General features: G+C 44.6%; 2 protein-coding genes across 11 annotated transcripts; both read right to left on the bottom strand.

Annotated features, from left to right (window-relative positions):
* Nucleotides 1-6,893: 6,893 nt before the first annotated feature.
* LOC135915212 (uncharacterized) lies at nt 6,894-12,557 on the bottom strand. Its single transcript, XM_065448236.2, has 2 exons — nt 12,275-12,557; nt 6,894-10,715 (listed from the first exon to the last, which is right to left on the bottom strand). The coding sequence occupies exon 2, from the start codon at nt 10,498-10,500 to the stop codon at nt 9,184-9,186; it is 1,317 nt and encodes a 438-aa protein (XP_065304308.2). The 5' UTR covers nt 10,501-10,715; nt 12,275-12,557; the 3' UTR covers nt 6,894-9,183.
* A 12,435-nt stretch (nt 12,558-24,992) lies between these two features.
* Nucleotides 24,993-47,151, bottom strand: LOC135903972 (uncharacterized). Of its 10 annotated transcripts, none has more exons than XR_011513833.1 (5): nt 46,927-47,151; nt 39,649-39,719; nt 36,482-36,578; nt 26,485-26,596; nt 24,993-25,116 (listed from the first exon to the last, which is right to left on the bottom strand). XR_011513833.1 is itself a non-coding variant. In XM_070536873.1 (5 exons), exons 1-5 carry the CDS (start codon nt 46,961-46,963, stop codon nt 25,069-25,071), a joined length of 315 nt encoding a protein of 104 aa, XP_070392974.1. In that variant the 5' UTR covers nt 46,964-47,151; the 3' UTR covers nt 24,993-25,068. The 10 variants fall into 10 exon arrangements, 1 of the variants encoding a protein (XP_070392974.1); XM_070536873.1 differs by having other exon boundaries at nt 26,535-26,596; XR_011513839.1 differs by lacking the exon at nt 26,485-26,596.
* Between the last annotated feature and the right edge of the window lie 13,797 nt (nt 47,152-60,948).

The raw sequence follows: 60,948 nt of genomic DNA, 5'->3' as shown, positions 1-60,948 counted from the left end.
AGTGGTCAACTCTGCAAGTTTCCCGATGGTGAGCGACAGACATGCTAGTTTGCTCAAAAACTGAAGGCTGAAGTCCATTAGCGAAGACGTCCTTTATAGTGTTTGGAATACCCTCGCTCAAGGAGAGAGAAAACACTCTCCACGCTGGCGGCTGCCGCTCGATACATGGAAGTGTTCAACGAATTTTCTAACCCCCACTGGCTCAGTAGAAGGAAAGGCACTGACATGCGCATACACACACACACATCCACACAACGCTGGCATCTTCCCTGCCGAGGACGAAGAGAAAGAACGAATGCACACACGAAGCTTAATCGTCCCACTTGCTGAAGGGAGACAACACTGTGGAGACTAAGCAGACATCAGGGTGTTGTGCAAGCCGTGGGTAAGAAGGTGAAAATGCCTGCACAAATGATAAGGTCTTATTGCTATTGGGGCCTCCTAGGCGTTTTCCAACGGTTGCAGGCGGCTCGGCGTATCTAAAGGGTCGAGCCTTTCGCTGTTGCTTTGGTGGCGCGACACAAATCGTTGACCACACAGGCCAGTCATAACATCAGTTAGACTAGTTCTTGTGCACGCTCAAGGACACTGAGCTTGAACGACGCCGTGAATGCTCTGTCTTTTCAGTGCTATTAGAACTGTTCTTGTATTTTCTGTGTATACGAAGTCGATTATAAATCTCTTGTGCATTTTGCAACGTGGCCTTAAATATCCAAGCACTGAAACGCAGCCACATGATCAGAGTAAGCAGCATTCACTTGCATATCGTGAGTTGCCAGAATAAATTGAAAATATTGTGCTGCGACTATCATTACTACGTCATGAAGCAACCAGAAATGACAGTACCATGCTTCACAATGCGACTTTCATTTCTCCCCTGGTGCTCTTGTACTTCTCTGGTCCCCTTTCCACTGTGTAGAGCTCCCAGAAAAGCTTTTCTCAGGACAGGGGACCATACTGTGCGCTCAACCAGGTGGCACCCATCACCACAACATTGCCCCAATCAGTCTCACCTTGTCATCTCTCGTCCTGTCCAGTGACATTCTTCACATTTCAAGGATGAAGGTTTAGCACTGTGCTTCCGATGACTCTTTAGAGCTCTGGGACAGTGCTTCCGCTGCCAGGGATAATGCTACAGAACAGCGAGTCCACTGACGCAGGTACGCAATGTTTGAAGAGACAAAGATAAAACCTTGTGCAGGCTGTCCGACATGCATATAGTACATCTTTTTCTGCGCCTCTTTCTAAGCAACAATGCTTTCACTGGTGAACAGGAAGGCAGCCTTTGTTTCTTTTTTTCATTATCGTTTCTCAGTTTTACAAGGCCATAAAAAATAAGGAAAACAGAAAAGATTGCGAACCAGCCCTGCAATTTTCTTGAATTATTGGAAACGAATATGTGCGAACAGAGGATGCCAAGTGAAATGAACAGCCAGGTGCAACAACAAGTGACATCATTCAGGTGGTGCAGGCGGTTTGGGAGGCCCATAAAATGCCTTAATAATGGGATTTATTTGAGCGTAAACATGGTGAGAAGGCTGCTTCTGCCTTGCAGTGGTGTAAAGACTGCTGCATGCCTGGAGGTTAAATGCTCATCATTCTATCATACATGGAAGTATTCCGACTATTTAGTGGAGGCATGGGAAAGCCACTCAAGCCTACATTAGCAAAATGTGTGGTACTGATTACAGCGAACGCACTCCCTCCATGTTCATGCAACCGAATGTAAACATACTGAAAGCTGAGGTGTACCTGACGAGTGTAGCATTGTGATGCTTGCCAACAGCCCATAGGACAGGAAAGGCAAATCCCTGTGCACGCATAGTGAATTCGTCACTACTGTGCATGCTCATTTCGGCAAACTGGCATAACAGATGTATTGTGAGTGCAATATGTGACTGTAAAGCATGTGGCGCGTCTTTGTCACCATAGCTTGAGCTTGGTGAGAATCAAGTGGTTTGATAAATGTACAACAGAGTCAGCAATGGTGGGACAGTTCTTAGAAACTTCACAGCATGCCTGTCTGCCTCTACAATGTAAAAAAAAAATTGGCTTTGATCCAAGAGCCAGATCTTTCTGACTGGGCAACATTCATGCACCAGCTTTGTCAGTTTTTTTATGCTCCCAGTACTTGTGCTGAGGTTGTGAGAAAGGCCTGGAGAGAGTATACAATTAGAGAATCATGTACCTCTTACATTGTGGATGTCCTGGAATTGTGCTAACGCATGAACACCACCACGTCTCAAAATGATCGAATGCGACATATTAAAGGCACAAGCACTGTTACCTTATACGCCCTTGGTATGCAGAACCCCAGCACCTTCAGCACTTCTAAGGAACCGCTTTATTCTTGCCGAGCTAGAGCTATGGCGAGGAAGAAGCGACACACTACGTACGGATGAGGAAGATGAAGGAAAGCCACATTGCGCTCACAATATCGCTAACGTGGTAGTTTCCCAAAGGAAGCGGTCACACCACTGCGTATTAAGTGTATGCACAGGGATACCCATGTCTTCCCTGTCCAAGGGATTGGTGGCAAGCACCACAGAGCAGCACTGGTCAGGTGCATTCCAGTTAAATTCTTAAGAATTGAGAAAAGGCCGATTCCACACAAAGCAACGACCTGACACCCTTGCCAACCAATATGTTGAACTGGCATTGAGTTTCAGGTGTTTGCGGCCACACATAGGTAAACCAATGGGCAAGGTTCTGACTGGTGTTGTAGAAGTCGCGGGGCGCTTTTTTCGTTGCGACGATAGATCGGATTCATTTACAAGTACTGCTCCAGGAGGGCACATGTAACCGGCAAACAGAGGCCTCAGGAGAGCATTAGATTATAATCAAGGAGGCGGCAGGGTACCCAAGGGGTAGCGGAGGGATCAAAACTGGAAGCAGGGCGGTCCCAAACTGGAAGCAGGTTATGTTGCCCCAACCCACGGACCACCCTGACTCCTGCTTTTTTGTCCGCGATAGCGGACAGCTGATCTTAAAATGCGTCAGAAAATTCGGGAAGTACGACTTACACACAGCCTACGGGCATCATAGATATACTACTAGCACGCGCAGGCCTCGGCGAGCCCCAACCCATGGACCAGTCCGGGTTCTAGCTCTGGTGTCCCCGTTACCGATTTGGTGACCTGGAGACGCCGCCAATAATATGAAGTAGCGACACGTTGTTACTAGTAAAAAAACAACGCTACGTTCAGCACTGCCGCGCCCAACAACTTCTGCAACGCCTGTGAGAACTTCGCCAATCAATGGCTGTTCTTGGCAATACTTAGAATTTGTGAATTTTGTGTACCGTTCATGCTTAACTTTGTAGTGCACTGTGGCTTAATGAAGCACTACGCTTGCGTGTAGCATACGTACACATCTTACCTGATAGACAGTGAACGGGGTCTTGTACATATATCCGCTGAAGAAGAAAAGACTACACCTTCACATGTGTTAAAACGCATGCCAAACTTGAAAAAACAGACGTACAATGAACCTCCACACGTTAAAATCGCAAAAGAATCACTTAAAAGGCGAAAACTATTGAAAACTTCGCAAGCGCCACGGCAAGCGAAAATCCGCCATTGCTGCTGATATGGATGGATGGATGGATGGATGTTATGAGCGTCCCCTTTGGAACGGGGCGGTGGCTTGCGCCACCAAACTCTTGCTACTATGCTGCCTAATATCCTACCTAGGTTAACCCATGAGAAAAAAAAAAACACACTATGAACTACCACGTCCAAATTTTCTGATACCCTATTGCGAACTGTGCTTTTGTACGTCTCCGTCCTTTGTCGTTTCCCTACTTTTCTTCCACCAATCCTCCAATCGCCTCTTACTGATGTCTATTGCGGACCTGTTTGCTTTACCACTGCTCCCGCTGAACCCAAGGGCTTCAAGGAGGCCAGTGGTGCCTAAATCGACCGCTGGATAGATGTCTTCACATTCTAATAAAATATGCTCCGTCGTTTCCCTAGCTTTACCGCAGCAAGCACATGCTTCTTCTTCCTTCTTATATCTCGCTTTATACGTGCGTGTTCTAAGGCATCCCGATCTCGCTTCGAAAAGTAATGAGCTTCCCTTTGAGTTATCATAAATGGTTTCTTTCCTAATTTCGTTTTTTCCCCTTAAGTAGTTACTCATGGCAGGTTTCTTTTCCATTGCCGCCACCCATGAGATTAATTCAGCCTCTCTGACTTTCCGCTTGACCTTCTTTGTTGCTGTGTTGCCCACCCCACAGGCCGCATACTTGCTGGTAAGCTTCCTAGTTCTTTTCCTCCACTGTGAATCAATGTTTTGCCTGTACAGATACCTGAACACTCTCCCAGCCCATTTACTTTCCTCCATATTCCTCAGCCGTTCTTCATACTCAATTTTACTGCGAGCTTCCCTCACTTCAAAACTAGTCCAGCCCATATCCCCTTGCACAGCTTCATTTGTAGTCTTCCCGTGAGCGCCCAATGCGAGGCGACCCACTGACCTTTGGTTCCCGTCGAGTCCTGATTGTACCCCTGATTTAAAGCAAACAACCGCATTTGCAAAAGTAAGTCCTGGAACCATTACCCCTTTCCACATACCTCGGAGGACCTCGTACCTATTGTATCCCCATAGCGCTCTGTGCTTCATTATGGCTGCATTTCTCTTCCCCTTGACTGTTATGGTTTTTTCCTGTGTTTCCATATATCCGTTGCCTTCGTTTATCCATATACCAAGGTATTTATATTCTGTTACCCGAGGTATTTTTTGGCCCTGTATCTCCACTGTCTGTTCACTGTTTTCATTGAATTCAATAACACCTGATTTTCTAACACTAAATTTCAAACCTAAATTGTTGCCTTCCTGTCCACAGATATTAGCCAGACGTTGCAAATCACTTTGGTTGTTTGCGAGCAACACAATGTCGTCTGCATAAAATAAACCTGGGAGTTGCTGCTCTATTACTGTACCTGCCTGTTTGTATGAGAGATTAAACCCGATATTACTTCCTTCTAGCGCCCTCTCCATCCTCACCATGTACATCATAAACAGCAGCGGGGATAAAGGGCACCCCTGCCTCAGTCCCTTGTTGATATGAACTTTCTCCGCGCTCCTCATCCCTTCCCATTCAACGCAAACAGTATTTTCTAGGTAAATCTCTCTCAAAAGCTGTATACAATCGCTACCTAAGCCTTCCCCTTCCAGAATATCCCACAAAATGCTGCGGTCTACGTTGTCGTATGCTCCTGTAATGTCCAAAAAGGCCACATACAACGGTCTGCTTTCTGCTTTTGATATTTCAATACACTGAGTAAGAACAAACAAGTTATCATCCAAACGCCTACCTATTCTAAAGCCATTCTGAAGCTCTCCCAAAATGCCATTATTTTCTGCCCATGTTTGAAGCTTTAATTTGATTGCCTGCATTGCTAGCCTGTATATTACCGATGTAATGGTCAACGGTCTATACGAGTGGATTCTGTCTTTCTCCCCCTTACCTTTATAAATTAAATTCATTCTACTTTGTCGCCAACTGTCTGGTATTCGTCTATCTTTTAAAGTTTTTTCAACTGCTTTCACGAGAGCTTCCTTACTTTTTGGTCCCAGTTCATTTATCAGCCTAACGGGAACCTCGTCTAGCCCTGTGGCTGTGCGCTTAGGAATTTTCTCTTCCGCTTTCTTCCAGTTTAAATTTGTAAGCACTAGCTCCTTTCCCCCTTGGGTCTCTTTCATGCTCTTTTTTTCTTCAAATACAACCTCGTCCTTGCCTTGGAAAGATTCGGCTGTTACTTTTTGGATGTAATTTATTGCTGCTTCTCCTTCCAGTCTGTTTTCATCTTCGTCTAGGATATGTTGTTGTATTGTTGTTGATTTCCTGCCTAATAATTTTATGTGATTCCAAAATATTCTAGGTGCGGCCTTCTTTTTCTCACGTATTTCTGACAACCAACTTTCACTTTCACCTTTTAATTTTGCTTGCACCAGTATTTGAACCATAGACTTTTTCTCCCGGTATATTTCCCATTTACCGGTTACTTCATCTTGTGGCAACTGCGCCTTCTTTGCCTGCCTGTGCTCTCGAGATGCTTTCTGTCTTTCGGCGATCGCTTCTCGTATCTCCTTGTTCCACCAGCTTTTCGGTTTCTTTTTTCCTTTCCAATGAACGTGTTGTTTCCCTAATCAACATATTGATGTTGATTAGGCTGTCCCCTTGCGATCGAGTCGACAAGCGCGCGGAAGCGCGTTTCTTTATTCAATGTAGCCAAAATAAGTGAATAAAGAAAACTGTGCATCAACTCCAAATACACACACGCAAAAAAAATAGTCGGGATTCTCTATAGCGATGTTTCCAACCCCTTGACTGATATTTCATACAGCTCGTTGCATTAATTAAAATACCTGCAGTGCATTGTTTTCATAACGCGCAAAAAAAAAAATTCTGCGCTTAAGTTTACCCGCACAAACACGCGCCGCAAATTCGTAGAACGCTACCAGTGCAGCCCCCACCCTTCAAGAATATATATAAAAGACTAGTCAATAATAATAGCATATAATTATAACGTGAGCGTCGGTGCAATCAATGGAGAATTCGATTTTATTTGTTATAGAAAATCAAATGCAATAGTAAACAATGGATAGAATTAAGCATACGGCTTCTTGGAGTCTAAAAAAAAATCTGCCTTGAAACTTGACATGGTGACGAGGCAAATTGTGGGTATACGATTGAAAATAATTGCTATAATGTGTTCGCGTATGAGTAAACTTCTCAAAAGGAGTTTCAAGTGCTTCCATGGTATGGCAAGCTTATATCTTGATTCATAAAGTTTTTTTTTATTCATATTGGTCAATTATGTTTAAAAAGAGAATTGCAAATCCCAATGGTTTTGTTTTTTACCGGGGGAACACAGAGTTGAGCCACTGTTTTGAAACAAACTTTTATTTAAAGGCAGTTACAAGTAACACCGACACCCTCACTCACGACAAAACAACTTTCACTTGCTGTGTCCAGACACTTGGTTCAAGTTGCATGTAATGCTTCATCTCCAAGCTTTGCGTGGTTTCTTAAAAGCATTGTGAAATCTACACGGTGTTTTTATTTTACACCTCCTCATCTCGCAGCACAATATCTGAAATGCGTGATTAAGAAGAATCAGGCCAGCACATATTCACAGAAACGAACTCTTCACAGTGCAGTTGACAAGTGCAAAAATTACAGCAGAAACTGTCAGTCACATGATATGAGCAAAACATAACTGTTCTTTTTGCGGGAAAGCCTCAGTCCCATGCCGACATTAACCCATATGGTGGTCATCACTGGCAATGTTTGAAAGATTTTCATAAATTAGAGACTGAATGTCTGGAGTATTTATCATAAGGGAAGTAGAAACTCACACGCCTTCTAAACAGCACTTTGCAGTGCTAAATGCATGCTGGCTATTGATAGTAATAAATAGTATGACTGTTACAAATGTTAAACAAGACAAAAGCTCACTGGAATATGAAGGCTTGAAGTGATAAACAGTGTTTGGAGGGGGAATGTAGCTATAATGAACCTTTTGACAAAGATTTGTCTTCGTCAGTGCTGCAATTAAGTTCTGCACAGCAATCTTTATGCACGCTTAGCTCACCTTCGCACACCGTCAATGTAGGATGAAGAGGAGAATAAGATAGTGCGTAGAATGAAGTTGAAGTGTAGAAAAGAAATGGGGAGACAGTGAAAGAGAAGGTAGGAGCATTGTTGTAGATTATTCTTCCAAGGTTGCTCTTCCAAAAGAAAAAAAGAAAAATATTAAATGTGTAAGGAAGCATTGCCAATTATTATTCTGCCACCATAAGCACCATAAGGGATGCAATATTAAACTGATCTGATATGTAGAGTGGCCTAAAGCTTTCTGCATAGTCTTTACTATCATTATGACACTGTCTGCTGCAGCCAAATATGCAGAAGTTTTCATGGAGTGCTCATGACCAGAGCAACTTATCCAGACTGCACACAACACCACTGCATATACCCTCTATTTTGGTAATCTGAAAAATAAAAGTTTATTCAAATGGGCAATAAAGAACATCACATGGAACACAACATTTAGATCGAATTATGAGGCATGCCACAGTGCGGGACTCAGTATTATTTTGACCACCTTGGGTTCTGTGATGTGCACTTGAATTCAACTACACGCTTTTTTTTTTGCATTTCACCACCACTGAAATGCAGCCACCTTTGCTGGGATTGAACCCGCAGGCTTGAGCTCAGCAGTGCAACATCTTGACTACTGCGCTACCGAGTGCTTACACAAATTTATAAGTAGCAAAACACATTGGAGGCTTTTGCACACTGAAACACTACACACCGTCCAATGCGCTTCCTATGTACAGACATACTTACCAGCGGCTCATATGACAAGCATGGAGGCGTGCTCTAGCACACTACTATCCAACAGCTCCCAGGTACCAGAGATAACCACTGGGTCTGTACCTATTTTCACAGAACACTTACCAGCAGCTCATACAACAAGCATGGAGGCATCTCTCGTGCTCTAACACACATACCATCCAGCTGTGACATATGGCTGCACACCACAGACAAAAACAGATGGGCTAATCATCAGAGACCACATGTCATGATTTGTTTATATGCATGCGCTCAACCTGCTTCTATAAGGCATGACAGCACAGCACTACTGCACCGCTTCTCTCTTCCTAACTGCACTGGAGGCTTGTTACCAGTAATCGTGCCCTGCTGACGTGGTTATCTCTTCAGTTTCTATGTTGCTGTCCCTAAGCTGTTATTTAAGGACTTCCTTTTGAGCTTCAGTGGGCCTTGAAAGGCTAGATGATGGCTGCGACAATCTAGGGTTTTTTGTAGAGTGAAATCTTAACAGGTGCACAACTTTTTTGTTGGCTGGTTCATTTGAATGGTCTGGCATCTTTCTTTTTGGGTCACTTTCACTTTCCACAAGCATGAAAACTGGCTCAAACAAATTGTTTGCCTTCTCACCCACACCCTCAGAGACTTCACCATCTAATATTGCCTGTCTGACTGAGTCCATTTTTGTTCTTAAGAGTGTTGAGCTTGACAGTGCTTTGGCTGCTTCCAGCTTTGTTATACTCCATACAATGTGCAATGCCCGACTTGCCTCACATGCTTCTTTGGGTGAGCTCTCATGGGCCTTGTTGCTGCTAGTTGGATTAGCGATGACCACACAGTGACTATGCTTGCACACACACTGCGCATTCCTTGCACCTCAAAGGACAGCAAGCACCATCTTTCACTTTTGACACTTTATATGAGAGCCCTTTAATAGACTGAGATGGCACAGTCCATATGCCATCTTCATTTATTTTGGCACAAGCTGCCATTTCACTGCCAGACCTGTGGTTCTTCTGAATTGTTCTCAGCTCCTTACCCTTTGCCCCTTTCATTATCTGGCTAGCCCCTTTGATTAAAAAATGATTTGTCAAGTCCATGAGGGCAGAAATTAGTTTGTCACCATGCTTATTCTGTTTTCTCTCCAGCATAGTATGCTTTAACGTCCTGTGCTTGCTCTCAAGGTGCATGTTAGTGTTGACAGCTGCTCTAGTCCTAAAGCGATAGGCCCACTCTTGCGGCCTAACTGCATAGTGGTCTTTGAAGTACTTGAGGAAGTCCCTCAGTTTTTCTTCCTCACTAGAAAGGAATTGCTTAAAATAATCTTCAAATGCCTTTTCCGCGAGGAACTCTAAGAGTAGCCACACACTATGGTAAACATGTGGCCTTAGCTGTCTCTCTACACACTCGAGTGTCTTCTTACGCCAATTGTTATCCACATGCCAGGCACAGAGAAGTTTCTGTTTTGCGGCACCCATGACCCTGGACCATGCTTTGTAGAATTGCGAGGCATCATCAGATATCAATGTCTTAGCGGCCACTTTTTTGGCCATGGCCGACTCCAGATATTTGAAGAATGCTGTCAAAGTTTGCTCGTTCATCTGGTTGCAGATGAAATAAGCTATAGCTACAACTGATGCTACTTTATCTAGCACCAGAAGAGTGGTCAGCTCAAACAGGTACTCTATAGTTCCATGTGTGGAGTCAAGACATACAGTCCCTGCAGGGCCCAATTTTTCTAGTAGCTCCTTCTGAGGCTCTGTCATCAGAACAAGAGCAAAGTCTGCTGAAGAAAATGTACCACTTGGGTCCACTGCACCTTGTGCCTTGTACAGGCAGACAAGTGTTTCACCTTTTTCTTTCATCACAAGCACCCACATGTCTACACTGACAGCGTCATTAGTGTGACAACGTTCAGGAGCAGCAATGTTAAACTGCCGTTTGATGTTATGCAGGGTTGAGCACTCTGCCAAGTGCACTGGCCTCAGCTTGGATGCCACAGATGTTCTTATTCGCTTTAGAATGGTTTTCATGGGCACACCCCTTTCTAGGTTCTCTGCTACGCTGGCCTTTTCCTTGTCACTCATTCCCAAGTGCTGAATTTCTGGTTTATGACCATAAGTGGTGCTTTCAGGTGTCGGACTCTGAGTGTTGTCCATTGTGATGGTAATAAATGAAAGACATATCTTACCAGACCTACAGCTCCCCTGACTTTTCTCCCGACGGTCACTATGACCTTCCTTTTTCCTTGCCTCGCCTGATCTATTACAGTAATAGTGGATCCTTGTCTCTCCACTGCCCAGCTTTTTGGGGTCCCTGGTCAAAATGAACCAGCAGTTTTGGCTACCCTCTTCTGCTTTCCGTTCATGAAATTCTGTAATAAAAGCACAATATAGCATTAGATTGTGACAAGTACTTTGGGGAGAGAGATGCAAACAAAAATAATCACTTTGAAGGCTTTGGAGACAGGCTAACGTAGCATTTATTTTACTCCCTCACCTTCAACTCGACTGTGTCATGAGGTCACCATTGATATTGCTCAAATTTCTGTTAAAATTGAATTTCAAATATGCAATGCGCCATAACTTCAAAAAATTTATCATATTAGTTTTGTTTTAATAAGAAACAAGTATGAAACTTAAGCGTGATCTATGCTCACTCCTTCCTCAATATTGAATCAGACTGTACATTCACAGCAATGCTATTACGATAAGACAAAGACGAACAGAGAGCACGTGGTGCAAGCTACGCCCTAGAACAGTGTGAATCCCTTCCCTCAGTTTCTTCTTGAAAAGCTCCTTCGTTTCAAGAAGAGCTTGAATTTTTACTGTAGATAGGGGCTTGGCGAGGGAGTGTTCCATGGTCACGCGGTTATGATCTGGCTTGGGCATGCGCCTGGTTCGAAGAGGCAGCATTATGTGTGATTTCAATAAACCAGTTGCTAGTCTGCGTTCGTCCTGTCTTCTTCTACGTTGGTGTCTTTTCCCAAGCGCAGTTTAAGTTCACAAAAAGATGTCTTACCAAGTAGCCTCCTAACACACTCTTCTTAAAGAAAAAAGGATTGCGCGTGCGTCAAATTTGGCTCTATTTTATGAAATCTACAACCAGAGTCCTTCAATTGAAGGACTGTGGTACTACTAAAGAATTTTCCCAAAGTACGCCGGGAGACCAAGCCGCTGACAGCCGCAATTGCAAGTGTATTGCGGTCGGCACTGAGGCGAAGACTGTACCACGCACGCAAGTAGCGCTAAGCAACGTGAGAACGCAGAGCAAATCCCTCCTCTCGTTTAAGAAAAAAAAAGAAGGGGGGAGGGTGCGCGAGCGTCAGATTTCGCTCTATTCTATGAAATGTACTACTAAAGAGTTTGCCAACAATACGCTGGGAAACCATCCCGGCGACATCCGCAAATTCAAGTATGGTCCCGGTTCTGCGTCTCTGCAGCATTGCAACGTGCATTGAGGCGAAGACTAGGCCACGCACGCATGTGGCACAGAGCAACGTCAGAACGCAGAACAGCTTACTCCTGTCGCTTAAAAAAAAGAAAAAAAGATGTGCAAACGTCAAATTTCACTCCACTTGCTGGGCAGGAAAGCAGACCATGCCAAACGTATGTCATGTAGCGCATCGCTGGGAGCGCGCACACATGACTATACCATATATAGATGGATAAACAAACAAATTATATTTAACGAGGATACAAACTTCAACATACCCCAAGGAAATAAATTAGGCACGTGCGCAAAAGATACTCTTCGCGAAACAGATGGAGAAAGAAAAGAGAAAGAAAAAACAAAGGTCCGCAAGGTGTAAACAACTGCTTTTGGAGGCACACTGCGCAACAAGAAATTAAAAAAAGTCCGACATATAATATTGCGTATAAACGTCATTTGCTTACGATGACTGAGAATAAACTTAATAAAACTGTTCCTCACCCTTATTGTTCCGGAACACAGGTGCACGTAGTCAGCCTCGAAGTTGTGCGCAGCGATCTGGTGCACCGAATACTTCTCCATTGTAGGCAGGGAAGTGCCACATACGTCGCATTTCATCAATTTCTTGACATCCACGGCCATTCTGTGAACGTTCCTGATGTGTTGCAGCATGTTCTTCCTCTGTATGAACAGTTTGCTGCAAAATTCGCAGCGACGATCGTCATCGCCGATGGCAGCTCGATCACAGAACGAGCACATCGAAAATGGATTTCACCGCTGTTTCTGCGCACGCGCGAGGAGCAGTAGCTGCGAGAGAGAAATGTGGGGACTTTTGGTGCTCAAGATTTCTCGTCGTTTAGGTACTACGGGGAAGAAAACCGTTTGTTCCGTTTGTCCCTAGCCGAGCTTGCAGCACAGAATCGACAGGATGCGTGGCCGGCAAGGCGGAAGAAGCCGCGTCCGATGTGAGTTTGTTTCTATTTTGTTGCGACGGTAGCATATTAAATTTTATAGTCGCAAGGGGATACGTTTGGAAGTGAGGTGTCTTCTCGGATGACTTTAGTGGCAAAGCATTACGTCGTGCCGATGCATTGTTCATTAGTGTCGTTGATCAAGGTCAGCATACCACTCACTTCAGGGGAATCGCGGGAACGGAAACAGTTTATGAATTAACTGCCGTGCCGATGCATTAGTTCTTAATGTAACTGAGAACGCAAGTATAAAACTTGCGTCGTCATGCAATCTGAGCCGTAGATCGTTGTGAGAGCTGTATAGCCACACTGGCAAAACACTACGCCCTGCGGATGAATACGGAAGAAATGTATGCAAAAGAAAAGTGGTCGTCATGCAATTTCATAGCAGTAGACCCTTGTGAAAGCTGTGCAGTAACACTGATATTGGCTAGTTAATAATCCCTCCTGTTACGATGTCTAGCTCATATACGGGGCGCTCTATGTGGGCGAAACAAGGGCTCAGATCACTACAACCGCATGCGAAATAGCTCTGCCTGCCAGTACACTTGTTCGGCGTCTCTGTGGTCAGCCAGTGACAAACGCATTGCACGAAACAGTGAGACTTTGTTTAATCCGCAATGCTTATGTGGCGAACAGGAGAGCAAAAGGTGAAAACAATGTTTTCATACAAGGCAAGTTATCCATGTAGTGGAATTGCATTTATCGTTGGTGTAGTGTTGATGCACTTTCTGAAGTCCAACATTTAATGCAACTTAGTTTTCGTTGGTGCAAGTGCTTCTACTGGAAACATCCAAAATATGATTTAACAAATCAGGTTGCTGTCTTGTAGTTTTAGAAATTTTCCTCTGGTCTTAAGTCTTTTCTGAATCTGGAAGAGCTGGCTGATTGCACATTTCATCTCGAGATAGCTCGCACACTTCCAGCAGCACAGGTTAGCACACTTTGTTGAGTGCAGATGAGCACTGCAAATTCAATCATTTTGATGAGGCACCGATCTAATGCCACTCACTCTTGCCACAGCACTTTTTCAACTTGTACTGTACTTGTTTCTTCCACCTTCCATTTGCACCACCAGGGCTAAGGCACAACAGCAATAACATTTCTAGCAGAAAATTCTTGCTCCTTGGCATCTGAGCTCCCCATTCATTTGCTACTTTCTTCAAATTTTTCTTTTCATGCGATGCTCTTGCCTTCACACACTGTCAGGCTTCTCCTTCATGCGTTTCTTTAATACTCCTTCTGTCTGCTTCTTGCTCGACATACCGTGCATGCCTTCAGTCATGTCCAATCGATCGATGCTGTCTTGTCCTTTTCTCTCTCTCCTCCAGAATTTGCAACTTTCGACAACCCAGCATTATTTTGCTTCTTTTTGTGATAGTGCCTGGCTATCTGTTGCTGATGCCACACATTCACTTTGCAATGGTTTATTAGACCACATACATAAATTAATAGCTGTATAAAACCTTGACCCTCCAGCACTTCCACAAAATTCATGCAGAAGTGGAAACAAAGATTACACTTAATTCCTCACCACACATTACTATGTCTGTATCAAAGCTTGATATTACCAACATGTGTGCAGTGTCGTTGCCCGTGCTTCCTGGACAGGAAAGCCAGTTGCTCCAGTTCACAAGGCTAGAACAACTGCGAAGTGATTGAGCTATCTGCTTGTGCTGCATTTTGTTGCCACAAGCTGTACAAGGTCTTGGCTTGTGCTGCAGAAACCACATCTTTTTGCTTGGTGCATTCCTTTGTGATACATTGAACGTGTCTGCTTCCATTTCCCCTGCTATTTTTACAGCGAAGCTGTATATGGCTAGGTTCTGACCACGACCAATAGTGCATACATCGACAGGGTGTGTAGAAAAAAGTTGCGTCGACAAAATTGAATCCACAGTAGCCTGCTGTGCGCCAGCAGTGCTCAGTGGCTCTGGAGTGGATGGCAGAATAATAAAACGTCACTGTGTACCCACCAATGTCTGTGCCTCGTTTTCTTGTGAAGACGACATCGCTCTAGCGACGTTATCAGCAGTTTTACTTTGGTCCTGCTATGGCCAGGACGCGTCTAGTCCATACTGAAGAAGAACGATGTGCATGTTAAGAGCACCGGTGTGAGCAACAGCGTGAAGGCAACGAACAGCTGCTATAGCCAGACCCGTCTTGTCTGCAGATCCGTAATGTCGGATAGCTGCTCTATGACTGATGAAGAGCAGCGTGCCCGTGAGGATCACCTTTGCAAACAGAAGCGGGAGTGGGCACGAAAGCATCGGCGACCAATTGCAGTATATCACAGTGACCACAAAGCAATGGTTACCATGGTAACAAAGTAAATAGAATATCAAAGATAACGAAGTTGTGTGTGTTTCTTTATTTAATGAATATAGCAATTAACCATATATAACTCAATATACTTGTCAACAAGTACAGCTTCAGCTGGTCTTCCATCTTCACATAGTGGAAGGGCTCTGAATTGTATTTTTTTTTATCATTTTTCATCAAACTTGTGCATTTTCTTTTTGTAATGCTACAGCCTGTTTCGTGCCATCACTGTTTTCTCTGCTTTCGCCTATTCTGCAGCAGTTGCTGCCATTGTCTCTTGCCTAGGTGTTGGTCCGCATGACATGCTAGAGATGCCATAGACAGTTTAATCACAGGGTGTTCAATGTAAGAGAAGGTCAAAATTACTGGTGTTTTTCATTTTTTAAGCAGGCTTTTTTGAACTTATGTGTGATAAAACTCGCTTTGTTGATAAACAAGTGATTATCTTTGACAAGTTGTTTCCAATGACAACATTTTTTATGCGTCGAAAGTTCACACATTTGCCAACAAGGTGCACACACTACTCAAAGAACTTTAAAACTTTATAGGTCTTGCTTCATGCTTTGTCACTTGGTTTGACATTTTATTCCCATTTTTGATCTCATTAACCTGGCTGCTGTGCGGGAATACCGAACTTGCTACTTAGTACTCAGCACGAAACAATGCTTTAAGACCACTGTGTGGTTTTGATCAGAATTTTCCATCATTAGTACACTGTTACAAAATTGCACATGACAGGTATGTTACCCTATGTGCAAGCAATGCACTGTTTAAAGCCGAGCTAAATACTTCACCAAAAGAACTGGTTTCACCTCCAGTCCACTCTCTTTAGTCTGTTGTCTAAACATCCTGCCAAATACTGTCATTGCTATTGTGTCCTGCCGCAAATGTTCATTGTCAGTAAACCTTAATTTTTCTGTATGCTAGTGCAAGTAATATGCCTGAAAATGTACTATGGTGGTGTCCTGTCCTCTTAAAGATGACCAATTTTCCCGGAAACCATAGTAGCCAGAAGAATGGCATTTAAAATGTGCATCACCAAGGTCCTGCAGAAGAGCAGAGCTCAGTGTTCGAGCCTTGACATCACTCCATAGAATACCTGTATATCATTTGTGCTCAATTAACCTTGCTGCAAGACTTTTTCCAAGGGCAAGGCCTAGAATGTTGGTCAATTTTTGATGCTCTGACCTAGTTTGATGCGATTTTCTGTGACATTTTTCTCTATTCCTTTCTTGATTATTTTGGATAGTGGCCTTCTTAGGAGCTATTGCTTCATTAGATGTTTCCTAGGAAGGAAAATCTTGGATGCATTCAGACTGGGATACATAGCGCAAAAAATTACACAGGGACAAGCAGAACACAGGACGAGCGCTAACTTTCAACAAATGATTTATTGCAGCTGGTGAGTATATATATACTCACTGGGACACCACTACAATAGAGCAAACTGAAGGGAAGGAGGAAAAAGACAGTCATGTGACTACTATGCCCAAAAATTCAAGCTCTTTCCTTGATAAAAATATAGACGGCGTGCTAACGCACTCTTCACCTGCTCTGGCTATCTCAGCTGCTTCCACAATTTCCCTCGTAATCTTATTCCTGTGGCGATAGACAACAACGGTTCGTTCGAATAGCGGGAAGCATGGAGCCTTCGCGTCACACTTCCTACAATGGGCAGCCAGATGCCCATCTATTGCAATGCTCTCCACTTTGTTGCTATGCTCCGCCAGACGCACGTTTAAACATCTGCCCGTCTGGCCCACGTAGTACTTCCCACACGAGAGTGGGATCTTATACACAACATTACGGGTGCATGCAACAAAAGGATCTTTGTGCGCGGTAGCGCAACCAGGCTTTGGTTTCCTCATGGGAGAGCTCATCACACTCAACCTCAAGAGTTTGTTAGGTGCTGTAAACACAACGTTTACACCAGAACGTTGCCCGACCTTCTTTAGGTTGTGGGAAACCTTATGAAAGTAGGGAATTACCGCCACTTTACGTTTTTCCCTTTCTTCTTTCCTTTCTCTTACGTAGTCCGCTCTCTGCTCATCGCTCATGCGTGAAGTTAGTTTCTTTTGACGATTCAATTCCCTACTTTCATAAGGTTTCCCACAACCTAAAGAAGGTCGGGCAACGTTCTGGTGTAAACGTTGTGTTTACAGCACCTAACAAACTCTTGAGGTTGAGTGTGATGAGCTCTCCCATGAGGAAACCAAAGCCTGGTTGCGCTACCGCGCACAAAGATCCTTTTGTTGCATGCACCCGTAATGTTGTGTATAAGATCCCACTCTCGTGTGGGAAGTACTACGTGGGCCAGACGGGCAGATGTTTAAACGTGCGTCTGGCGGAGCATAGCAACAAAGTGGAGAGCATTGCAATAGATGGGCATCTGGCTGCCCATTGTAGAAAGTGTGACGCGAAGGCTCCATGCTTCCCGCTATTCGAACGAACCGTTGTTGTCTATCGCCACAGGAATAAGATTACGAGGGAAATTGTGGAAGCAGCTGAGATAGCCAGAGCAGGTGAAGAGTGCGTTAGCACGCCGTCTATATTTTTATCAAGGAAAGAGCTTGAATTTTTGGGCATAGTAGTCACATGAGTGTCTTTTTCCTCCTTCCCTTCAGTCTGCTCTATTGTAGTGGTGTCCCAGTGAGTATATATATACTCACCAGCTGCAATAAATCATTTGTTGAAAGTTAGCGCTCGTCCTGTGTTCTGCTTGTCCCTGTGTAATTTTTTGCGCTATGTATCCCAGTCTGAATGCATCCCACCAACACGCCCAAACTTCTTCCCTGCTAAATCTTGGATGCCTTTATACCACACTAGTGCGCATCATCTGTATGGAAACAAAGCGCTGCATGAGCAGAGGTCTGTCTGCGGCAGCTGCTGTGAATTGCGCCCACGCATCACCCATGTGCTGCTCTCGTGGTCTTCCAATTAGCAACGCAGTTGCGCCACACTTTGCTTTGTTTGTGAAGTGCCACACGAGACAGATTGTCCATGCTAGCCAATATATTGCAAAATGGAAACATGTATAGAGCTGCACTCAAATTTCGCATTAGGCAGTTGGCGAAATATATTGTAAAAATAACAATTATATAAATACCATGCAATGAAACCAATCAATATGTACTGAACCAAACTTGTCACCTAATCGCACTGCAGGGAACCCCTGATCATTCTTAGTTACACCAAAGGCTTGTCATATTTAAATAGTCTCTTGTGCACGCAGTGCATGAATGGGATATCATTGAAAAATATGTGAATGCCCTAAGGGAGTGTAATCAGGACTGGCACTTTTTTCACTTTAACTGTCAGTTCCCTATATGTTGCTTCGCTATAGGGAGGTTGTGCTCTAATAGAAACAGTTGGAAGACAGTTCTGTGCACCATTGTCACTTCCATCTATATTTTGTTTTGCACTGTGCGTTCGTTTCAGACCCATCAACTAGCCCAAATTAATTTAAATATCTCATAAAAGCAAGTGCACTGCAGTTGGAGCTTTGGAAATAGGCCTGTGTTTAAAACAGATTCGAGTGGTCGACACATGAAGTGGGCTCATTCATGTGAGTACCCATGTCAGTGCTGTATTGTCTTTTTTCGAAGAGGATTGATCGATTGTTCCTGCTTTAGATAAAAGTCTAGTGATCTAGAGAGCATAGTTTAAAAGGCTGATGAAAAAGGGAACACTTTTGGATTTTGCATGCTAACTACTATCTTGTCAGCTGCTACAGTTTTTGTAAATATTCAGTAAATATATTTGGTGCATCTCTTTTCCTCTGTAACACTTTCATGGAGGTTGCGGACGCTTCCAGACGCAAGACTGATTTATGCAGCAGGCACTCAAGGCGAGAATGCTTTGGCTACGTTGCCATCTGTGTCCACAGTCATCCTGGCACAACCGCCATGGTATGTTGGCCACAGAAACGTCACGTGGGTTGACAGTATGTGTAGGCTGCTGTGAACACAGTTGGCAGGTGGGCTTTGCTTGCCTTGTGTGGTTTAGAATCCAGCTTATGATCTTGAAACTCTCGCCTTGTGCTTCTACTGAAGCATTACAAGCAATGGTGTCTGTCCTTTGGCATCATTATCTAAAACTTTTCACCTGTGTTGCCATCTGTTTACAGCAATGTTTCTCTAACTTATCTTATGTTCAAGTGCCATTGTAAGTTCATTCTGGTTCACACATTTGACCCATCCTGTCATGTCTCAGCACAAAATGTTACGGAACCTGTATCTGTGAAAATAGAGGGTTTTCACACCATTTTCTCCTCTAACACAGGATACTGATGATGTTTAGAGCATCAGCAAATGTCGATAGCGTCTTGTTTCTGCGGAGAAATTGGCAAGGAAATGCTCTGTCCTGACAGACGCGTGTACCGTGATGGGGCCGATAACACCTGTGTGAATCAGGCCTTCGCGAGGAACATAGTTGTCACTTTACCTTTAGACCACTCTGACTATGTCAAGAATTGCTGGATAAAACACACTTCTCTCTTTCAGAAACAGATAATTGAAATGTTTTGGAGGTTGTCCTAATTTCCTGCCTCTGGCTTAAGCAGGTGTGCAAGGTGCAAGCATTAGGTCCATAGAATTGACTGCACCATTTGAAGGTGCACCACTAAATGTTTGGTTTGCCTGAAAGACTGAAACATGCTTTGTCAAGAGTCTTGTGGCTTCGGTAAATATTACGTCTCAAGATGTTGAACTTTAAAGGGGTACTTACATGATATTGTTGCAGGAAGAAAGCAGGCCCACGAGTGTAAAATAATCTATATTTACAACTGATGTTAATGGCGTTCAGGCAACTGCCAGACTTCGTCTTCATCTAGTCTAATCCAACTTCTTCCTTCCCTTCACCGTAACGTCACCCTCCCGGCGGGGTAGCTCCGTCCCGGTGCAAGTTATAGAGCATCACTGAATGGGGGGACATAGGGCTTCAGCCTGGCGACGTGAACAACATCGCTGGTGACGTTGGAAGGCACTGAAGGCTGGCCGACTGGGGCGATCTCGTATGTCATGTTGGAAAGTTGGCGTAAGATCTGGTACGGACCAGAATTACGGCAAAGTAGTTTTTCCGACAAGCCGACGCGACGTGAAGGCGTCCAGAGAAGGACAAGGGAACCAGGTGAAAAATGGGAGTCGGTGCCGAAGGTCGTAGCGTCGCTTTTGAGAAGCATGCGAGACTGTGAGGCGATAATGGGCTACTTCTCGGGCCTGGGCGGCTAAGTCAATAGCATCGCGAGCGTAACCAGTGCTGGGTGATTGTACTGTGGAATGTAGCAATATATCAAAGGGCAAGGTGGGGTCGCGGCCATACAACAGGTAAAATGGTGAAAATCCGGCAGTGTCGTGATGGGCGAGTTGTATGCAAAAGTGATGCATGGTAAAGCTACGTCCCAGTCGTGGTGATCGTCGTAAACGTACATGGCCAGCATTTCAGTTAGCTTGCGGTTGAGTCGCTTGGTGGGGCCGTTCGTTTGAGGGTGGTACGCGGTAGCACTCTGGTGTTCTGTAGAACAGGAGCGGAGCACATCGTTGACGACCTTCAATAGAAAGTAGCGGCCGCGATCCGTCAGCAACTGGTGAGGGGCGCTGTGGTGCAGGATGACGTCGTTTAGTAAGAAGTCGGCGACATCTGTAGCGCAGCTGGTTGGTAGCGCTTGTGCGATGGCATATCTCGTGGCATAATCGTTGCTACAGCAATCCATTTGTTTCCTTTGATGGAAGTTGGAAAGGGACCAAGGAGGTCTAGGCCCACCCAGTAGAAGGGCTCTGTAGGGATATCAATTGGTTGCAGCAAACCAGCGGGAGGCATAGCAGGCGTCTTTCGGCGCTGACACAGGTCGCAAGAAGCGACATAACAGTGCACAGAGCAATAAATGCCGGGCCAGAAGGAGCGTCGTGAAGTTGCTGGAGCAAGGAGAGTCGAAGGTGCTTGGGAACGACTAGGAGGAGCTCCGGGCCGTCTGGACGAACGCTGCGACGGTATAAAGTTCCATCGCGCAAGGTGAACATCCGGAGGGACGGCTCATTGGGCGAGGAGCTTAGGCGTTCCATAAGTGTTCGAAGAACAGGATCTTTCCGCTGCTCGTTGCCAATATGGAGGAAGCCGGAGAGGGATAGTACACTGATGTCCGAGTCTGCATCAGTATTGTCCGGTTGATTTGCCATTGTGGCGGCAGGTAGATGATGTCCGCTGCGAAGTTCCGTGATTGTACCCAGCACCTCCACCAAAATGTTACAGGAAGAAAGCAGGCCCACAAGTGTAAAATAATGTATGTTAACAACTGATGTTAATGGCATTCAGGCAACTGCCAGACTTGGTCTTCGTCTAGTCTAATCCAACTTCTTCCTTCCCTTCACCGTAACAATAATTTTTGACTATTCATTTCTTCCGTTAAATCAAGGTCCTAGACTTCTAAACTCTAGAAAAAATTGTGACAAGCTTCAAAGCGCAGTTAGTAATTTACTAACTTTTCTACAGCCAATTTCAGTGTCGTTTCTTTTTATAAAGTGGAACCTCGATACGATTCTGCTTAATACATTTTTTGAAATGTTGTTTTTTTTTCTTTTCCCGAAAATCCGATTTGGTTGGATAATATGTTGGATGATACGATTTTCCTATGATACACTTTATTTTCCAGTTCCTGTGAAGATCATATCAACGAGGTTCTACTGTATTTCAGTTTTTAATTTATTTCTCATTAACCCTTTATTGACATTTGTTGCCTACAGGCAACATACCAGAAGTATGTTTGTCTTGCCTAGTTTCATTGTTCAGTACCAAAATTCTGGCTAGGTGTCTTTGGCCAACACTGAATGAGAGGCAGCAACTGTCATTTGTTAGTTTAGAGCAGGAATACTCGACGAGGAAGCAGTTTGGCATGTGACTCACTGTCTTCTAAAAGTAAGGTCAGAGGATACAGGCCGATGCAAGATATCCAACTGCGGTGGTGTCACACATCTGAAGTAAAGCAAAAGAAATGTACACCTATGCTTCATATGTGATGAGAGCTGTCTATACAAATTGAAAACAAAGCCTCAGGTGGCTTGGGGTGAAGCCCACTTCCAGATTACTGCCTGGGGCTATTGTATTAAATAATTACCCCTTCATATCAGTAAAATCATAAAACTTCCCACATATTTATTCATGAGGTGGAAATGTGCACATCAGCTGCTGTGAAATATAACCTCACCGAGCATTTGACCTCACTCAACCTCAAATTTGTCCATGAGGTTGCCATTGCCATAGCTAAAAAATTTTAACAGCCAACCAATGTTGCATCACTTTGGGAGGTTGAGATCAGCTTAGGTTGACTTCATTACGTCAGCCGTGTGAACCTTGTGAGGTTGGCCATCTTTGCATGGAAGTCTAATTCTATGGCCCCCTGTAGAATCCTGGGGTGCTATGACATAAAATGATTCGAAACTTTTCTATTCCAATTCTGCAATCAGCCCACCACGATTGGCCAAACTTTTTCAGGCCACTCCAAACTTCACCCGTCTGTCACGCGACATCACGAAAACCGTGATGGCTCTCCATCTGATATACATGTACACACTGATAATGAATGATTAAACCACACAAAAGAAAAATAATTATTCCTGATTCAACACCTTTTCACCATTAGCCCTCTGCTATTGGTTCAATGTTATTGGGTGACATCCACCTCGCCCGTCTGTCACGCAACCTCACAAAACAGCAAAAACTCACTGCATCAAAGTGACGTGTATGCGAGAAAAAAATGCATTAATATGCCGAACAAAACTGAAAATTTTTCTGAATAGCCAGAGACTGCCCCGTTCTGAAAGGAATAGAATATGACTGCCCGCCGATTGCTCAGGCCCTCACTACTCGCATCTGCCGGTCAGCATGTATTTATTTGCACATGATAAACCTTTTTGCATGACAGTAAAACGTTATCGAGCCCTTGCGGCATGTATACAGCATCACTCTGCCAACTCTTCCTTGCTGAGGATCCGTTTTAGCGGCATTCTTATCCTTCTGTTGCAAGCCGCCGCAATTTTCGACCAGCCACCGCAAGCTAAGTAAGGTGAAGCGGACCAATCGGAGAAGCCAGCACCACCCTCTTCATGCGGTTATCTATTTTCACTGTGCTGGCTCAGCCCCATCTAAACCCTCTCCACTAGACCGTACTCCTCGCCTCTTGTCAGCCAATTAGATAAGAAAAACCGCTGAGTGTAGGCAATGTTATTGGTTTTGAAAGTGAACAAAGGTGACCTCCTATAAACGAGGAGAGTGTTTGATTGGGTTGTTACCACGCTGCAGGTCACCGCCCAATGCTTGCACCAGTGGTTACGTAAATTTGATGTCAGGAGATTGGAATCAAAACAGTTTGAAATCATTTTATGTTATAGCGCCCCTGAATGTGCTTCACTTTAGGTGCGTTCGATTCTCCTGCACCGCCTGAACGAGTTCACGACGTGTTGCACCCAGCCATTTGTTCCAGTGGCGCCCGCTGAACCACTCCGTTCGTTTCAAAAGGTGCAGGGCGGGTTCATGATTTTGCCGCACCTACTCCGCTGTCGGTGCCGACTTGATACAGGCATACAGGTGCGACGCAGCAGTGCAGCTGAAAATCCAGCACATGGGCGCAAGCACCATTAAAAGCCCGCTTACGCACATCTGATGTGTCTACAGGTGTGGTTTGTAGTTAGGCCCACAAGCTGATACTTGTAGTTCACGATCTTTCAAATGTACGCACTCTGTGCACATTAATCGGGCATAACGTAACACCTGCACTGCATCTGCACCTTGCCATTCGTTTCGAGTGTTGCGCTGTGCCTGCACCGCAGAAACAAGCTGCACAATTTCTGAACTTCTTGTGAACCTCCGTTAACTGGTTCACAGTTGTGCAGATGAATCGAACAGACCTTTTAAGTGCTTCCACACGTTCTTATTTGCCCTTACGTTGCTTGGTGGCCTGATGGCTGCTTTGATTCAATTGATTCAAATGTTAGATTCAACATTGAAAAAAATTCAAGGATATGAATGCTCATGAAGGCCAAAATTCAGTGACATACAAATGCATTAATTCTGCACATAAACTAAATATTGTCAAATTTCCTTCTTCCTAGCTGCATTCAGTTAAGCATGCTACTAAGTTGGAATTGCTGGAAAAGTGTAAAAAAAAGGCAATTCTCTTTTATAGTGTAGAGTGTAGACTGATAACTGGCCTTACGGCCAGAATTGACGTGCTTACCTTGAGGAAGATGCCAAAAGGACTTCTTCTTGGGCAAGTTGGTGCTTAGATTTTCTAGGTATACTTTGTGGCGCAAAATACATTTCTGGAAAAGGGACAGAAGAAAGGGAGACAGTGAAGCGCCAATCGCGCTTCACTGTCTCCCTTTCTTCTGTCCCTTTTCCAGAAATGTATTTTGCGCCACAAAGTATACCTTGAGGAAGATGCTTTAGTTCAGTGCCAACTCTAATCTCTTTATTCAAATACATGTAAAATGCAGAAATGCTTTTGAGACAACTACTCGAATAATTTCAATGAAATTTGTTGCATTTGAGAGAAAAAGTTAACTTTTAGTCATTCTAGGCTGCATAATCTTGATTTAGGACCTTGAATATTTAGGAAAAATTGCTGAGTCAGTAAGCTTAAAAAATATAAGCACAAAGTTTACAATGTCATAGCTTTTGTATCAAGTTGTAAACTTCATACGGAAGTCCTTTTAATTTCACAATTTTCAAAATTTCCTGCCACAAAACATTGCCCCCTAAAACAGTGGCTACATTTCAGCGTTTTTTTTTTTTCTAAACATGTAACCAACCTCATAGAATTCTGTTGCTGGCTTCAGAGAAAAACTATTTCTCTTTCCCCATGTATTCAGATAGGAGCTCCTGAGATAAAACTGCCTCCAAGTCAGGTAAACCATTGTATTAAAGAACATAAGGAGGAGGAGGAGAAGAAAAACATTTATTACAGAAAAGAAAGGAAAAGCAGGTGCCTTTCTGCCTGTGTGGGAGGCGCCCTTAGTCCAGGACTCCTGCGGCTCTTGCTGTCTCCCGGGCTCGCCACACCTGGTGTAACAAGAATTGTGTTCTCATCTGAATTACTGGAGTATACTTTTTCCTTTGTCATAGGTGGAAAAGTAATCAGCAACGTTCTCACACCTACACTGTCCTTATTGGTATGTAATGTGACTAAATTCTGCTTCTGCATTAGTTGTGTTGATAGCATGCTTGTTCCAAATTCTTATTTGTTCCTTTTGCTAATTTTCATTTTGTTCACAGAACTTTCCAAAAGGGGAACGTATCCAATAAAATAAAGCACTAATTTACTTTCATGCTGAAGATTCATAACTCTTACAAATTGATGTGGTTTCTACCAGGTGATCTTCACTGCACTGAAGAGTTATGAGCTAGGTACTAGGGTATCCCAGCAACATCATGAGCAAGCAACACCATCTTCTCTCATCTCTTAGAGAAAAAAAAAATTCCTTATAACTTTACTTCACTCTGCAAAACGTTTAAAGCATAAAAATATCACTCATTTTTTTTTATTTTTACATATTATATTACACAAGCACATATTAAACAATGAACAGTACTCATTGTCTTCTCCCATCCAGTCATCCCTGGCCCAAGACTATGCAACTGCCAGGTCAGCAAGCCAAATTAAAGTGTACCACACATGAAATAGGACGCTGAAAAACTTATAAATTGTGTTGTAGTTTAACGTAACCCCCCTCCTCCTCCTACATGACAAAAACTTGTTTGCATGTCAAGGTAGCATCAGAAAATACTAAATTTCTTTTCTGATTGAAATTAAAGCTGGAAAGTATTCTATCAAGTGCAGAAGGCACAAGAGCATTAGCAAATAGCGTAGCTTTCAAGATTTTTCACACAGTGCCTATAGGTTGCCTTGATGCTGCCTCCAATCTCCCTTGTACTGAAGCATGCACACACATTATACCTCCATTGATACCGAAGTCCCACTCAAAAGTCTCTGGCCACCGCAAATCATCCTGCATGTACCGCTGACAAGGTGTACATCTTTGGAGAATTTATTTCTGATTCAAACATCTGATGGACCAGAAAACTATAAATTTTGATATGTCACCAATAACCAAAACACGAATTAATATTCCTGTTTGCAGGGACACAAACTGATTGCTGTTACTGATTAGCGCTCCGTGGCATTCAAGTGAAGAATGATCTTGATCGTCACTTATATGAATAATCATTCGGTTGTATGGCTGGGATTCCTAGGTCATGTGAATTGCAGTGGAGCTGCTTAGTGTAGTGACTGAGTTGGGGCTGCTCAATATTTCTTTTTTTTTGATGCCACTCTAATGTCCGCCAAATAAAAGAAAATGTTTCTTTCTACATTGTGTCTTATCATTGCTTTGTAATTTGCAAGCACAGTACAGCAAAAAGGGGCCTTGCCTTACATTGGTTCTATTTGAAATAGGCAATAGCTATTTATTTCGGCATACATGCTGCAGTTTGTGCCCTGCAGGTCTCCAAGCATGAGTGCCTGCTTCTGAGAAGACGACAGCTGTAAGAAACAAATGACTCTGTGTCACACTACAAAAACATGAAATTGCCTGCTTTATGATAAATATAAAAAAATGACAACTCGGGCAGACTGGCAGAGCAGTCATCAATAATAAAACAAGACATTGCACAGTTTATTTGCCTGAGAAATGAGGTCTGCACATCAAGCTTAGCAATTCTCTGCAGCTTGCTCGCCTTATACAATCAGTCCACATTGTTAGCTCAACGTATCCGTTTGATGGATTTCACAGTTCTCTTTAACAATCTGCCTGTCCCTTACTTCACCAAATCTGTTGTTGCTGTGAACACCACTGAAATTACAGTGGAATCTCATTGATAAGTGTCCAGGCAATCGTAGCTGTCATTCGTTTTAACATCTAATTCAACAAACCAGTTGGGCAAGGGCCTAAAAACCAACAATTTGGAACCATCAAGTTACAGTGCACAGGGCTGGGCAAACACTTTGAAATTAGGTTCTAACAGCACAGAAGGTTCGCACTACCCGCCATGGTTGCTCAGTGGCTATGGTGTTAAGCTGCTGAGCACGAGGTAGTGGGATCGAATCCCGGCCACGGCGGCCGCATTTCGATGGGGCAGAAATGCGAAAACACCCGTGTACTTAGATTTAGGTGCACATTAAGGAACCCCAAGTTTCCAAAGTCCTCCACTACGGCATGCCTCATAATCAGAAAGTGGTTTTGGCACGTAAAACCCCACAATTTAATTTAATTTTAAGGTTTGCACTACCTTTCCAAATGCAGGCAGATTTAGGTGAACAATCACATTTAAGGTGGAGCTTATGTGCTGCTGATTTGTGGTGTAAAAACACACATTTTGCTTTAAGTTGGCCTTGTTAATCAAAGAAATATATGTGCCATAGAATCTTGACTGTGGGTAATATTAGTGATAGCCACATTAGACAACTGCACCCGTCCTACTGGAGAGCTTCTTTGCATTCTCATGGGAGGAACTTTTGAAGTTCAACCATGTTATAGTTCTGTACAGCGAGGGCAATTTCGTCTCAAGGCCAATGAACCAGGAAAGCAAAACATTTCTCTATGGAGTGAACAGCGTACCCTACTTTTTTAAACTTACTAAGCTGATTGAGCATATTTTTTCTGTCCATATCGCCAACAGCAATCTGCCAGTATCCAGAATGAAGATCAATAGAAGAGAAATAGCTGGAATTGTGGAGGCAGTGAAGGGCATCGTCTATATTTGGGAGCGGGTAGACGTCCTTCTTAGTAATTTTGTTCAGATGACGGTAGTCCACACAGAAGCGCCACGTGCCGTCCTTCTTAACCAAAACCACAGGTGACGCCCAGGGACTCGGAAGAAAGCTTAATGATGTTTTTATCTAGCATTTTGTTCACTTCACTTAGAATTACTCGGCGTTCCGATGCAAAAACTTGATATGGTCATCGGTGAATAGGCGTAGCATCGCCAGTAGAAATCCAATGCTGGACCGCGAGCGTCTGGCCTAAAGGGCGATCGTTTGAAGTAAAAGATATCTCTGTAGGACGATAATACTTTGCAAAGGCTGTCAGCCTGCGCAGAGAACAGGTCCACCGCAACCATTTTCTTTATGTTGGCATCGGTGCCCGAGGCTGGTGCGAGGGGCATGCTAAGCTCAGAAGAACCATCGCTTGATAAAGCTGCTACGTGATGGTCGCCGAGACAATCAACGTTGACGAGGCAAATACCTTGCAGTAGGATTTGCTTTCCCAATCCAAAGTTAAAGATAGGCATGCGAGTATGGTTAGCAGTAACAGTCGGAATGCTGTGAGGCATGGTGATGTCATACTGTAGTGGAATGTTGGGCAGGCGAGTGACGAGGTACTCGCCATCAGGAACAGGTGGACAACACAACAGTTCAGTATAGGCTGTTGACTTCGGTGGCAGGCGAATAAAGCAGGTGAGGCGTAAGCGGCACTGGGGTGCGTTAGAAGGTTCTATGAGAATCGGCACTTCAAGGCAAAGGGTACTGGCAGAGCAGTCAATAAGAGCAGAATGCGCAGAGAGAAAATAGAGTCCGAGAATTAGGTCATGGGGCAATGAGCAATCACGGTGAAGAGGACAGGAGTGTGGTGGCCGGCAACGCTGACACATGCCGTACATATGCTGATGATAGGCACAGTACCGCCATCCGCAACGCGACCAACGCGTGCTGACGCTGGGGTGAAGTGCTTTTTCAGTTGTCTTCGGAAGGCAGCACTTATAATATAATAGAAAGATGTGCTCCTGGATCGATGAGTGCAGTGACAGATGTAATGGTTGGAGTCGGGCATGAAATAGATGGTAGCTGGCCCATGCAGTCATCAAACTTACCCACGCTGAGGACGTTGTTGAAGGGAAAGACTTGTTCTCATCAAGAACGAGGAATCTGGGATTTATTTACAGTATCTGCATGAGAATGTTACACTTCATCAGTCTAACATGACTGAAAAAGGAATGCACCCTGAAGAGCCGCCAACAGCTCCTTAAATACACTGTCCTCCCGAAATCGCTAGGTGACGGAACACAGCAGTTCACCGCCGACCAATTCGGAGCGTCCAAAGTCATCATAACCAACCCGCCTTTGAGGGAGAGGGTTTACGCACTCACTTCTGCACAGGTTGCACTGACCACACCGAGGTGAGAGGGTTTTCGCAGACACTGTGCTTGACCCGAGCAGGCGCCTCTTTGTCCCAGAGTTGACCCTGCAGTCAGTGGCCGCCGCACCTGTCTGTTGACTGACGCGTGAGACGGGTTCTAAGCTGCATGAGACGGCACCACGAAATATCTTCCAGGAGCTCCCCTGCTTCAAGCAGACCTTCACGGTGTACACGCTAACAATACTTGCTCCGCCCACTGTGTCTAGCCATCTCGGCGCCCTTCCGTTGGGGACGCGGCGCATTGTCCTCCTTACAAAACCAGTCGCCGCCACAGCCATGGTGGCGCCGATGGGCTGGGGACTGATGTCTGGTCGTCCTTTCAAAGCGAGTCGTCACAGCAGACCTGGTGGCGCCTTTCCGTCAGTCCCTTCCTCAAAGATCGCCAGCCCCCGCTGGTCGAACGTAACACAGGATACCTGTCAATGCCAAGAAAGTTTTGGTTTGTAGGTAACATGAGCAGAGTATTTGAGGGCAGAGTCGACAACACAGCTTCACCTCCAGAAGCTGTAGTGCCTAGTTTTTTGGCTGCATCCAGGAGGCTATAGGCGGCGAGGAGAAGCGACGGGCCTGGGGCGAACGAGACTGATGGCGTTGAGGTGAGGGCGAGTGGCTGTAGCGAAGGTTCGGAGGTGGAGCATCAGTGGCAGTGGGTTCTAGACGGGTGGCATAGGGAACAGTAGGTCCAAAGGTGCAGGAATAAGTGCAGGTGTATGTCCGAGGAGGTGTATGTCCATTGGTTGCGGCAGTGACGAGCGACGTGGTCGATGCGACAGCAGTGGAAGCAGATCAGCTTGTCATCAGGGGTACGCCATTTGGACGGGTTGCGATATGTGGCAGAAATGGAGTGCCGGGGACGAGGAGGGCCGCTAGAGAACGGGGGAACGCTGGGTTGAGTCGTTAAACACACAGAGTTCAGACCCATGTTCTCAAATTCCTGTCTGACGACAGCCTGAATCCTGGCAATTGTGGTTGCTGGCGGGTCGAGAGGTGTCGCGGAGAAGGCTGGCCAACAGGTGGCCTCGAGCTGGCGGCGAACAATACGGGTTAGGTCATCACAGGTGGTCGTCTGATGTGGTCGACCCTCACATGTCAACAGTGTTGGGTAGCTGCGTGATGTGGTGTGTGATACGGCGGCTCTTAGCTTATTCAAGGCGACGGCATTCATTTATCATGGCGCCGACAGGAAAGATGTTGCCGAAAACAAAAAATTGAAAGCATCGTCGGCGATGCCTTTTAGCCACCTTTTCTGCTTCAGGCATAGTATCGTTATCGTGGGCTTTGTGGCAAAGAGCCAAGACGTCTAGGATGTATCAAACGTATGGCTCTGTAGATGTCTGGACACAAGGCCCAAGAGCCTTTCTCGCGGCAACCTCGCGCCTGAAGGGGTCACTGAACAGTTCTCGTAGCTTTACTTTGAAACTGTCCCAGCTAATTATCTCGTCATGTGTTTGGAGTCACACGCGTGGGGTGCCACCGAGATAAAAGATTACATTAGCAAGCATAATTGTTGGATTCCACCTGTTATTAGCACTGGCGCATTCATAGAGCTTGAGCCATTCATCAACGTCTTGTCCCTCCAGGCCACAGAAGAGACCAGGGTCACGATGTTGGGCAACCATGACGATAAGAGCAGTCGGACAAGCTGAAGCCGTTGCAGATGCGGTCTCGTCACCGGGAGGTATGGTGACAAGCTCGATATGCCGACCACTTCGGAGTGCCGTGACGTGGATCGCTAACCTCCACCAGAATGTTGCACAGACACAGACGAAATACAGAGATGAAAGAGGCTATTTACATGCTATTTACACTGGAGCCAGACAGCCAGGCCAACACTCGCTCACGCCATGAGCCCAGACACACTTCACCTCTTCCTCGCGGCGGCTCGTCTCTTGAGCATCTCTCGATGAGATCGTAATAATATGAATGTCTGTACTACATAGTGTGGTGTGTAGTGCATGACATGGTACGGTAGATGGAGAGAGACAAGAAGCAGACGAGAAAGAATGTGCACGCAGAGGCGAATTCTGTACTGGATGGAAGACGACGTTGAACAGCGTCCGGCACGTGAGCACGCAGCACTAGAAGAAAAAAATAAAAGGAAAAGGCATCCAATCAGAAGAAAACACGGAGCTTCCAGGGGCCAATCAGGAAAGGACAAATCGACCAGAGCGGCAGAAAAGCGAGGTGCGCTGGCAGAAGAAGGGAGAGTTCCAGGAAGCGACGCCAAGAGAACGTCGGCCACCGGACCGGGAGTTCAAGACCGGCCGGCAGGTTCCGGACCCGAGCCACCAGGACTTCACCCAACCGGGACCTCCTGCCAACCCATTCCTGGGCTTCGCCACTCTACCCGATCATGAACTGCTGCTCGAAACCGGCGAGTTTCTGCGCCCATGGGCAGAACGAGAGCAGTCGGGCTATGGGCCTGAGTTCTACGCCCAGCTGCCTGGCCAGAACGCCACCACCATCTGCCGCCGCCTGCCTTTCCTCTTCAAACTGGAGCCACTACACTCTGGTCGCCTATTCATCTACCGATCCCATCGACATTGTGGTGACACATTACATTTTTTTCTGTTTTCCAAATCCCCTTCACTAATGAGAAATTTCACAGCATCCCCCCTTCAAGTATTTATTGAAGAAAACTTTCAATCAAGAATTCATTCATGCTGATGTAATTATGCAATGAATTACAGAACTTCATTCAAAGAAATTAAATGGAAACCATTAGTCGGTTGGACTACACCTTAACGTGCAACATAATTGGTGAATGTATATCCATAATTTATTCCCTTCCATGTCCAGTTAATGTCCAGTCCAGTTCCAGTTAATTTCATTGCTCTCGGAAATTTTCTAAATTTTTTTTGTGCTTGCATTACTATGACCACAGCTAAAGTAATGCAAGGCGGCAAATTATTCACTGCTGCCAAAAATCTAAATTTTTTTTTGCCACTTGTCGGCAGCAACGCAAGTGGAAAACTGCTTAGCAAGATATGTATCTAGCAAATACATATGCAGTTGGCATCTTCATAACAACAGAGAGGTGGATCATGCTACACTGAGGCTCAAGGGCTAACTGGACATACCTAGCTGAGCTAGACAAGGGTGGACCAGCGCATGGCACTGGCTCGGGTCAGGCCAGGGAAAAGTGTCCATGCAGTGCTCTACTTTTATGCACTGTTATCAAGTACTGAAATTTCATCCTTAAAAATTTCTTGGTCATGCAAGCATACTATGCTCTTCTATGTCCATCACAGTTGCCTCTCATTTTCACAACTACCTAAGCTTTATAGCTCAATATAGCTGTAAAATTAAGGTATACTGAAGCATTGAAGCATACACTAATGTTTTGTTTGTGTTCCTGTCGTATGTTGAAAGGCAACGTTTTGGTTGCAAGGCGACTTTCAGTTGTGTTTTGCCTCGGTACCATGACAATGACGTATTATCAAAAATTCATTCAACAACAGAGATAGCAGTTGATGCCACAACGTCACGCTTACCTTTTAAGTAGCCGGAACACATTTTTACACAAAATGAATTCGCCCAAGGCGCACGATCACGACAGATGTTGGTAATTAAAGCACTATTTATTTCACACAACTGTGGCACCTTCCTTGCAACTGTTGCATCTTCCTTTCCTTAAATCTTTTTCTTTTTCACACGGAAGGGGTGGTTTGCATAAAATTAAAATATCCGGATACACAAAAATACGGAGCAGTAAAGAAAGGTGAAGCGGTAGATGAGCAATATTCTCGCTCCAACGTAGTGACAAATGAGCTGCTGCAAATGCTTCTTAACAGTCATGCTTTAACGGTGCGAGTGGTGCCTGCATTATGTTTAGAAAAAATTTACGATGCACTACCGATGTTTTGCTTCGTTTAACATGCGAAAGGTAAACAGCGCGACTCCGCTGTTATATACTCTGCGTTGTCGCAAACTAGTGAAAGGCGTCAAAACGCATATACAGCGCGTAAATGGATAAAGTAAGGCTTCAAAACTCACTTTAAATGCAAATCGGAGCGTCGAACCTACGCGTCTTGTTGGAAAGACGAAGCGAGTGCTCTTCAAAACGCAATAAACAATGGCCACATATCGATTTATCAATAAAGACCGTTATAAAACGCTTCTGTGTACTGGCGGTGCAAAAAATAGAAACTGTTTGAAGAATTTAAACCATTACAACTGGGACTGAATCCTTCAATGACACGGACGTCCTGCAACAAACCAATGGAATAACATAACTTCCGAGCACGGAAAACAAAATTAACGCTTACAAAAAAAAAATGGTTTTGCTAGTTTCTGTTTCGGTTTCTGATGCATGAAGCGCCACCTGCTTCCTGCAAAAAGTGCCATGGCAGCTTTCTGTTTACTTTTCGAAGTTGGCGTAACTAACGCAGCTGAGTCTCGAAGCTTTCGTATGCCGTTAAGCATAACGCAATGTCATTGAATAGATGCTGTGTGTATTTGTGGAGCCTCTAGAAAGTCCTGCATCGATACGTGTGTGTCTTTGTATACGCGCCATCTCTGGAGGTAAGAAAACCCTCTCAGCCAGCTTGCGCCGACCTTCGTTGCAAGGGCAATATTTGTAATTTAACTACATGCTTTATCGGTATACAGCTGCATCTGACTGCCACTTTCTTATTGGCCTGATGAAAAGTGGTATTGAAACCACTACATGGGTAATACCGTAACCGTAATCTCTACCGTAATCTACCACAATCTTAACCTGCGTTTTCGTTTCCTTCAGTTCTAGTTCGATTTCAAAACAAGATCCCATTTGTTGGTACTCATCGTTCATTATATGCTTAGCATGTTGGCCTCGCCCGATTTGTCCAGAATAATATATATATCATCGCCTTATAACAGACACGTCGGTATCGGAGAAGCTCGCAGGTGGGTGTGCCGTTTTCACTGCCTAAAGTACGTATGAACGACGTAGATAATGACATCTAGTGATTCATAAATAACTTGGAGTAAAGAAATGCTGTGTTGCTGCGAAATTTTAGTAAAAACAAAGCAAAGATACGCCTGAAATGTTTTTCAGTGAAATATATGCACATACTTGGGGACGTCTTCTGAAACGTTCCACTTCGGCGATAGTTTGCCTAGGCAACAATTTCGCCTTCAGGAGCGCGCTGAGATGATAAGATTGCATAACAAAATACAAATTGCATAGCAAAATACAGCGGCGACTACCAGCTGATGCTTTTTGCGGGAATTACAATATATGTAGCAATCAAAATGCAAGAAAAAGTAGCAACAGAAAAAAACAAATTAAACACCTGTGAGTTTACTCAACCATGCACTTGTGCATATATATGCGCTCACGGGTAGTTCTAGCTTTCTTTTATTATGTCCGTGTTTTGCTGCACTACCCAGATACCATTCCATGATGACCGACCAACAAGCCCATATTGCCACCCTTGTCGATTTCATTTCTAGTACAACAGGCTTTTTTCAATATGTTCCTCGGGATTCCGGGCATACTGTTGCCCTCATTGCCATGGCTGCCAGCAGCATGTGTGTCCTAAGGTTCTGTATTCATAACAAGCAGCTTCCACAGGATATAAAATCGTTGTTTACTGGTTGCGCACTATTCGGATGTGGATCACGGAAAAAGAGTTTTGAAGATTGTACGTGCTAAACAACTTCAGCAGGCGTGTCTCCACAGAGATTACCTCAGCGTGCAGATGTTTGATCAGTATGAGCCGTGCGTCGCAAGGAATCTTCTGTGGAGGCACCTGCACTTAGCTGATCAGGTCACCAAGTTCCTTTGACAACCTCGAATAAGACTACTACGGGCTCATGTGAACAAGGATTGACAGAAAGCAACAAGTGATGTCTACGTTTCTGAAGGTTTCATCCTACCCAACAGTGTGTGCAAAGTTCTTGGCCTCGGTCCAAAATTTGCCCAAGCTACCAGCTGGACTAAACCGGAACTTCCCTGTCCGTCATAAGTAAAGTGTCCAGAAGAGCCCCGTAAGAAGATGGTGTGAGGATGAACTCGGAAGGTTTAGATGCCCTGTTGTGATGTAAGCCCCAACCTTCTAAGTTACCTGTAAAATGTGTAGTCTTACCTGAAGAGCAATTCATTGTGTGTCATACCAGCTGACAAAGAGGGTGGTTTTGCAGTTTTTCCCTTTAAATGTTTCTTGGAGAAAGCCAGTCAAGCAATTTCTGCAGTGTTCATTGAGCGTAAGGATGTATCACTTATGAAAGTAGCAGCGAAACCAAGTGAAATTTACAGAAAGTTGAATCTCGATAAACTAAGGAAAAGTTCAGAGATGTAATTTTTAGTAAGTGCACAAAGAGGATGTTCCTTTTCGGGTCATAATTTCCGAAAGGGGTACCTGGCAGAAGCAAGCTGCCCCGTACCTGGTTTCAAAGCTGAACGTTAAAGAGATTGAGGACCAGTTTCTTGTAAAAGGTTCTGACGAATCCTTGATTTTGTTAGGTTTCACGGCAAAAAGAGCTTCAAGGCCTTCTCAGCTAAGGTCAAAGAATTATATTATTCTATCCTGCTCAATGACCTTATTCAATGTGTCGAGGATTGTATTGACAAATATGGCGCCGTAAGGTTTTCACAGGAAGCAGGTTGTTTCAGTAGAAGGGTATTTAGAATTATGGTGTTTTTACATGTCGCCAACCTTTGCACAGTGGAACAATAGGCTGCATCTGCAGAAGAAAGGCATTTGCATAGGGTTGTGTCTGGCTCCCGTCTTTAGCAACCTATATTTAGCACAATTAGATAGGCACATATATGACCACTTCACGGGACTAACAGTTTTTCAGCGAGCTTTTAGATTGGTCAACAATTTTTTCGTGTTTCTGGATTTCCCTAGTAATAGGTTTCTAGAAAAATGTCCCGATGTCCAAGATTTTTTGCAAGTGTTAGAGACCTCTTGAAGTGACTTTTGAAGTGCAATACGTTTCAGTTTCTTGACTTTCAGTTCATCTCTACTGATAGTAGGACTTGCTGGGCTTACAGTCCATGAGCTAGGAAACCCAATTTCATTCAGCCCATTTGAATTTGGTGAAGAGGGGCCTAACTAATAGGGATGTCTTTCTGCCCACTGCTGCGCATGTGAATGTAGGCCGAAATTCAAAAAATGTTTTATTGTTGCAAAACACGGGGACCATGTTACACGTGAGATAATCAAAGCGAGAGAAATTCTACATTTAAAGGATAGTTGCATAAGCACCCCTCTATCGCTCTCACTGACAAGGAGATCAGTTACCTCGGGCTATCACCACGTTGAATTTTGTGTGGCTTTGTCGTGGCGTTCTAAGCATGGCTGGTGGGCTATTGTGTGACTGTATAAATAGCGATGCTTTCTGAAAAGAAAAGAAACAGTTGGAAGTTCAGCGCTCCGTTCTCTCTTCTATCCCTTCTGGTGGCTTTGCGCTGTTAACCTGACTTTGAAGAATAATTTATCAACAAGCCCAATCTTACACCCTTCGTAACTAACGTGTTTCAAAAACGTACTAATGAAAACCACTTTCCAGCAATCAGCTGCAAGCCTTAAGGAGGCTGGTTACCCTAACCACGTGTTGGTGTCAGTGGCAGAAAGGCTGCTCAAACAGGAACTTTCAAGACGATGCCTCCATGCAAATGCAAGAGCTAGCAGCCGTGACCAGGTGAAAACTGCTGTGATTCCGTATATACACCAGATATCACATAGCCTGAAAAAGATAGGACGCCAAGGTAATGTGCGGGTGTTTTTTCAGCTCCAAATAAGCGAAGCACCTTGTGTAAAACCACTAACCCAATAAGGACAAATAAGCCGGTTTGTGGTAGCATTGCAAAGATGAGTTCGTCGGATGCGCTGTAGGATTGTTCTATCATATTCCACTGTCATGCGGTAGATGCTACATAGGCCAAACCAGAAGATGCATTAATGAACACTTAAGAGAGCACAAAAATATAGTGTATCAGGTGACGATTTTCTTGCTTTGCATTGCAATAAATGTCCATGTCGCCCTCTTCTAAATGACACCGCTATTATATACAGGGATAAGCGCAAGTGTGTAAGATTAATAGTAGAAACTGGGCAAATCCTATCGGCCGCTGACCAATGTATCAGCAAACTATCACTATCATTGTCCGTGAGAAAGTTAGATTATTTGCGCATGCCATGAAAGTTGACTGCATTTGCAATGGGTCATTTAGGTTTCTTGGTGTTTTCTTGTTGTACCGGTTTTAGACAGTGTGGCTCTACTCAGCCATATATACAGTCGACTTCCATTAATTTGATCATCTTCCTGGGATTTTACTTGCCAAAACCAGTTCTGATTATGAGGCATGCCCATTAATTCGATCCTGACGGGACCATTGAGACTGGTCGAATTAAACAAAAGGCATAAAAAAAACTTTGAAACATGCCATTGCTTCACTTTGCAGTACTTGCCTTTAAAATTAACTTTGGCCGCGTTTCAGTTTAGCGCTACACCTGCAACCATCAACAGCTACCAACATCGGGGACATTAAGAAAAACAGTTTACTATTTTTCTTAATGTTAGCTTCACTGCAATACAGCCATGTTATGCATAGAACCATACCAAGCAGGGAAAGGTATCATTGTTGCAAGACAGCACGTGTTCCCTAATTTACATACATGCACATGTGCAGTCTCCAGTCACAGTATGAGCACCAAGATGCCTAATAGGTGTATGGGCAGGCCTTCAGAGTTTGATATATTCACACTCTTTTGTTCGCTTTTAACATCTCCTCAGCTTAACGCAGTTTTTTCAACTTACTGCCTTCCTTTTTGCTAGCTTTCCCAAAACACATGATTGTTTTCCACTTCTCTGTGCACGGCACATTTAGTTAAAGAAGACGTACTAGGCCTCATTAACGGTCTCATGTAGGAGACATGGATGGAAGGTTAAAAAAGGACTCAAATCACCACTGAAATGTAAGAAACAGCTCTGAATGGCTGCCACTATGCTTATTAGGTGGCTAGGTTCTCCTACTGTGACAGGAGACTGCATGGCTGTATAATCAAGGAACACGTGCGATGTCCTGTGACAGTGGCCCTTTTCCATTCTCGGTATGCTTCACCACAGTAAGTTGCATATGCTTCAGCGCATAACACGGCTGTATTTGGGCGAATCTGACCAGTGAGGTTCGAATTATCCGACGAAGGCCAATTTTGAGATTGAAATAACAGAAATGTATTTTATTAAATAAAAAACAATCATCAGCAAACAACTTTATTTAAAAGGGGTGACTGTCTACTTCTATATCATTAATACATATTAAAAATAACAAGAGGCCAAGCATGCTGCTTTGAGGAACACTGGAAGTAACTGGCACTTCATGGGAAGGGCAATCGCTTATGCTGACAAATTGTTTATGCTTAGTTAAGTATGCAGAGATTCAGCCAATTAAGTATGGCAGAAGATTTGCGATTTAGAGCTTCTCAATTAGTTTAGAGTGTCAAACAAGCTCAAACGCTTTTCTGTCTGCAATACAGGAATATAACATCAATCTGGCCAGGTTTATCAAGAATGCTAGCAAATGCTTGCATGTATAAACCCGTGATCCAACTTCCAATAAATCGTTGAAAGTACCACTTGTGTGTGTCTCCTCTCTCGTCTGTCTTGTCTATGGTTTCTGCGCTAAGCACTAAAAAAACGTTGTACCAACAATGTTAAAAGTCCACCCTTGCAATGTAAAGTTTTTTTTTTCAAGAATACTCCACACTTCTCTGAAATGTGAACATATTTGTTATTCAATATTCAATAGGTCAGTTTCGTCAAATATCCATATTTAATTCTATCCAGAAATATCAGAATATGAAAACACCTACTACATATAGGCCTTGAGTGGAGCAGTATGGCCTTAAATTCGTGTAACCAATGCTACTTACAGGGAACAAGAGGTGAGTCTGGGGTTTTATGTGCAAAAACCACGACATAATTATGAGAGACACCATAGTGGGGGACTCCGGATTAATTTTGACCACCTGGAATTCTTCAATGTGCACTCAATGCATGGTAAACAGGTGTTCTTGCATTTCTTCCCCGTGGAAATGCAGCTGCTGCAGTCGGAATTTGATTCTGCGCCCTTGGGATAAGCAGCACACAATGCCAAAGGCATTATGGGGGTTTTTGAAACTCAAGAGGTGGAAAAGAAACCGCGGCAAGCTTTAGAAGAGATGTTTTTTAGATTGTTTGACACATGTAATGCCAGTCACAACCAGGCCTCTGGTCAACTGATAAGTTTGTAAATGAGAGTGACTGAAAGGTGATAGTATCTGCCGCACCAAGATGACATCAGGAACATGTTCACATTGTCCAAATGATAATTTTTACAGCCTCAATTGAGAAAAATCCGTTGGCTGCCTAAAGGCGAGGCATCCTTACTGCGCGACTAGAAATTACTAAGCAAAGCAAAAATTACCTGCTGTATATGTCCGCTCAGGAACTGCAGTTCCCTTTGAGAATGGTCACCACATGCACCTGACTTTCTCCCTAAAGATTCCAGTATGTGTAATTATTGACAGAAAGGAAGATTTTATAACTTCTAATTGCGTGTTCTCCAATTGAATACAATTCAAATGGTCAACAGCTATTTGATTTACATTTGACATTTTGAACATTCGCACAGCACAAATATGTACTCCAGCCATACTCGAGAAGAATACCATCAGTGCAGATAGTGAAACACCTGACGAGTAGAGAACAAAAAAAGCTTCGTTTTCAGGGCTTTGAAATTATTTTGAGTTTTGTGCAAGTGCACCGTCAGTAGCGTAGCTACTGGTGATCATCAAGGGTTCAGCATTTAATATATCTGCTCTTAACAACACTAACAATACGAGATATTCCTCTAACAATTCTTTCCTTCCTCAAATAAACACTAAATTAAACCACCCCATATTAAAGCCTGCCGCACAGCATTAACATTCAAGAGAGACATGAAGAAATATTTACTATCGACACTACTGGCTACAGACTCATTACTATGAACATATATTATATACAAATTTATTTTACCACTTTCAGTGCTTCTGTATTTGCCTAATGTATCGCTTTTATTCTCTATATCCCCTTGTCTTTATTCTTTCCTTCCTTATATTTAGAAATTTTAAGTTTTTTGTCACACAGTATATATTTCACTTGTACTTTGCATATTGTAGCACATTTTTGTTTCTAATTATCTCGTACATTAACCTTGTGTTCTTTGATATGTGTCATCCCTATGTTTCCATAACGTGCCAATTACTACATTTTTATTTATTCATACACAGCATCTATTTCATTTGCTTGTATTTGTAAGCACCTTCCTTGTATTTGATTACTCTCTTCATTAACTTCATGTATTCTTATGTGTATCACTGCTATGTTGCCATAATGTATTAATTACTATATTGTTAAACTACTAATAGGTCCCACTGACAGTTTTTGTAACTCCGGGACCTCCTTCTGTACTAATGATGAATGATGAAATAAAATTTAGGTATTCTGCATCAATTGTGTAATTATTAGGTATTAAACATCACCATTGCTAGATGTCATAGCGGCACCACTCCACAGGTTTTGAGCCACCTCTAGTAGAACGAACAAGTGATCTTTTTTCATGAAGTGGATTGGCTTCCCACATGACATCATTAAGAATACACAAAGCAAGCCTCCTCATTTAGCTTATTTTTAGTAGGATATGAAGGCATAGCAATTGATGTACCTGTAAAAGTAAACACACTAATGTAAGACATGTAGATGTTTCTTGAGTCCAATGGTAGACTTGCCTGAGATAGCAGATTGTCTGCCACTGTTATCTACACACATACTATCGACTAAAAAAGTTTACGGACCACGGGATCTCAGAAAACGCTAAATATCCGAGCAGCCTTTAAAAGTAGCCAGTAAAACCGTACATCACAATGTTCGCATATACTAGTAGAGGCTGGAAATGGGAATACCAGGCTTCGTTTTGAGGCTGCGGAGATATTCAGCTTTTTGTGAGATCCGTTCATTCGTTAACTTTTTGGGTCGATAGTACATTTGTATGTGTGTGGTAGGGAAGGTATGTATTAGAGAGTTTCTCCAAAAAAGCAGGGCTTTGCTATAGATGTGCCAGGCTGTAGATGTGCAGGCAAAGAGTGAAAAAGAATGCAATGTTTAATAATAGCACAGTGACGACAGCAAGCAAAGCAAAGCAGCAGAGGGGTACATGTGGTGGCAGAAACTTGCACTGTACCTATTGCACTTATATTCTTGTACTGCAGGTGAGTGCAGAGAGTAAGTTACCGCGACTGCACACTGTACAAAACATAAGCGCTCTAAGTAAACTTCGTTTTGAGGCCATCATCACCACAATAACAAAAAAAAAAAGCTGCATCTCTAAGTCATACGTGAACACACTAGGTTCAAGTAAACTGCAAGTAGCCAACACTACTGTCACTGTACGATGTCGTGTCCAATGAGGCGGGACATAGCCAAGGCCACATAGAATAAAAGTGACATTGGAGAGGAAAGGCTTTAGAGGAGGGGAATTTTTAACCACTTGCAGCTCTTTATATAGCATGGTGACATGAAGCTTTTTTTGAGTAACCATTCGAGGAGAGATACTGTGTACATGTAGGTAACACACCAATAAAATAGTTTCAGGGACCCTTTGGGTGATGAGGTTAACATTTAGTCTTTTTTTTCTTTATGCACCCACAAGGTTCTGTTACATATGTACAGTTTTTCCGTGAACATTTTTTTTTTCCTTATCAATTTGTGTTGTACCTGTTCTTTCACCAACAAACTTCCAGTTGTGAATAGGTGCTCGTGTGTGTTCCTTACTTTCCTTGTATGATTTTGTTCTGTTTTCTTTAACTTCAGTCTTTCCTCAGCGGCAATGCTGATGTCATTGTTATTGATTTCTAGTGCTTTAAGCTAATATGGCCAGTCATACACAATAGATGAAAGAAATGCGCAAGATATGCATGCTGGGATGTGAAGTGATTGGTTACGATGGGGCAGGGTGGACATCTTAGGGAATGATGGCTGGAACAATGTAATAATTATTTTCTTTTTCACACTTTCTCATTGGTCTCAGCAGCATTCTGCTTACATTATCATCAGCAGGTCTACCAGTAAATGATAAACAAATTCTGACATTATACCAGCTAATAACTGCCTTGCTCAAGATGGACAACTGAGCTATTTCATGATAGGAGTGTTTGAAAACTTGCATCAATACTGACTGAACGAAATGCTATTTTGCTTCAGCTACCTAGAAAGAACTAGCATTAGTGGGGTTGATCTCTTGATATGTCTTATGGTAAATGAATGGAGGTGAATTTGCCCATTTAGAATGAGAATAGTGGAAATTAATGGGACATTGAAAAGACACTTCAACATTCCGATGGTTGTTACAATTATGAAGGGCATGACAGTTCCTGTAGCATTACTGTTCTGCTTACCATTTAAAGGTTACCAGCTTACTGCTGTGGTTTGGACATTAAACTCTACATTCGCCCTCACATTGGGCGTTCTTGCTGCACCTGCCTTGAACCCCACCCTTTCCATGCATATGAGGTGTGTTGAAAAAGAAACCGAACTTTTGCTATAACAGCTTTGCTGCTTATGGTACAACATCTTAAGTGCTGTCCCCTTCAAAATAGTCCCCTCTACTGGCAATGCACTCTTCCCATCTTTTCTTCCATTTTTGGAAAGCCTCCTGGAATGCAATTTCTGGAATGGCATGCAGGTCTCTTCTCGCATTGTCCTGGATCTCCTCTACGATTTGGAAAGGGTCTAGGTCCGGAGAATATGGTGGGTGGGGCACAAAAGAAGTGTGGTGTTTTGCTAAGTAGCTGCGGACAAGGAGCGACGTGAGCCAGGGCATTGTCATGATGCAACATTCAAGCCTGATTTTCCCACAATTCAGGCCTGTTACTGCACACAGAATCTCTCAAACATGCTAGGGTTCCCTGGCAAACTTTGTTTACCATCAAACCATGTGGCACAAATTCCTGATGGGCAATGCCTTTGCAGTCAAAAAACACAACCAACATCACCTTCATTTTTGACCGACTCATGCGTGCATTTTTTTGGATGAGGAGAACCTTTGGCCACCCACTGCGACGACTGCACTTTCGTTTCAACATTGTAGGCATAAACCCATGTCTCATCGGCTGTTATGATGTTCTTAAGAAAGTTTTCATCGTCAGTGGCAGTGGCAAGCATTTCCTGGCTGATTTCAACACGGGTCTGCTTCTGTGCACCAGACAACAAACGTGGCACAAATTTTGCACTGACACGACGCATCCCTAGTTTGCCACTCAAAATTTCATGACATGATCCTATGCTGATACCCACTTCATCAGCGACTTCTCGAACAGTCAAACAACGATTTCCACAAATCGCAGTTCGAACTCTCTCAATGTGGTCATCATCTGTAGATGTGGAAGGTTGTCCAGGCTTGGGATCGTCACCGACCAACATTCTTCCCTCTTCAAAACGCTTGAACCAACCATAGCACTGCGTGTGACTCGCATAGTCCTCCCCGTATGCTTGGCTAAGCAACTGAAAAGTCTCTGTGAAAGTTTTCCCAAGTTTGTAGCAGAACTTCACACACACACACTGTTCTTCCAATTTCTTCATTGTCACTTTGGCACCAATCCAAAGAGCAGCTTGTTCATGTGCTCATTTCAGCGGCTGTAGCTCGCCAACTACAGTCAGAGCGAAACACGGCAATGGCAGTTTGTTGTCTAAACCTGCCACTACATGCGCTCAGTAGCCGCAGCGCGCTCCCTCTGCTGAATGGCACACTATTTCAAAAGTTTGGTTTCTTTTTGAACCCACCTCGTATATATTACTGCACACACACACACACACAAAAAAAAACCTTGAGTCATAAGTGAGCACTGTGTCTGTCCCCTTTCCTTTTCCAATCAGTTGACACTGTTTTCATTCTAAATACCTTCTAGGAACTAGGCCCTCAAGAAACTGTCTTGCAAGTGCCCTATATTATCTGTGTTGTACAGTTCAGTTTGTCAGTCCACCTAAATTTAGCATTGTTTATAAATTCTGCTTAAGTGCTTCAAGATTTTATGTATTCTGTACACTTCTACAGGTCAACACCACCACATATTTCATGTAAGTAAAAGTTACTATGCAGAAAATGCTCGTTTTATTTGAAGACCAAGCAGCTTAAGTGATAATGCATGTCCTGACTAGGTAAAGTTAATTAAAAGTGACCAAACATATTTTTCAAAGAAAGGCTATGTATATGTACTACAGGCAATACAAACCTCTATTTGCATGCCGCTGCTATAGGTCCCGTGACCAGTGTGACTTGCTTTCTGTAAGATGTACAGGCTGTACAGAGCTGTCAAGTAAGCTAGTCTTTAGCCTATCTAGCTTGCTTTCCTGTATACAAACCAGAAGGCCGCCTTCTACAGTATTATGCTGAAGATTATAAACGGTTGCCTGACACTGTGCCTTGCAATGTTCACAGGCATTGGCTTACCAAGAGACATCATTTGTGTTGGCAACAGTAGGTGAGAGGTAAATAAAAAATAAAGTACACATTAATTTAAAAGCCTTCATCTTCACTACATTGTGCAACATGAGGATGCCTTTCCAAAGGAATGTAGCCAGTGCCATCTGCAAGCACATTGCTCACCAGCTGGAGTGGCTTCATTTCGACACTGGTGACACGCAAAGACATCGTTGTGCTTAAAGTGAGGTGCATGTAAAGCACCACAATCCAATAAAACTGCTTATATTTTATACATGTACTGCGTTTTTGCTCCCACTTTGATGTTGACATGATGAGCCTGAATGCCATCAGCCATCCCATACAAAAACTGTCCCAACTTTCATTCAAATGACTCAACCTAACTGTGATAGGCTAGCAATTTTCTTGTTTGGATATGCTGTTCAGTTTGTGCATGTTATAGTGCAGGCATACCACCAATTGAGTTAAGCATTGTAAAAATCAAGTACACTACATTGCCTACTTAAGCACATGAACATTTGGGCAACAAAATCTTTTTCTGCTCATGCAGTGACCTACACCTACAAAGGAAGACACAAAGACAGTGCACAAGTGTAGGTAATATCAAGCTTTGATGCAGACATAGTAAGCTGTGGTGAGGAATGGAGTGTAATCTGTGTTTCCACTTCTGCATGAATTTTGTGGAAGTGCTGGAGAGTCAAGGTTTTGTACAGCTACTAATTTATGTATGTGGTCTAATAAACCATTGCAAAGTGAATGTGTGGCATCAGCAACAGATAGCCAGGCACTATCACAAGAAGAAGCAACATAATGCTGGGGAGTGGTTGTCGAAAGTTGCAGGTTCTGGAGGAGAGAGACAAAAGGACAAGACTGCATCGATCAACTAGGACATGACTGAAGGCATGCACGGTATGTCGAGCAAGAAGCAGACAGAAGGAGTATTAAACGCATGAAGGAGAAGCCTGACAGTGTGTGAAGGCAAGAGCATCACATGAAAAGAAAAATTTGAAGAAAGTAGCAAATGAATGGGGAGCTCAGATGCCAAGGAGCAAGAATTTTCTGCTAGAAATGTTATTGCTGTTGTGCCTTAGCCCTGGTGGTGCAAATGGAAGGTGGAAGAAACAAGTACAGTACAAGTTGAAAAAGTGCTGTGGCAAGAGTGAACGGCATTAGATCGGTGCCTCATCAAAATGATTGAATTTGCAGTGCTCATCTGCACTCAACAAAGTGTGCTAACCTGTGCTGCTGGAAGTGTGCGAGCTATCTCGAGATGAAATGTGCAATCAGCCAGCTCTTCCAGATTCAGAAAAGACTTAAGACCAGAGGAAAATTTCTAAAACTACAAGACAGCAACCTGATTTGTTAAATCATATTTTGGATGTTTCCAGTAGAAGCAATTGCACCAACGAAAACTAAGTTGCATTAAAGGTTGGACTTCAGAAAGTACATCAACACTACACCAACGATAAATGCAATTCCACTACATGGATAACTTGCCTTGTATGAAAACATTGTTTTCACCTTTTGCTCTCCTGTTCGCCACATAAGCATTGCGGATTAAACAAAGTCTCACTGTTTCGTGCAATGCGTTTGTCACTGGCTGACCACAGAGACGCCGAACAAGTGTACTGGCAGGCAGAGCTATTTCGCATGCGGTTGTAGTGATCTGAGCCCTTGTTTCGCCCACATAGAGCGCCCCGTATATGAGCTAGACATCGTAACAGGAGGTATTATTAACTAGCCAATATCAGTGTTACTGCACAGCTTTCACAAGGGTCTACTGCTATGAAATTGCATGACGACCACTTTTCTTTTGCATACATTTCTTCCGTATTCATCCGCAGGGCGTAGTGTTTTGCCAGTGTGGCTATACAGCTCTCACAACGATCTACGGCTCAGATTGCCTGACGACGCAAGTTTTATACTTACACATACAGAGTACAAGATTTCCATTCCCACGAACCTCCAAGTGTGCTGTATTCTCAGTTACATTAAGAACTAATGCATCGGCACGGCAGTTAATTCATAAACTGTTTCCGTTCCCGCGATTCCCCTGAAGTGAGTGGTATGCTGACCTTGATCAACGACACTAATGAACAATGCATCGGCACGACGTAATGCTTTGCCACTAAAGTCATCCGAGAAGACACCTCACTTCCAAACGTATCCCCTTGCGACTATAAAATTTAATATGCTACCGTCGCAACAAAATAGAAACAAACTCACATCGGACGCGGCTTCTTCCGCCTTGCCGGCCACGCATCCTGTCGATTCTGTGCTGCAAGCTCGGCTAGGGACAAACGGAACAAACGGTTTTCTTCCCCGTAGTACCTAAACGACGAGAAATCTTGAGCACCAAAAGTCCCCACATTTCTCTCTCGCAGCTACTGCTCCTCGCGCGTGCGCAGAAACAGCGGTGAAATCCATTTTCGATGTGCTCGTGATCACAGACGTGCGCCATTCCGAAGCGGAGAGACGGCGTTTAGAAGCACGTGGTTTCTGCGTCATTGTACGCGCTAGGATTGTTGTATATTCCGGCAGTAATACAGGGAAGAAACCTCCCCAATCACGTGACACACTAGGTATTCAGTGGCCTCATAGAGACAGTTGGAAACCAACTTAGGGAACCAACATCCGGGAACGCAAGGTCACGTGGATGGTGCCTTCTATTGTTCACCGGCCTCAGCTGGCCTGCGGGGAAACGCATGTGGTATATGTATAGTGCCTAGAATATACTGGCTAGTGTGCCGTCCGCGGCCTTTCGGGTGGCACCAAATGCAATGAATGCCGCCGGCTGCCACTAGGGGCGCTGCAGTGCAGGTGGGTTAAAGGTAAATTAAAGCTTCAAGCATGGGCAGAAAATAATGACATTTTGGCAGAGCTTCAGAATGGCTTTAGAATAGGTAGGCGTTTGGATGATAACTTGTTTGTTCTTACTCAGTGTATTGAAATATCAAAAGTAGAAAGCAGACCGTTGTATGTGGCCTTTTTGGACATTACAGGAGCATACGACAACGTAGACCGCAGCATTTTGTGGGATATTCTGGAAGGGGAAGGCTTAGGTAACGATTGTATACAGCTTTTGAGAGAGATTTACCTAGAAAATACTGTTTGCGTTGAATGGGAAGGGATGAGGAGCGCGGAGAAAGTTCATATCAACAAGGGACTGAGGCAGGGGTGCCCTTTATCCCCGCTGCTGTTTATGATGTACATGGTGAGGATGGAGAGGGCGCTAGAAGGAAGTAATATCGGGTTTAATCTCTCATACAAACAGGCAGGTACAGTAATAGAGCAGCAACTCCCAGGTTTATTTTATGCAGACGACATTGTGTTGCTCGCAAACAACCAAAGTGATTTGCAACGTCTGGCTAATATTTGTGGACAGGAAGGCAACAATTTAGGTTTGAAATTTAGTGTTAGAAAATCAGGTGTTATTGTATTCAATGAAAACAGTAAACAGACAGTGGAGATACAGGGCCAAGAAATACCTCGGGTAACAGAATATAAATACCTTGGTATATGGATAAACGAAGGCAACGGATATATGGAAACACAGGAAAAAACCATAACAGTCAAGGGGAAGAGAAATGCAGCCATAATGAAGCACAGAGCGCTATGGGGATACAATAGGTACGAGGTCCTCCGAGGTATGTGGAAAGGGGTAATGGTTCCAGGACTTACTTTTGCAAATGCGGTTGTTTGCTTTAAATCAGGGGTACAATCAGGACTCGACGGGAACCAAAGGTCAGTGGGTCGCCTCGCATTGGGCGCTCACGGGAAGACTACAAATGAAGCTGTGCAAGGGGATATGGGCTGGACTAGTTTTGAAGTGAGGGAAGCTCGCAGTAAAATTGAGTATGAAGAACGGCTGAGGAATATGGAGGAAAGTAAATGGGCTGGGAGAGTGTTCAGGTATCTGTACAGGCAAAACATTGATTCACAGTGGAGGAAAAGAACTAGGAAGCTTACCAGCAAGTATGCGGCCTGTGGGGTGGGCAACACAGCAACAAAGAAGGTCAAGCGGAAAGTCAGAGAGGCTGAATTAATCTCATGGGTGGCGGCAATGGAAAAGAAACCTGCCATGAGTAACTACTTAAGGGGAAAAAACGAAATTAGGAAAGAAACCATTTATGATAACTCAAAGGGAAGCTCATTACTTTTCGAAGCGAGATCGGGATGCCTTAGAACACGCACGTATAAAGCGAGATATAAGAAGGAAGAAGAAGCATGTGCTTGCTGCGGTAAAGCTAGGGAAACGACGGAGCATATTTTATTAGAATGTGAAGACATCTATCCAGCGGTCGATTTAGGCACCACTGGCCTCCTTGAAGCCCTTGGGTTCAGCGGGAGCAGTGGAAAAGCAAACAGGTCCGCAATAGACATCAGTAAGAGGCGATTGGAGGATTGGTGGAAGAAAAGTAGGGAAAAGACAAAGGACGGAGACGTACAAAAGCACAGTTCGCAATAGGGTATCAGAAAATTTGGACGTGGTAGTTCATAGTGTGTTTTTTTTTTTTCTCATGGGTTAACCTAGGTAGGATATTAGGCAGCATAGTAGCAAGAGCTTGGTGGCGCAAGCCACCGCCCCGTTCCAAAGGGGACGCTCATAACATCCATCCATCCATCCATGCTGCGGCACCATCCGGTCTTCGTAGCCCGCCGTGTTTCCACAGCATCGGCAACCGGGCTGCTGCGCTTTTTGTTTTTATTAAGCTGTAGCAGCAGCACAGTTCAAATGTGAGCAGCTGATTTATAAATCAGGGTTTGTTTCGACTACAACAGGCTTCTCTAGCGCTTGTCGCTTGCGTGAAAAGCGTGTGCTAGCTCAGCTGGGCTTCGAGCGGGAAACCTGATGTGTTTCTATGCTGGCGAAGTGAAAACGTAATTTCTAAGGCAAATGCCTTGATCTCCATCTTCCGAGGCCGTGTTGCGAGATACAGAACATATCACACGACCCAAGGAAGGCCAGAAACGAACCAAAGCATGTCCAGCCGTGTATAGGAGATGCTAAATGATTAGCAAATTTAATTATTCATTATAGTGATTGGATTAAGGGGATAAGGCTTAATTAGAGGGATTAAGATGTATTAATTAAGGATTAGAGTGAATCAGAGTAGGCTTTACAAGGCTTTCGCCTTCGTACGTGTATATCTTCGGCGATAGCTAAGGACACTTGTTTTTTTATTCTAGCGATGATCGCAGCGTAATTTTTTAAGGGTACGTTTCAGGTTACATTTTTCATTCTAATGAAGTAAAGGAATTCTAAGGTTATGTTACTGTTCTATTGATGTTATATTAATGCATAACCATTCAAAACCGCTGTAACCAATTATCTTTTGAAATGACTTGAATTTATGTGTTCTTTCTTTTTATTTTATTTGCTGCGATTTCTGCCTACTATCTTATTGTTGTCCTCATAGGTTTGAATGTTTTTGATGGTTTGTAAACCATGTACCCATCTCCTCATAATTCCCATTGGGCCCCGAGGATAGGATAATAAGCAAAAAAAAAGCCTGTAAAATGGACGGCACGTGGTGTTCCGTGTACTATACATTTTTTTTTTTATACCTGGTAAATACGTGCACATTTCTTTTTATGTCTGATATACGTGAACAAAAATAGGAAACAGATATTTCATTTAGGCGTAACAAAGATTTTATTCATGCATAACAACAGTCAATCGCAGGCATATAAGACAGCCCCAGATGAGATAATGCACACATACATGAATAGATCGCGCAGTGACGCAGTTTCAGGAGCTTCTGCCGTTGCCTTTGCGCTTCCCTCTCTTTGTTGATGCCTTTTACAAAAAAAAAAACGAAACCTCAAGAAAACAAAGAACTTTGCAACTGCTGTCAAAAGCTGGTTTTTCATGCTCTGGGCACCCTGGTTGAGGAAAGGCCAGCTGTCTGCAGCTGACCTGAAAAATTAGCTATACTCGCTGCATGTAACTTGTTTTTGCTGAAGAACACAGTAAAAGCATCTTCCCCGGCCTTCACAGCGGTTGACGTCTGGCTAAGATAGACAAGCAAGGCCTCCATTGTCAAAATGGGAAGTGCAATAATGAAGCAGCGTCTGTACTAGCTTCAGCTTTACTTACGCAAAGGAAGCCTGCACAATATGGTCAAGAATTTTGGGCAGTAATCTATCGTGCAACATAACCTGCAGTATAGTAGATCAAAGCACTACTGCTCGTTTTTTCTTTCTTTTTTCCCTGGTACTAAGGAAAAGTAAGCTGAATGCTTAGCAAACTCAGTAAATATCGTGGGTATAGCTTAGGGTTTCAGGCGTGGTCACGATGGAAGAATACTTCCACCGTGGGCGTGTTTTATCGCGGGGAATCTCGTGGACAACGTCATTCACGGTGATAGAGAACGCGCGCTCGACTAAGCTGTTTTCGAACTGTTTTTCACAAACCGCAGCAGTTGGTGCCAGCCTTCTGTCCGTTCTCCTGATCATTCTTGCCCATTCGGCTGCCGCTTCGTATCAGATGGTAGAGTGAACAAGGATACACGCCCTTTGTTCGAGCGGTAACCACTTCCACACAACGGCACAAAACAGGTCCTCACCTTGCACTGTCTCAGCTTCGGCATTTTTTCACCGCCGCCGCATAGTTCTCGCAATGACAGGCACACGAACATAACAGCCACGCACTCACTCTTTGACAACACCAAGCACAAACACGCAACACTGTAATAACACTGAAAAGCAAACACAGAAACCGACGCAACAACTGCGAAACTGATATGCGAAGCAGACGACACGCGCAGTCTGCACCCACCCGTGTGGCAGCGACCTCTGCCGGCCATCGTGGGCATTCATTGCAGGCGGCGCCACGCTCGTCCATCGAAAAGAGCTGGTGCACGGCACACATATGGATAGCACACAGCTCGTGTTGGCTGATGTTGTAAGAGGCTTCGTCTAAAACGTGGATATGGCTACGCAAATAACGCGTTATCAAAGTAATATCTTCATAAAATGTTTCCATTCAAGCATATTACATCTTTACTCACCCACGATGCATGATCAAGCGAAGAAATACAAGAACAGACGACCAACTGTTTCAAAGCGAGCGCGAACCTTGTCGTCTGTTCTCCAACTTTAGCGGCCCGCTGATACTTTTTTACGTAACATGTAGTCGTACACACAATAACAAGTTCTCATAGTTAAACAAAACATGTTTTCACGTAATAATAAAGCTAAAACAGCTTTTCGCATGCTGTTCTAGTAGAAAATGAATCATTGTGACAGACGGAACGGTACTTGCCAAGTGCGTCTTCAAGGTGTCCTGTCTCTACGAGAACGATGCCAATCCGAATCCACAATATACCGGCATTCCCATGCATACCACAGCGCAGCAGCGCCAGATTTCCCTCTAGGTAATGTAGTGGGAAACTCTATGGTTCGTTATGTGTTCTCTGAAAGAGTGGCCACAACATGAATAATTGTGAGCATTAAATATTAAACTAATCGAAAGAAACGTCGCGAGGTGACGCAGAACGCGATGGAACTTCAAGAACATGCGTCTCCCCGCGTCGCAACGGATCACAACGGACAATCGAAGAGGTCCAGTGTTGCTTGACGACGTGTTCGACGCAGGACGCGGGAGTTTTGAATCGCCGCAATGAACGAGTGCCGGACGGACGGACGGACGGACGGAAAAAACTTTAATGGAAAAAGAACCTGCACGGTTGCCAGCCCGGGCTCAGGCCACCCGGGCATTGTGTGCGGTGAGGCATAGCCTTTCCACCGCTGCCCGGGCCCGCTGGATAGCCCATAATTGGTCGTGTAGTTCTGAGCTAGTCAGAGCGCTTAGCCATCGCTCCTCGAGAAGGTCCGGTTCTCTCTTGTCCTCTACGTATACTGAACCGATCTGTGTGCACTTCCACAAGATGTGTGCCATGTCTGCGTGTTCATGTTTGCAGAACTCAGCTGAAAGCGATGTACTCGATGCGCAATGGTCAGGTACATTTTTTTTTCTTTGGAGATGAGTCTAGTTCGTTATATTCATGGATATGACAATTTCACTTCGTTTAAACGAGGTTTTAAATACAAAGATCTCTGTTAGGATTCCAGGGGGATTTCGCTTCGTTACCACCCATTTCGCTATAACGTGGTTATTGTGTATATTTAAAATTTCATGAAAGTCAGTGGACATCGAAAAATCGCCGGAGTTCCCCTCTAAGTGTCTTCTATTCCGCTTGTCGACGCATGAGTCCGTGGTGCAATGGTTTCAATATGGCCGGGCTTATGGTCTAGAGGTATTGTGTTGAAAACATGCTGTCCCGCAATTTAGTTAATGTGTATTAGTTATCTCTTTGTCGGAAATTATCACTTTGCAAAGTCCCGAAGTTTCTTAGAGCCACAAGGTCGAACTTAAGGCAAATCCATGGCTGAACCGACCCGTATAGTATTCTAGGCACCATGGAGGAAGGCACCGCTTGCATGCAGCTCCCGTAGGATGGATGGATGGATGTTATGAGTGTCCCCTTTGAAACGAGGCGGTGGGTTGCGCCACCAAGCTCTTGCTATTATATCGTCTAATGTCCTACCTAGGTTAAAAAAGGAAAAAAAAAATCTATGAACTACCACAACCAAATTTTCTGACCCTCTATTGCGAACTTTGCTTTTGTACGTCTCCGTTTTGTTATTGTTGTTGTTGTTGTTGTTATTGTTCTTTCCCTACTTTCCTTTCACCAATCTTCCAATCGTCTTTTACTAATCTCTATTGCGGACATGTTTACTGTCCCCCTGCTCTCGCAGAACCCAAGGGATTCAAGGAGTCCAGTGGTGCCTAAATCGACCGCTGGGTGGGTCTTCACATTCTATTAAAACATGCCCAATCGTTTCCCTAGCTTTACCACAGCAAGCACATGCTTCTTCTTCCTTCTTATAGGCTTTATAGGCGTGTTCCAAGGGTGCAGCGGGGCCGTAGACGTAGAGCATCCGCCTCGCGTGCAAGAGGACTGTGGTTCGAATCCCGGTGCCGCGCAATTTTTCACAGGATTAAAAAAAATCAGCGAGTTGATAAAATTGCATAAACAGGCCTGGAATGCTGCCTGATCCCGGTGCCTAGAACCGGGAACGCACTCCCTCAGCAAAGCAGGATTGACCACCTTGGTGCAGTAGTTGGCCACAACTTCCTATATGAATACAACAATCAAATCCCGGCCCTCAGACCCCAGCAGGGAATAGTTATTAGTAGACTTTACTCAACAGAATAATATGCAGATATTGAATACCTTCTTCCGCATGCGGGATAGCCGAAAGTGGACGTGGAGAAGCCCGAATAGCGAAACTAGAAATGAAATAGACCTTATAGTCTGTGCTAACCCTGACATCATACAAGATGTGGACGTGCTCGGCAAGTTGCGCTGCTGTGACCATCGGATTGTAAGAACTCGCATTAGCCTAAACTTGAGGAGGGAACGAAAGAAACTGGTACATAAGAGAGTTAGCGGTAAGAGGGAAAGTAGATGATGATGAAAACGTTTTATTTAAAGAAACAAAAGAAAGGGAGATGGGAGTTAGGAGAAGGGTGGTCGGATTCCTATTCCGGAATTCCGTTGGCTAAGGCCGCCGCCCTAGCTCTTTCCACGAGGGCTCGCTGGTCCTTGAGGGTTGAGCTGGACAGGGCTGCCTCCCATCCTTCCCACGTTGGCTGTTTTATAGTTTCTAAGGCACTATTAGCCTGGCAGGCCCATACCATATGGTACAAATCTGCTTTTTGCCCGCAGAATTTACATTCGGCCGAAAAAGATTGTGGCTCAATAGCATGTAGCTTCACTGGATTATTAAATGACAGGGTTTGTAACCTTCGTAAACGGCATTCTTCTGATTTGTCTAATCCCTTAGCTGGGTCCGGGTATTTTCGTCGCGATAAGCGCAAGTGTTGTAATACGTCTGCATAAGTTATTAATGGCACTGGGAAGTCCGAGTCATTGGGGAGGGAGGAGGAGGGCCCCCGGGGGAGAAAAGCTCGGGCGGCAGCGTGTGCACGCTCGTTTCCCTCTACACCCTCGTGACCTGGCACCCAAATCAGCTCTTTGCGCGAAGCGAAGACCCCAGATTGTTTGAGGATCCTGCAAGCTAGCGGTGCAATTCGGCCCCGCGTGTAATTTCTATATGCAGTTTGCGAGTCTGTAATGACGTATTCGGAACTAGGATGCGAAGCCGCCATGGCGATCGCCGCCTCTTCCAATTCTGCAATTTCCCCGTGCCGAACAGAAAGTCCATTGACCGCCTGCCCTTGATGCACCACCGATATTGTGGAGACTCCTCCCACCGGACCTGCAGCATCCACGAAGAAGGCGCCCTCTAATTTAGAATAGATCTGGTCCATCTTTTTGGTTCTTGCCCTCCTCCTTGCTTGATGATATTCTGGGTGCATGTTTTTAGGAAGGGGCAGTGTCGCGAAGTTGCCCCTCCACTCTTTCGGAATGTCTTGTCTTGTTGCCGTATAGTAAGGACAGCCGATATTTAGGTCCTCTAGTACCTTACGTCCTGTTTTTGTTCCTGCCAATCTGGCATATTGACTTAATAGGTGGGCCTCAATTATCTCATCTATTGTATTGTGCACCCCCAACTGCAATAAGCGCTCTGTAGATGTTTTGACCGACAGTCCTAGTGCCTTCTTATATGCTGTTCTGATCATGACATCGAAATGTTTTAAATCGCACCTCCTCATCCGAAGGTACGGAGCTACGTACACAATTCTGCTGAGTATAAAGGCTTTGACCAACCGAAGAGTGTCGTTCTCCATCATCCCTCTCGTTTTATTGGTGATCCGTGTGATCATTCGCATTACTTGCTCATATGATGTACGGAGTTGAGTAATCATTGCTGCGTTGCCACCCTTGTTGTTAACCAATAATCCCAGGATACGCACCGTCTCCACTTCAGGGATCGCAGCGTCGTGCACCCTAATTTTGACCGGGACTTGATCTTCTCGTCTGCGCATGATTAGAAGTGCCGATTTTTCCGGAGAGCAGCGCAGTCCGCACTCCTCGGCAGATTTTTGGACTGTCGAAGCAGCCTCTTGGAGCGCCTCTTCCATCTGCCCCAACTGCCCTTCGTCACCCAGACCGTGATGTCATCTGCATAGAGGGCGTGCCGAATTCCCTCTATCCGATCGAGTTGCTCAGGCAAATTTATAAGAGGAATATTGAAGAGCAGAGGGGAGAGGACGGCTCCTTGTGGCGTACCCCTGGTACCCATAGGGATTGGCTGGGACCTAAAATCTCCAATTTTTACATGAGCCTGTCTGTCTAGTAGGAAGTCTCTGACGTATTCAAAAGTCCTTCTTCCACACTGTGTCTTCCGCAGGTTCTCCAGGATCTTTGAGTGCTTCACATTATCGAAAGCGCCCTTGAGATCTAGGGCTAAGATGGCTCTGCTACTGCGTTTGTTGGGTGGGTCAATAACTTCCATCTTGAGCTGCAGCAGTACGTCTTGCGTGGATAGGCGCTCCCTGAAGCCAAACATGGTGTGGGGCATGTAATCGTTTTCCTCCAAATACGCTGAAAGTCTGGCGTGCACTGCTTTCTCCATCAGCTTGCCGGCACATGACGTGAGCGAAATCGGACGGAGGTTGTTAATATTTACCTCTTTGCCCGGCTTAGGGATAAAGCTGACGTCTGCTGATTTCCACGCCAGGGGCAGCTTGCCAGCTCTCCAGCACTCATTCCGTCAATTCCCAATCCGTCAGCTGGCCTAGCATCTTCTTGTTCATGTTGGCGAGCAAGCCGACTGTAACTTTGTCCTGTCCTGGCGTCGTACCTCTTCTCATGGTTAGCAGCGCCGCCTGTATTTCTTCTACTTCGAAGTCTCTGTCGAGTTTTGGATTATCTTTGCCTTCATACTTCAACACAGGCTTGTCATCTTTGGTCGTACAGAGGTATTTGCTCGTCAGGGCTACCACCAGCTGTTCAACCGTACCCTCATAACCGTGGAGGGCTCTCTTGAGGTTCCGCTGCTGCTCTCCGCTCGTCTTGCTGGGTTCGATGAGGCATCGCAGGAGGCTCCACGTAGACTTGACGCCAAGCCCGCCTCTTAATGAGTCGCACTTGATTAGCCAGTTGTTTTTGGCTAAGGTCCACGCGTATTCCTCCGCTTGTCGTGTAATTTCAGCGATCTTGATTTTAAGCTTGCGATTGTGTTTTTGCTTTTTCCACCTTCTGGTGAGGCCTCTCCTGGCCTCCCAGAGGTGGAGAAGGTGGTTGTCGACTGCCGGGACATCCTCTGAGGTGTGCAGCGTTCTCGTGACTTTCTCTCTGGCAGCTAGAAGTGACTCAGCCCATTGCTCATAATCCTCAATAGGCGAGTCGAGCTGAGGAACCTTGGACTCTCGAAAAAGCGACCAATTCGTAAGCCGAGCTTGTCCCCTGTGTTTACGATGCTTGTTGTGGTCTAGGCAAATTCGGAGCATATAATGATCACTGCCTAAGGTTTCGTGCGTATTTTACCGCTCGCAATTTTTAACATTTTTGACTAGCGTTAAATCTGGGCATGTGTCCCTTGAAACGCTGTTGCCTATTCTTGTAGGATGCTGCGGGTCCGTCAGAATAGTAAGAGCCATATCCGATATTGCTGCTGCCAGTTTCCTGCCTTTCACGTTTTCGTTGTTGTAACCCCAAAGAAAGCTGTGCGCGTTAAAATCCCCCACTATAACGAGAGGCGCAGTTTTTGCAGCCTGCATTGCTTTTCGAAAAATTTCGTCAAAGACTGCTGTCCTGTGTTTAGGGCGGCTGTATATGTTAAGTATGTACGCCCCTTTACTGGAACGAGTGTTAGGGAGGATACGAATAAACACATGTTCTATTTCAGCATTAAGTTCGAGGTCTATAGTTGAAGCCGTACTGTCTTTATGTACAAGTATGCAAGTCGAAGTGTTCGTTTGATACGTACTGTACGACCTGAGTTTAACTGCGACATTAACGTCCTGTAACGCGATTACATCCGGCCTCTCATCTAGACAGTCCACATACTGTTGCAGAGATTCCCGCTTACGTTTAAAACCCCTGCAGTTCCATTGTAATATTGTTAACTTAGTTTGATGAGCCATATTGCAAACTGGAAGAGGTCAGTCCTTGTTCTTTGCTCAGGTCAAGCGCATCATCAGATGCAATCTGCCTGGTGCCCATTTTTCCTGTCAGTCTGGGTGTCTTAGTGCGCGAGCATTCAGCCAATTCTTGTAACTTGCGGTCAATCCTAATCTCGTAAGCATGGAGTTTTGAGAAATGCGGCTCTAACATTTTATGAATTGTCTGCTCTGTCATTCCGTGTAAGTTCTGCTCAATTTTTTTGCTTAGCGTCTCTTCAATTCTTTCTACGCTAGCCTGTAGGCTTGGTAGTATGCGACATTCCATTTTCTCGATTTCCTCTCGCATGCGCTTTTCCATGTTTTCCGTAAATGAACTGAATTTATTTGTAATTGCGTCCACATCTGCGCGTGTCGTACACTCCTCTGTCGAGGGTGCAGCCGCCAACGCTACGCTGCCGCCAGACGCTCCTCGGCCGAATTCTGATGTACGAGGGGGTGACTTAGTCGCACTACCTGACGGCAGCGGGGGAGGGTTGTCCTCCTCCATCGCCTGAGCTGAGGATACCTGAAGTACTCTAGAGTTTTCTGTATCGTTCGCTGCCGTCTTCTCTCTAAGTTGTTGTATTTCTAGTTTGAGCCTTTCGTTTTCAGCCCTAAGTCTCTCATTAGACAACGTGGGGGGAGGGGAGGCAACCACACTGGCCCAGCTCACCTTGTTGCTGCTCGTTTTGTTCCCGGGACTGTGTTTTGGCTCTGGCCCATCGTGCTTGTCTGCTGGACGACCGCCTCCTTTAGGGCCCCCTCGGAAGGCTCCTGCATGCGGTCGAGGCGAAGGGGTCGCCCCCTGCGTCGGAGCTTGCAGGTCGGGGGCTTCGCTCCCTCCAGCGTTCCTGGAGTGATGTTGCTGACTGGCTTTTCCACTGACGGGCTTCCGCTTGGCCCCAGTTCCAGCACCGCCTCTCCTGTACTTCTGCGTGCACTGAATTGATCCCGTGGCATGAGGGCCCCCGCAAATGAGGCAGCTGGGTTGACACTCGTGGCCCTCTTCTAGATCCGTCTCGCCGCAAGCCTGGCATCGACCGGCCTGTGGATTAGGGCAAACATCGGCACGATGTCCGATCGTGCCGCAGCGGGGACAGGCTGGCGTCGTCTTGCGGTAGAGGCGAACCGGCACAGCTTCGCCCCAATAATAAACGTTGAAAGGCACCCTCCGGCCCTCGAACGTGATCGCTGCTACGTTGGTCCCTCCTAATTTTCGGACTCCTACTACTGGAGCCTCTGGTGAATAAATGGCTTGAGTAATATCCGCTTCAGTGGCTGTGGGATCCACTTGAATAACACCACGGCTTGTGTTGTCCGATGACTTCAGGTAGGCTTGAACCGCTCGGGCCTGTCCTCCGAGTTGGAGCTGTCCGATCGCAAGGACCTGACGAATAAGTTGGGCGTTCTTGATGCCAATAATAATGATATTCTGGTCCCAGGCCGGCCAAATAGCGAGCGCTTGCGACGCCCGCGGAATGCCGGCAGCAGCGTACGTTGCTTCCCCGATCTGGTTGCTGCCCTTAAATTGTGCGAGGTTCAGAGTTCCCTTTGGCTTGATGATGACCACAGCGTCTTCCGCTCCAAATTTCGGCATGACTTGCGGCTTCCAGCGTTTACTTTGAGCGTTCTTGCCAAGAGCCAGAGTGGTCACGTGGCCGTCACTGCCGCTACCGTGGCTGCGTTGATGTTCGGAACGGGCGCGCGTCGAGGTTGCTCGCTCCCACTGTTCCAACTTTTTCTGGATGGTATACTCCGTAGTTTCATCAAAAACTGGCGTCTCCGCGGTCGAAAGCTCCATTTCTCGCATGCTGTCTGGGTCATAGCCCCGTACGAGAGCCATGGGGGCCGCGTCTGGTGCCGCGTCCGCGGCTACCGCGGCGTTCGCGTGGTTGAAGAATAGAGTCCCGTAGAACTGCCAAAAATTGGCCCACCTGGATAATAATGATGTTCACGGGTTCCTGGTAACTTCACGGATGTAATCCAACTGGTTTCGGGCGGTGCAGAACAAAGTTTTGGCGGCAGGACATCGATTCGATGGAGCTGACGTGAAATGCGTCCACTGTCCTTGACAGCTCGCAGCGCCCCTCCCAGGGAAAGTAGAGGAATTCCGGATCAAGCTACAGAACCGCTATTCGGCTTTAACTCAGGAAGAGCCTTAGTGTTGAAACAAAGAACGACAATCTTATGGGCATCATTAAGGAGTGTGCAATAGAAGTCGGTGGTAACTCCGTTAGACATGATACCAGTAAACTATCGCAGGAGGCAAAAGATCTGATCAAGAAACGCGAATGTATGAAAGCCTCTAACTCAACAGCTAGAATAGAACTGGCAGAACATTCCAAGTTGATCAACAAGCGTAAGGCAGCTCACATAAGGAAGTTATAATATGGATAGAATTGAACATGCTCTCAGGAACAGAGGAAGTCTAACAGCAGTGAAGAAGAAACTAGGAATAGACAAGAATCAGATGTATGCGTTAAGAGACAAAGCTGGCAATATCTTTACTAATATGGAAGAGATAGTTCAAGTAGCTGAGGAGTTCTATAGAGATTTATGCAGTACCAGTGGCACCCACGACGACAATGGTAGATAGAATAGTCTAGAGGAATTTGAAATCCCACAAGTAACACCGTAAGAAGTAATGAAAGCCTTGTGAGCTATGCAAAGTGGGAAAGCAGCTGGGGAGGATCAGGTAACAGCAGATTTGTTGAAGGGTGGTGGGCAGATTGTTCTAGAAAAACTGACTACCCTGCATACGCTATGCCTCATGACCTCGAGCATACCGGAATCTTAGAAGAACGCTAACATAATCGTAATCTATAAGAAAGGGGACGCCAAAGACTTCAAAAATTACAGACCGACCAGCTTACTGTCCGTTGCATACAAAGTATTTACTAAGGTAATCGCAAATAGAATTAGGAACACCTTAGACTTCTGTCAACCAAAGAACCAGACAGGATTCCGTAAAGGCTACTCAACAATAGACCATATTCATACTATCAATAAGGTGATAGAGAAATGTGCGGAATAAAACCAACCATTATATATAGCTTTCATTGATTACGAGAAAGCGTTTGATTGAGTCGAAACCTCAGCAGTCATGGATGCATTACGGAATCAGGGTGTAGATGAGCCGTATGTAAAAATACTGGATCTATAGCGGT

Source organism: Dermacentor albipictus, chromosome 4 (genome assembly GCF_038994185.2).
Source record: "Dermacentor albipictus isolate Rhodes 1998 colony chromosome 4, USDA_Dalb.pri_finalv2, whole genome shotgun sequence".
NCBI lineage: Eukaryota > Metazoa > Arthropoda > Arachnida > Ixodida > Ixodidae > Dermacentor > Dermacentor albipictus.
This window is presented reverse-complemented; position numbering and strand designations above follow the sequence as displayed.

What these genes read in the sequence shown, in the direction of transcription:
- LOC135903972 (XM_070536873.1), bottom strand. Translation starts at nt 46,963, where the DNA reads ATGCGTGGCCGGCAAGGCGGAAGAAGCCGCGTCCGAT. An exon ending in CGGAAGAAGCCGCGTCCGAT is followed by an intron (nt 39,720 to 46,926) that starts GTGAGTTTGTTT and finishes TGGAATCTTTAG; the next exon opens with GGAGAAAGTCAGGTGCATGT. An exon ending in CAGGGCACAAACTGCAGCAT is followed by an intron (nt 25,117 to 26,534) that starts GTATGCCGAAAT and finishes TTGTTACACCAG; the next exon opens with GTGTGGCGAGCCCGGGAGAC.
- LOC135915212 (XM_065448236.2), bottom strand. Translation starts at nt 10,500, where the DNA reads ATGGACAACACTCAGAGTCCGACACCTGAAAGCACCACTTATGGTCAT.